Below are 72,089 nucleotides of genomic sequence, written 5' to 3'. Positions count from 1 at the left end.
AATCGTACACTTGGCAAAATGTATTTTAGAACACTGTTGCAATCGTGGTACGTTTGGCAAAATGTGTGTTAGACAGAACACTGTTGCAATCGTACACTTGGCAAAATGTATTTTAGAACACTGTTGCAATCGTTGTACGTTTGACAAAATGTGTGTTAGACAGAACACTGTTGCAATCTCGGTACGTTTGGCAAAATGTGTGATTGACAGAACACTGTTGCAATCGTACATTTGGCAAGATGTCTTTTAGAACACTGTTGCAATCGTTGTACGTTTTGCAAAATGTGTGATTGACAGAACACTGTTGCAATCGTTGTACGTTTGACAAAATGTGTGTTAGACAGAACACTGTTGCAAACGTACACTTGGCAAAATGTATTTTAGAACACTGTTGCAATCGTGGTACGTTTGGCAAAATGTGTGTTAGACAGAACACTGTTGCAATCGTTGTACGTTTGAGAAAATGTGTGTTAGACTGAACACTGTTGCAATGGTACACTTGGCAAAATGTATTTTAGAACACTGTTGCAATCGTTGTACGTTTGGCAAAATGTGTGATTGACAGAACACTATTGCAATCGTTGTACGTTTGGCAAAATGTGTGTTAGACAGAACACTGTTGCAATCATGATACGTTTGGCAAAATGTGTGTTAGACAGAACACTGTTGCAATCGTACACTTGGCAAAATGTATTTGAGAACACTGTTGCAATCGTGGTACGTTTGGCAAAATGTGTGTTAGACAGAACACTGTTGCAATCGCACATTTGGCAAGATGTCTTTTAGAACACTGTTGCAATCGTGGTACGTTTGGCAAAATGTGTGTTAGACAGAACACTGTTGCAATCGTTGTACGTTTGACAAAATGTGTGTTAGACAGAACACTGTTGCAATCGTGGTACGTTTGACAAAATGTGTTTTAGACAGAACACTGTTGCAATCATGATACGTTTGGCAAGATGTGTGTTAGACTGAACACTGTTGCAATCGTACACTTGGCAAAATGTATTTTAGAACACTGTTGCAATCGTTGTACGTTTGCCAAAATGTGTGTTAGACAGAACACTGTTGCAATCATGATACGTTTGGCAAGATGTGTGTTAGACTGAACACTGTTGCAATCGTACACTTGGCAAAATGTATTTTAGAACACTGTTGCAATCGTGGTACGTTTGGCAAAATGTGTGTTAGACAGAACACTGTTGCAATCGTACACTTGGCAAAATGTATTTTAGAACACTGTTGCAAACGTGGTACGTTTGGCAAAATGTGTGTTAGACAGAACACTGTTGCAATCGTTGTACGTTTGACAAAATGTGTGTTAGACAGAACACTGTTGCAATCATGATACGTTTGGCAAGATGTGTGTTAGACTGAACACTGTTGCAATCGTACACTTGGCAAAATGTATTTTAGAACACTGTTGCAATCGTGGTACGTTTGGCAAAATGTGTGTTAGACAGAACACTGTTGCAATCGTACACTTGGCAAAATGTATTTTAGAACACTGTTGCAAACGTGGTAAGTTTGGCAAAATGTGTGTTAGACAGAACACTGTTGCAATCGTTGTACGTTTGACAAAATGTGTGATTGACAGAACACTGTTGCAATCGTACACTTGGCAAAATGTATTTTAGAACACTGTTGCAATCGTGGTACGTTTGGCAAAATGTGTGTTAGACAGAACACTGTTGCAATCGTACACTTGGCAAAATGTATTTTAGAACACTGTTGCAATCGTTGTACGTTTGGCAAAATGTGTGTTAGACAGAACACTGTTGCAATCTCGGTACGTTTGGCAAAATGTGTGATTGACAGAACACTGTTGCAATCGTACATTTGGCAAGATGTCTTTTAGAACACTGTTGCAATCGTTGTACGTTTGGCAAAATGTGTGATTGACAGAACACTGTTGCAATCGTTGTACGTTTGACAAAATGTGTGTTAGACAGAACACTGTTGCAAACGTACACTTGGCAAAATGTATTTTAGAACACTGTTGCAATCGCGGTACGTTTGGCAAAATGTGTGTTAGACAGAACACTGTTGCAATCGTTGTACGTTTGACAAAATGTGTGTTAGACAGAACACTGTTGCAATCATGGTACGTTTGGCAAAATGTGTGTTAGACTGAACACTGTTGCAATGGTACACTTGGCAAAATGTATTTTAGAACACTGTTGCAATCGTTGTACGTTTGGCAAAATGTGTGTTAGACAGAACACTGTTGCAATCGTACACTTGGCAAAATGTATTTTAGAACACTGTTGCAATCGTGGTACGTTTAGCAAAATGTGCGTTAGACAGAACACTGTTGCAATCTCGGTACGTTTGGCAAAATGTGTGATTGACAGAACACTGTTGCAATCGTTGTACGTTTGACAAAATGTGTGTTAGACAGAACACTGTTGCAATCATGATTCGTTTCGCAAAATGTGTGTTAGACAGAACACTGTTGCAATCGCGTACACTTTGGCAAAATGTATTTTAGAACACTGTTGCAATCGTGATACGTTTGACAAAATGTGTGTTAGACATAACACTGTTGCAATCATGATACGGTTTGCAAAATGTGTGTTAGACTGAACACTGTTGCAATCGTACACTTGGCAAAATGTATTTTAGAACACTGTTGCAATCGTGGTACGTTTGGCAAAATGTGTGTTAGACAGAACACTGTTGCAATCGTACATTTGGCAAGATGTCTTTTAGAACACTGTTGCAATCGTGGTACGTTTGACAAAATGTGTTTTAGACAGAACACTGTTGAAATCATGGTACGTTTGACAAAATGTGTGTTAGACAGAACACTGTTGCAATCGTGGTACGTTTGGCAAAATGTGTGTTAGACAGAACACTGTTGCAATCGTACATTTGGCAAGATGTCTTTTAGAACACTGTTGCAATCATGATACGTTTGACAAAATGTGCGTTAGACTGAAAACTGTTGCAATCGTACACTTGGCAAAATGTATTGTAGAACACTGTTGCAATCGTGGTACGTTTGGCAAAATGTGTGATTGACAGAACGCTGTTGCAATCGCACATTTGGCAAGATGTCTTTTAGAACACTGTTGCAATCGTGGTAAATTTGGCAAAATGTGTGTTAGACAGAACACTGTTGCAATCGTGGTACGTTTGGCAAAATGTGTGTTAGACAGAACACTGTTGCAGTCGTGGTACGTTTGACAAAATGTGTGTTAGACAGAACACTGTTGCAATCGTTGAACGTTTGACAAAATGTGTGTTAGACAGAACACTGTTGCAATCATGATACGGTTTGCAAAATGTGTGTTAGACTGACAGAACACTGTTGAACACTGCTGCAATCGTGGTACGTTTGGCAAAATGTGTGTTAGACAGAACACTGTTGCAATCGTACATTTGGCAAACATGTTGCAATTGGTACGAACAAAATGTTGCAATCTGTTGCAATCATGGTACGTTTGGCAAAATGTGTGTTAGACAGAACACTGTTGCAATCGTGGTACGTTTGGCAAAATGTCTTTTAGAAACACTGTTGCAATCGTACATTTGGCGATGTTTTAGAACACTGTTGCAAACGATGTGGCAAAATGTGCGTTAGACTGAAAACACTGTACACTGGCAAAATGTCTTTAGAACACTACAATCGTTGTACGCAAAATGTGTATTTGTTGCAATGAACACTGTTGCAATCGTTGTACGTTTGGCAAAATGTGTGATTGACAGAACACTATTGCAATCGTTGTACGTTTGGCAAAATGTGTGTTAGACAGAACACTGTTGCAATCATGATACGTTTGGCAAAATGTGTGTTAGACAGAACACTGTTGCAATCGTACACTTGGCAAAATGTATTTGAGAACACTGTTGCAATCGTGGTACGTTTGGCAAAATGTGTGTTAGACAGAACACTGTTGCAATCGCACATTTGGCAAGATGTCTTTTAGAACACTGTTGCAATCGTGGTACGTTTGACAAAATGTGTGTTAGACAGAACACTGTTGCAATCGTTGTACGTTTGGCAAAATGTGTGTTAGACAGAACACTGTTGCAGTCGTGGTACGTTTGACAAAATGTGTGTTAGACAGAACACTGTTGCAATCGTTGTATGTTTGACAAAATGTGTGTTAGACAGAACACTGTTGCAATCATGATACGTTTGGCAAAATGTGCGTTAGACTGAACACTGTTGCAATCGTACACTTGGCAAAATGTATTTTAGAACACTGTTGCAATCGTTGTACGTTTGACAAAATGTGTGCTAGACAGAACACTGTTGCAATCACATATTTGGCAAGATGTCTTTTAGAACACTGTTGCAATCGTGGTACGTTTGGCAAAATGTGTGTTAGACAGAACACTGTTGCAATCGTTGTACGTTTGACAAAATGTGTGTTAGACAGAACACTGTTGCAATCGTTGAACGTTTGACAAAATGTGTTTTAGACAGAACACTGTTGCAAGCATGATACGTTTGGCAAGATGTGTGTTAGACTGAACACTGTTGCAATCGTACACTTGGCAAAATGTATTTTAGAACACTGTAGCAATCGTTGTACGTTTGGCAAAATGTGTGTTAGACAGAACACTGTTGCAATCATGATACGTTTGGCAAGATGTGTGTTGGACTGAACACTGTTGCAATCGTACACTTGGCAAAATGTATTTTAGAACACTGTTGCAATCGTGGTACGGTTTCCAAAATGTGTGTTAGACAGAACACTGTTGCAATCGTACACTTGGCAAAATGTATTTTAGAACACTGTTGCAAACGTGGTACGTTTGGCAAAATGTGTGTTAGACAGAACACTGTTGCAATCGTTGTACGTTTGACAAAATGTGTGTTAGACAGAACACTGTTGCAATCATGATACGTTTGGCTAGATGTGTGTTAGACTGAACACTGTTGCAATCGTACACTTGGCAAAATGTATTTTAGAACACTGTTGCAATCGTGGTACGTTTGGCAAAATGTGTGTTAGACAGAACACCGTTGCAATCGTACACTTGGCAAAATGTATTTTAGAACACTGTTGCAAACGTGGTACGTTTGGCAAAATGTGTGTTAGACAGAACACTGTTGCAATCGTTGTACGTTTGACAAAATGTGTGATTGACAGAACACTGTTGCAATCGTACACTTGGAAAAATGTATTTTATAACACTGTTGCAATCGTGGTACGTTTGGCAAAATGTGTGTTAGACAGAACACTGTTGCAATCGTACACTTGGCAAAATGTATTTTAGAACACTGTTGCAATCGTTGTACGTTTGGCAACATGTGTGTTAGACAGAACACTGTTGCAATCTCGGTACGTTTGGCAAAATGTGTGATTGACAGAACACTGTTGCAATCGTACATTTGGCAAGATGTCTTTTAGAACACTGTTGCAATCGTTGTACGTTTGGCAAAATGTGTGATTGACAGAACACTGTTGCAATCGTTGTACGTTTGACAAAATGTGTGTTAGACAGAACACTGTTGCAAACGTACACTTGGCAAAATGTATTTTAGAACACTGTTGCAATCGTGGTACGTTTGGCAAAATGTGTGTTAGACAGAACACTGTTGCAATCTCGGTACGTTTGACAAAATGTGTGTTAGACAGAACACTGTTGCAATCATGGTACGTTTGGCAAAATGTGTGTTAGACTGAACACTGTTGCAATGGTACACTTGGCAAAATGTATTTTAGAACACTGTTGCAATCGTGGTACGTTTGGCAAAATGTGTGTTAGACAGAACACTGTTGCAATCGTACACTTGGCAAAATGTATTTTAGAACACTGTTGCAATCGTGGTACGTATAGCAAAATGTGCGTTAGACAGAACACTGTTGCAATCTCGGTACGTTTGGCAAAATGTGAGATTGACAGAACACTGTTGCAATCGTACGTTTGACAAAATGTGTGTGTTAGACAGAACACTGTTGCAATCATGATTCGTTTCGCAAAATGTGTGTTAGACAGAACACTGTTGCAATCGTACACTTGGCAAAATGTATTTTAGAAGAACACTGTTGCAATCGTGATACGTTTGACAAAATGTGTGTTAGACATAACACTGTTGCAATCATGATACGGTTTGCAAAATGTGTGTTAGACTGAACACTGTTGCAATCGCACATTTGGCAAGATGTCTTTTAGAACACTGTTGCAATCGTGGTACGTTTGGCAAAATGTGTGTTAGACAGAACACTGTTGCAATCGTACATTTGGCAAGATGTCTTTAGAACACTGTTGCAATCGTGGTACGTTTGACAAAATGTGTTTTAGACAGAACACTGTTGAAATCATGGTACGTTTGACAAAATGTGTGTTAGACAGAACACTGTTGCAATCGTGGTACGTTTGGCAAAATGTGTGTTAGACAGAACACTGTTGCAATCGTACATTTGGCAAGATGTCTCTTTAGAACACTGTTGCAATCATGATACGTTTGACAAAATGTGCGTTAGACTGAAAACTGTTGCAATCGTACACTTGGCAAAATGTATTGTAGAACACTGTTGCAATCGTGGTACGTTTGGCAAAATGTGTGTTAGACAGAACACTGTTGCAGTCGTGGTACGTTTGACAAAATGTGTGTTAGACAGAACACTGTTGCAATCGTTGAACGTTTGACAAAATGTGTGTTAGACAGAACACTGTTGCAATCATGATACGGTTTGCAAAATGTGTGTTAGACTGAACACTGTTGCAATCGTACACTTGGCAAAATGTATTTTAGAACACTGTTGCAATCGTTGTACGTTTGGCAAAATGTGTGTTAGACAGAACACTGTTGCAATCGTACATTTGGCAAGATGTCTTTTAGAACACTGTTGCAATCGTGGTACGTTTGACAAAATGTGTGTTAGACAGAACACTGTTGCAATCATGGTACGTTTGACAAAATGTGTGTTAGACAGAACACTGTTGCAATCGTGGTACGTTTGGCAAAATGTGTTTTAGACAGAACACTGTTGCAATCGTACATTTGGCAAGATGTCTTTTAGAACACTGTTGCAATCATGATACGTTTGGCAAAATGTGCGTTAGACTGAAAACTGTTGCAATCGTACACTTGGCAAAATGTATTTTAGAACACTGTTGCAATCGTGGTACGTTTGGCAAAATGTGTGTTAGACAGAACACTGTTGCAATCGCACATTTGGCAAGATGTCTTTTAGAACACTGTTGCAATCGTGGTAAGTTTGGCAAAATGTGTGTTAGACAGAACACTGTTGGAATCGTGGTACGTTTGGCAAAATGTGTGTTAGACAGAACACTGTTGCAGTCGTGGTACGTTTGACAAAATGTGTGTTAGACAGAACACTGTTGCAATCGTGGTACGTTTGACAAAATGTGTGTTAGACAGAACACTGTTGCAAATCATGATACGTTTGGCAAGATGTGTGTTAGACTGAACACTGTTGCAATCGTACACTTGGCAAAATGTATTTTAGAACACTGTTGCAATCGTGGTACGTTTGGCAAAATGTGTGCTAGACAGAAAACTGTTGCAATCGCACATTTGGCAAGATGTCTTTTAGAACACTGTTGCAATCGTGGTACGTTTGGCAAAATGTGTGTTAGACAGAACACTGTTGCAATCGTTGTACGTTTGGCAAAATGTGTGTTAGACAGAACACTGTTGCAATCGTGGTACGTTTGACAAAATGTGTTTTAGACAGAACACTGTTGCAATCATGATACGTTTGGCAAGATGTGTGTTAGACTGAACACTGTTGCAATCGTACACTTGGCAAAATGTATTTTAGAACACTGTTGCAATCGTGGTACGTTTGGCAAAATGTGTGTTAGACAGAACACTGTTGCAATCGTTGTACGTTTGACAAAATGTGTGTTAGACAGAACACTGTTGCAATCATGATACGTTTGGCAAGATGTGTGTTAGACTGAACACTGTTGCAATGGTAGACTTGGCAAAATGTATTTTAGAACACTGTTGCAATCGTGGTACGTTTGGCAAAATGTGTGTTAGACAGAACACTGTTGCAATCGTACATTTGGCAAGATGTCTTTTAGAACACTGTTGCAATCGTTGTACGTTTGGCAAAATGTGTGATTGACAGAACACTGTTGCAATCGTGGTACGTTTGACAAAATGTGTGTTAGACAGAACACTGTTGCAATCATGATACGTTTGGCAAAATGTGTGTTAGACAGAACACTGTTGCAATCGAACACTTGGCAAAATGTATTTTAGAACACTGTTGCAATCGTGGTACGTTTGGCAAAATGTGTGTTAGACAGAACACTGTTGCAATCGCACATTTGGCAAGATGTCTTTTAGAACACTGTTGCAATCGTTGTACGTTTGGCAAAATGTGTGTTAGACAGAACACTGTTGCAATCGTGGTACGTTTGGCAAAATGTGTGTTAGACAGAACACTGTTGCAGTCGTGGTACGTTTGACAAAATGTGTGTTAGACAGAACACTGTTGCAATCGTGGTACGTTTGACAAAATGTGTGTTAGACAGAACACTGTTGCAATCATGATACGTTTGGCAAGATGTGTGTTAGACTGAACACTGTTGCAATCGTACACTTGGCAAAATGTATTTTAGAACACTGTTGCAATCGTGGTACGTTTGGCAAAATGTGTGTTAGACAGAACACTGTTGCAATCGTGGTACGTTTGACAAAATGTGTGCTAGACAGAAAACTGTTGCAATCGCACATTTGGCAAGATGTCTTTTAGAACACTGTTGCAATCGTGGTACGTTTGGCAAAATGTGTGTTAGACAGAACACTGTTGCAATCGTTGTACGTTTGACAAAATGTGTGTTAGACAGAACACTGTTGCAATCGTGGTACGTTTGACAAAATGTGTTTTAGACAGAACACTGTTGCAATCATGATACGTTTGGCAAGATGTGTGTTAGACTGAACACTGTTGCAATCTCGGTACGTTTGGCAAAATGTGTGATTGACAGAACACTGTTGCAATCGTACATTTGGCAAGATGTCTTTTAGAACACTGTTGCAATCGTTGTACGTTTGGCAAAATGTGTGATTGACAGAACACTGTTGCAATCGTTGTACGTTTGACAAAATGTGTGTTAGACAGAACACTGTTGCAAACGTACACTTGGCAAAATGTATTTTAGAACACTGTTGCAATCGTGGTACGTTTGGCAAAATGTGTGTTAGACAGAACACTGTTGCAATCGTTGTACGTTTGACAAAATGTGTGTTAGACAGAACACTGTTGCAATCATGGTACGTTTGGCAAAATGTGTGTTAGACAGAACACTGTTGCAATGGTACACTTGGCAAAATGTATTTTAGAACACTGTTGCAATCGTGGTACGTTTGGCAAAATGTGTGTTAGACAGAACACTGTTGCAATCGTACACTTGGCAAAATGTATTTTAGAACACTGTTGCAATCGTGGTACGTATAGCAAAATGTGCGTTAGACAGAACACTGTTGCAATCTCGGTACGTTTGGCAAAATGTGTGATTGACAGAACACTGTTGCAATCGTGGTACGTTTGACAAAATGTGTGTTAGACAGAACACTGTTGCAATCATGATTCGTTTCGCAAAATGTGTGTTAGACAGAACACTGTTGCAATCGTACACTTGGCAAAATGTATTTTAGAACACTGTTGCAATCGTGATACGTTTGACAAAATGTGTGTTAGACATAACACTGTTGCAATCATGATACGGTTTGCAAAATGTGTGTTAGACTGAACACTGTTGCAATCGTACACTTGGCAAAATGTATTTTAGAACACTGTTGCAATCGTGGTACGTTTGGCAAAATGTGTGTTAGACAGAACACTGTTGCAATCGTACATTTGGCAAGATGTCTTTTAGAACACTGTTGCAATCGTGGTACGTTTGACAAAATGTGTTTTAGACAGAACACTGTTGAAATCATGGTACGTTTGACAAAATGTGTGTTAGACAGAACACTGTTGCAATCGTGGTACGTTTGGCAAAATGTGTGTTAGACAGAACACTGTTGCAATCGTACATTTGGCAAGATGTCTTTTAGAACACTGTTGCAATCATGATACGTTTGACAAAATGTGCGTTAGACTGAAAACTGTTGCAATCGTACACTTGGCAAAATGTATTGTAGAACACTGTTGCAATCGTGGTACGTTTGGCAAAATGTGTGTTAGACAGAACACTGTTGCAGTCGTGGTACGTTTGACAAAATGTGTGTTAGACAGAACACTGTTGCAATCGTTGAACGTTTGACAAAATGTGTGTTAGACAGAACACTGTTGCAATCATGATACGGTTTGCAAAATGTGTGTTAGACTGAACACTGTTGCAATCGTACACTTGGCAAAATGTATTTTAGAACACTGTTGCAATCGTTGTACGTTTGGCAAAATGTGTGTTAGACAGAACACTGTTGCAATCGTACATTTGGCAAGATGTCTTTTAGAACACTGTTGCAATCGTGGTACGTTTGACAAAATGTGTGTTAGACAGAACACTGTTGCAATCATGGTACGTTTGACAAAATGTGTGTTAGACAGAACACTGTTGCAATCGTGGTACGTTTGGCAAAATGTGTTTTAGACAGAACACTGTTGCAATCGTACATTTGGCAAGATGTCTTTTAGAACACTGTTGCAATCATGATACGTTTGGCAAAATGTGCGTTAGACAGAACACTGTTGCAATCGTACACTTGGCAAAATGTATTTTAGAACACTGTTGCAATCGTGGTACGTTTGGCAAAATGTGTGTTAGACAGAACACTGTTGCAATCGCACATTTGGCAAGATGTCTTTTAGAACACTGTTGCAATCGTTGTACGTTTGGCAAAATGTGTGTTAGACAGAACACTGTTGCAATCGTGGTACGTTTGGCAAAATGTGTGTTAGACAGAACACACTGTTGCAGTCGTGGTACGTTTGACAAAATGTGTGTTAGACAGAACACTGTTGCAATCGTGGTACGTTTGACAAAATGTGTGTTAGACAGAACACTGTTGCAATCATGATACGTTTGGCAAGATGTGTGTTAGACTGAACACTGTTGCAATCGTACACTTGGCAAAATGTATTTTAGAACACTGTTGCAATCGTGGTACGTTTGGCAAAATGTGTGTTAGACAGAACACTGTTGCAATCGTGGTACGTTTGACAAAATGTGTGCTAGACAGAAAACTGTTGCAATCGCACATTTGGCAAGATGTCTTTTAGAACACTGTTGCAATCGTGGTACGTTTGGCAAAATGTGTGTTAGACAGAACACTGTTGCAATCGTTGTACGTTTGACAAAATGTGTGTTAGACAGAACACTGTTGCAATCGTGGTACGTTTGACAAAATGTGTTTTAGACAGAACACTGTTGCAATCATGATACGTTTGGCAAGATGTGTGTTAGACTGAACACTGTTGCAATCGTACACTTGGCAAAATGTATTTTAGAACACTGTTGCAATCGTGGTACGTTTGGCAAAATGTGTGTTAGACAGAACACTGTTGCAATCGTTGTACGTTTGACAAAATGTGTGTTAGACAGAACACTGTTGCAATCATGGTACGTTTGGCAAAATGTGTGTTAGACTGAACACTGTTGCAATGGTACACTTGGCAAAATGTATTTTAGAACACTGTTGCAATCGTGGTACGTTTGGCAAAATGTGTGTTAGACAGAACACTGTTGCAATCGTACACTTGGCAAAATGTATTTTAGAACACTGTTGCAATCGTGGTACGTATAGCAAAATGTGCGTTAGACAGAACACTGTTGCAATCTCGGTACGTTTGGCAAAATGTGTGATTGACAGAACACTGTTGCAATCGTGGTACGTTTGACAAAATGTGTGTTAGACAGAACACTGTTGCAATCATGATTCTGTTTCGCAAAAATGTGTGTTAGACAGAACACTGTTGCAATCGTACACTTGGCAAAATGTATTTTAGAACACTGTTGCAATCGTGATACGTTTGACAAAATGTGTGTTAGACATAACACTGTTGCAATCATGATACGGTTTGCAAAATGTGTGTTAGACTGAACACTGTTGCAATCGTACACTTGGCAAAATGTATTTTAGAACACTGTTGCAATCGTGGTACGTTTGGCAAAATGTGTGTTAGACAGAACACTGTTGCAATCGTACATTTGGCAAGATGTCTTTTTAGAACACTGTTGCAATCGTGGTACGTTTGACAAAATGTGTTTTAGACAGAACACTGTTGAAATCATGGTACGTTTGACAAAATGTGTGTTAGACAGAACACTGTTGCAATCGTGGTACGTTTGGCAAAATGTGTGTTAGACAGAACACTGTTGCAATCGTACATTTGGCAAGATGTCTTTAGAACACTGTTGCAATCATGATACGTTTGACAAAATGTGCGTTAGACTGAAAACTGTTGCAATCGTACACTTGGCAAAATGTATTGTAGAACACTGTTGCAATCGTGGTACGTTTGGCAAAATGTGTGTTAGACAGAACACTGTTGCAGTCGTGGTACGTTTGACAAAATGTGTGTTAGACAGAACACTGTTGCAATCGTTGAACGTTTGACAAAATGTGTGTTAGACAGAACACTGTTGCAATCATGATACGGTTTGCAAAATGTGTGTTAGACTGAACACTGTTGCAATCGTACACTTGGCAAAATGTATTTTAGAACACTGTTGCAATCGTTGTACGTTTGGCAAAATGTGTGTTAGACAGAACACTGTTGCAATCGTACATTTGGCAAGATGTCTTTTAGAACACTGTTGCAATCGTGGTACGTTTGACAAAATGTGTGTTAGACAGAACACTGTTGCAATCATGGTACGTTTGACAAAATGTGTGTTAGACAAAACACTGTTGCAATCGTGGTACGTTTGGCAAAATGTGTTTTAGACAGAACACTGTTGCAATCGTACATTTGGCAAGATGTCTTTTAGAACACTGTTGCAATCATGATACGTTTGGCAAAATGTGCGTTAGACTGAAAACTGTTGCAATCGTACACTTGGCAAAATGTATTTTAGAACACTGTTGCAATCGTGGTACGTTTGGCAAAATGTGTGTTAGACAGAACACTGTTGCAATCGCACATTTGGCAAGATGTCTTTTAGAACACTGTTGCAATCGTGGTAAGTTTGGCAAAATGTGTGTTAGACAGAACACTGTTGGAATCGTGGTACGTTTGGCAAAATGTGTGTTAGACAGAACACTGTTGCAGTCGTGGTACGTTTGACAAAATGTGTGTTAGACAGAACACTGTTGCAATCGTGGTACGTTTGACAAAATGTGTGTTAGACAGAACACTGTTGCAATCATGATACGTTTGGCAAGATGTGTGTTAGACTGAACACTGTTGCAATCGTACACTTGGCAAAATGTATTTTAGAACACTGTTGCAATCGTGGTACGTTTGGCAAAATGTGTGCTAGACAGAAAACTGTTGCAATCGCACATTTGGCAAGATGTCTTTTAGAACACTGTTGCAATCGTGGTACGTTTGGCAAAATGTGTGTTAGACAGAACACTGTTGCAATCGTTGTACGTTTGGCAAAATGTGTGTTAGACAGAACACTGTTGCAATCGTGGTACGTTTGACAAAATGTGTTTTAGACAGAACACTGTTGCAATCATGATACGTTTGGCAAGATGTGTGTTAGACTGAACACTGTTGCAATCGTACACTTGGCAAAATGTATTTTAGAACACTGTTGCAATCGTGGTACGTTTGGCAAAATGTGTGTTAGACAGAACACTGTTGCAATCGTTGTACGTTTGACAAAATGTGTGTTAGACAGAACACTGTTGCAATCATGATACGTTTGGCAAGATGTGTGTTAGACTGAACACTGTTGCAATGGTAGACTTGGCAAAATGTATTTTAGAACACTGTTGCAATCGTGGTACGTTTGGCAAAATGTGTGTTAGACAGAACACTGTTGCAATCGTACATTTGGCAAGATGTCTTTTAGAACACTGTTGCAATCGTTGTACGTTTGGCAAAATGTGTGATTGACAGAACACTGTTGCAATCGTGGTACGTTTGACAAAATGTGTGTTAGACAGAACACTGTTGCAATCATGATACGTTTGGCAAAATGTGTGTTAGACAGAACACTGTTGCAATCGTACACTTGGCAAAATGTATTTTAGAACACTGTTGCAATCGTGGTACGTTTGGCAAAATGTGTGTTAGACAGAACACTGTTGCAATCGCACATTTGGCAAGATGTCTTTTAGAACACTGTTGCAATCGTTGTACGTTTGGCAAAATGTGTGTTAGACAGAACACTGTTGCAATCGTGGTACGTTTGGCAAAATGTGTGTTAGACAGAACACTGTTGCAGTCGTGGTACGTTTGACAAAATGTGTGTTAGACAGAACACTGTTGCAATCGTGGTACGTTTGACAAAATGTGTGTTAGACAGAACACTGTTGCAATCATGATACGTTTGGCAAGATGTGTGTTAGACTGAACACTGTTGCAATCGTACACTTGGCAAAATGTATTTTAGAACACTGTTGCAATCGTGGTACGTTTGGCAAAATGTGTGTTAGACAGAACACTGTTGCAATCGTGGTACGTTTGACAAAATGTGTGCTAGACAGAAAACTGTTGCAATCGCACATTTGGCAAGATGTCTTTTAGAACACTGTTGCAATCGTGGTACGTTTGGCAAAATGTGTGTTAGACAGAACACTGTTGCAATCGTTGTACGTTTGACAAAATGTGTGTTAGACAGAACACTGTTGCAATCGTGGTACGTTTGACAAAATGTGTTTTAGACAGAACACTGTTGCAATCATGATACGTTTGGCAAGATGTGTGTTAGACTGAACACTGTTGCAATCGTACACTTGGCAAAATGTATTTTAGAACACTGTTGCAATCGTGGTACGTTTGGCAAAATGTGTGTTAGACAGAACACTGTTGCAATCGTTGTACGTTTGACAAAATGTGTGTTAGACAGAACACTGTTGCAATCGTACACTTGGCAAAATGTATTTTAGACAGAACACTGTTGCAATCGTTGTACGTTTGGCAAAATGTGTGTTAGACAGAACACTGTTGCAATCGTGGTACGTTTGGCAAAATGTGTGTTAGACAGATCACTGTTGCAATCGCGGTACGCTTGGCAAAATGTGTGTTCGACAGTGCTGTGCTAATTCAACTACAGTACAAATACCATGGCAATGATAGAAAGGCATTTATAAAAAAGTGAGTGATGATAACATTGGCCTTGATGCAACGTTGGTCAAGCTTCCAAAAAATGACCCGTGTTATATTGTCACCTGGGAATATTTAGTATTTTTTTCTGTTTTACCGGTTATTGTGACACGTGAAGATCCAGGTTAGAATTGATCTTCAGCAACCCATGCTTGTCGTAAGAGGCGACAGGTGGGATCGGGTGGTCAGGCTCGCTGACTTGGTTGCCACATGTAATCGGTTCCTAATTTAAGCTCATGCTGTTGAACACTGGATTGTCTGGTCCAGACTCGATTATTTACAAACCCCCTCAGACAGCGGGAATATTGCCGAATGCGGCGTTGACAACAAACAAACAAACAAACCCGACAGTTGCGGAGACCATTCTGTGGGTGGTGTTGTGGTACACACTGTTAAGATGGATGTATCTGTGCCAATGTTTTTGTGTTATTATGTCAACTGTGGATGTCCTTAAAAAATTTCTTTCACAAAATGAATCCTAGTGTAATCCCATCTGTATCACAATAACAAACTTGTGATTGTTTAAGAAAACACAACACCAACGCCTCCTAATTCCTGAAACAGTTTATTCATCCGTATCCAGATCTTTCAAAAACGTTGAATGCATGAGACCTGTGAACAGACAGCGAAATCATTTAAAATGAACTCCTGTATTTGAGCAAACATAATACAGCGTCTTCGAAGCAAATTTTGAATTTAAACTGCTTGTACAGCTGAGTAAGTTTGTTTTCTTTAAACAATATCTCACCAATATCACAACGCGGCACAATGAGTGAGTGAGTGAGTTGTTGGGTGGGTTTCGAGTGAGTGAGTGAGTGGATAGTTGGGCGGGTTTCGAGGGAGTGAGTGAATGAGGAAATATCACGGCGAGGGACACCAGGAAAAGGCTTCACAGATGCTGCCCAACGAATGGGGATTCGAACCCGGGACGAGCGACATATTTAACCACTTGGTCCTTGAACTACTAGGCTACACCATCCACCTGAACATAATAGGGAAGAAACTATCGCTATTATTCAAATAATTGTTTATTGTGTAATTTGTCATGATTATTAAACAGCGTTTTCAAAAATATTCGAAGCATATTACAACGGAAATTCCCCCCAAAGTCTTCACATCTTTCCACCACGTTGGGAATCGAACCCTGGTCGTTTGCGCAACGTGGTAACGCGTTAAACGAGAAGGCACTACATCGCATCATAGTGAGTGAATACGTTTAGTTTTACGCCGCATTTAGCAATATTCCAGCAATAACACGGCGGGGGACCCAGAAATGGGCTAACACATTGAACTCATGTGGGGAATCGAACCCGGATCTTCGGTGCAGCGAACGAACGTTGTAACCACTAGGCTAACCCACCGCCCCATCGCATCGTAAACATCCTAAGTACCTCCACTTCTGTCCTTTAGTATGTTCCCTTCACGAGAGATTGCGGTGGGGTTCTCACTCTGGCTCTGAGAGGAGAGTCGAAAATGTCGGAGACAAAATCACCAAAACGGCCAAAGGCGGGAACGTCGCCGAAGAAGCCTCTTCTGATGCCTCTCCTAAGGCCTCTCCTAAGGCGTCTGGTTAAACCTCCACTTAAGCCACTGGTTGGACCCCCGGCGAAGCCGGTGAAGCCGTTGACTACGCCTCCGGTGAAGCCGCTGAAGCCGGTGGGTGGTCCTCCGGTGAGGCCGCTTACAACGGTGGGTGCGCCTCCTGTGATCCCGATGGGTGAGCCTCCGTTGAAGCCGCTGAAGCCGTTGACTGCCCCTCCTGTGAAGCCGCTGAAGCCGGTGGGTGGTCCTCCGGTGAGGCCGCTTACAACGGTGGGTGCGCCTCCTGTGATCCCGATGGGTGAGCCTCCGTTGAAGCCGCTGAAGCCGTTGACTGCCCCTCCGGTGAAGCCGCTGAAGCCGGTGGGTACTCCTCCGGTGAAGCCGCTGAGGCCGGTGAACGATCCTCCGGTGAGTCCGCTTACGCCGGTGGGTGCGCCGACGGTGGGTCTCCCAGCGATGATGACCGACCCGTGTGAAGGCCCACACAGCAGCACAGCCACCAGAATAACAACAGCACACCTCATTTCCGGATATCTAAAATATAAGGACCTTGGTTATTTTCTGGCCAAAATATATAGATTTAACGGTATTGTCTCTACAATCATAGGCGGATCCAGAGGTCTCTCTGTGTGTGTGTGCGTGCGTGCGTGCGTGCGTGCGTGCGCCCCTCCCTCCTTTTGTCCTGAAAATTTATTGAATGACCATTGAAAATCGTGAAGACGGGTGAAAATGAAGTGTGCACCCCCCTTTCTCAATAGTGTGAATCCCCCTTTCTCAAAAAGCTGTATCCGCCCCTGCTCTTGTCATTTGTCCTTGTGTGTCCAATTTTACATTTTTTTAAATCTTTTACAGCTGCCGTGCCTAACATTATTCAAGCAACGGCAGCCGGTAAATATTCGAGATAGGGCCAGACAATCGAGTGATTGAGATTAGAAGCAACAATCAACATCACCGGTTTATGATCATATGCAACCAACCAAGACTTCGAGTCTGATCACCCGTTCCATTCAGACGCACCATACTGTTAGCACAGGCTGCTAGGAACCGTTTCTAAACGGGATCCCATTAGTGCCAATGTATACATATACACCACCCATCAAAAGTTTAGACTCACTAGTCCCCACATGGGTGCAATGTGTGAAGCCCATTTCTGGTGTCCCCCGCCGTGATGTTGCTGGAATATTGCTAAAAGCGGCGTAAAACTAAACTCACTCACTCACTCATTAGACTCACTAGTGTAAATGTAGCCATTCAGTCAACTGTTCTAAACTAGATTTTGCAAAATATTCCATACTGTTGAAAGGTACTGTTTACACATGAACTCATGTATTTTAAACCAAATTCGTAGCGTTGAAAAGTTAATTGTCATGAACTCAATAAATGATGAAAAGTCTTAACAAAACTTTACACCAAAACGCAGCTGTTCACGTGCACGATATTTGCACATGCTTTTCAGCAAATCGATGCATGATCCTCGTGCAATCTATCTGAATAAAGTTTGCAGTTGGTTCCCCAAAGTTAGTGGAGAAATGTAACCATAATATACATAACATATAGTGAGCGCTTTACGTGAGTCTAAACTTTTGATGGGTAGTATTAAAGGCCACCATAACTGACGTTTACCTCTTCACTCTTCACGTTTCTCATATACAAAATCTATTTTTGATCCCAAATTTACTAGATTATTTTTTATTTATAACTGTAGCTAATCCTGACTCACTTAACGTTACAATTTTATGATCGAAGCATTTTTTTTACGAAGTACAAACTTAACTGTGAGTGAGTGAGTTGGGTTTTACGCCGCTTTTAGCAATATTCCATCAATATCACGGCGGGGGACACCAGAAATGGGGTTCACACATTGTGCCCATGTGGGGAATCGAACCCGGCGGGCCTTCGGCGTGACGAGCGAACGCTGTAACCACTAGGCTACCTCACCGCCCCTAACAGTGAAAGGGCAACGGTTGTCCCTTTTCGGGCGTTGTCATCTTTGACTTGTAACTTAATATGAGTAACATAAATTGTGAAGAAACCATTATCATTACATTACTATTGAATCAATCTTCAAAATAAGTGACCCGGGTTAGAATGAATCTTCAGTAACCCATGCTTTTCGTAAGAGGTGACTAACGGGATCGGGTGGTCAGGCTCGCTGGCTTGGTTGACACATGTCATCGGTTCCCAATTGCACAGATCGATGCTCATGCAGTTGATCACTGGATGGTCAGGTCCCAGACTCGATTATTTACAGACCGCCGCCATATAGCGGGAATATTGCTGAGTGCGGTGTAAAACTAAACTCACTCACTCAAAATAAGTCGGTTTTAGTTGAACTTCGTGAGTACAGCATTCTCTTGTCCGACTTATGATAGCCAGGGAAAATTGAATGTAACAACAAACCGTGCGGTGGACAGCAAAGTCGAACAATATCAGACAGACAGTTGTTGATAGTGATGAGAGAGTGACTTGGGTTTTACGCCCTTTTAGCTATAGTCTTGCGATATCATGGACTCCAAAAATGGGCTTCACACATCATACGAATGTGGTGAATCAACCCGGTTTTCGGCGTGACGAGCGAACGCTTTAACCACTAAAGACCAACAAAGAAAACCTATCCTAGAAACAGCAATGCCAGTAAATGTTCTTACCTGAGTATATTTTGGATGGACGGTGAAAAAACGAATATACGTCCCCCCGTCTTCCAGGCTCTATATAGGGGGAGGCAGCCAGATTTCATTGCTCACTGGGCTATCGATCATAATGAAGCATCAAATATATCTCTTTGTTCCACGAATGATGACTCTCTTTCCCTTTCCCCGGTGATTGATTTCATTGTAGACTCTGTTGACATTTATGCAGAAATCCTACTTTAGATTGGATGGGGAATTCTTAATCACGCGACCTTGGTACTAAGAATACCAGAACAGAAACGTGTATTCTCATGAAGCCATATATTATGTAAAAGAGGGCAGAGGGTCGCGTCATGTCAGTCCTAAAACCATAATATCATATTTTATTTAATTTCTATGCAGCTTTAAATGTTTCGTTTATAAACCTTGATAGAGTTTTCAGTTTTATCGTACGACAGTGTTAAAGTATAGAGACAGTCGCACTGTGAGACAAATCGCTTTGTGGAGAGAGTGAATATTATTTTACGCCGCTGTAGTCACTATGCTATTACTGCCACGGCAGTGGACAGCAGAATTTGGCTTAACACATTGTTCGCATGCAAGTGATCGAACCTAGGTCTCCGGCATGAAAGGTTTCAACCACTGGTCTACCACTCAAGCCTTTCGGGACAATACTCTTTACTTATTCATAATTTTGTTAGATGCGAATATGAACACATGTATGTGTTTTTAATTGGAGTAGGAATGATTATAATATACCATTATGATAAGCATAATAATGATTTTCATTGCATGTATAATATACTGAGACAATATCCTATCGAACTGTACTGATATCTTTACAATTTTGTGTTAGAAACATGTTGGTAACTATGTTATAACAAACACATATTTTGGATGTAAATATTCCATCAAGAACATATGGAAACATAGAAACGATATTTCCGCTTTATCGCCCTTTCCAAAACGTCCGAAAAGGACACATTTCATGAAACTCCAAGCGAAACAAAGTCCCTCTGGGGTTGTATCAATACTACAATGTAGAAAACATAATTTTATATTGATGAACTATCGCTTTAATATATGTATAAATGTCTGCTTTATATGTTTTTAGCGCCTCTCATAGCTTAACATGAGTGGCGCTGTATCATGTACTTACTGTCTTATGTCTGTATATATATTATTTTAAAGATCTACAATAAAAGGAAGTAAATAAAATATCTGTCTGTCTGTATGTCATATATAGGAAAAAAAACGTTTAATAAGTTACAGCTAGGAGGTATGCTCGAAGCAAAACTCTCATCAAGTGCGCTCTAATCATGATTTTATTCCAAGACAAGTACCTTTAGGCGCACTCACGGGGATGGGCGATTATTGTTTATGGCATCTAGACCTTTTTTTATTTGCAGTAATTTTATTTATTTTTTATCTGTCCCAGACGTCTTTCTGTCTGACTGTATATGACATGTGTGCCTATCTTGATCCCTAATCCCGGAAATGGTAGAACAGGTAGAAAGTAGGCGTCGTTTAAAACAACAAACAAGTATTATTCTGACAGTGCGTATCCACTTAACGAGATGAAGTGACCTCGTTAGGATGAGAAAGCCACAATAACTCGGTGCGCCTAGTGTCAGCAAGAGTTGTATACTCCCAAGGGAGTTGAGATTGCTAATACGATGTGCAGTTGATATTGACATCCAATGATCGAGGGAAAAAATACCAGCGCCTTGAGCATGCACTAGTGCGTGGATATGTGCGCTATATAAATATCCTATAATAATATAATAATATTAGTCTAGAACCTTGCTTTTTCTCATTTTAAGAACAAAACCTCTAATGTTTAATCTTTCTTGCTTTGACTTCATTTTCTATTGCTTAGGTTTGTTTTTTCCATAATGATTGTTTTGCACAAATTTCAGATTATGAGTTCGTTCGTATGTTTCATCTGTAAATTTACAGTTTGTGTTGTTTATTGTATTTAACAATACCAATATCTTCAATCATTTATTCAATATCGACCTGTGTTTCTGTCTTACGGCCTGCCTTTTTGTTTATGTGACTAAAAATTGAGGAGGCCTTGATATGTGTGACAATATAATGAACTAGTCTGTCAACTGTGAACATTATCTAACAAGGGAGATAATTCTTATACAACTTCTTTATCGCCATCAGTGAGACATGTCGGTGTAGATACATGTACTAACACCGATATGAAGCACGTGACGTAGGTGATTATCTCCCTTGTTCATCATATCAACTTAAGGAAGTTGTGTGGAGGTCATTGTATCTGTGACATGGGTTCGTTGTAGACAGTCACCCGTGGAGGTGATGGCATCTGTGACATGGATTCTTTGTAGACAGTCACCCGTGGAGATCATTGTTTCTGTGGCATGGGTTCGTTGTGGACAGTCACCCGTGGAGATCATTCATCTGTGCCAAGGATTCGTTGTAGACAGTCACCCGTGGAGATCATTGCATCTGTGACATGGGTTCGTTGTAGACAGTCACCCGTGGACGATCATTGTATCTGTGACATGGGTTCGTTGTAGACAGTCACCCGTGGAGATCATTGTATCTGTGACATGGGTTCGTTGTAGACAGTCACCCGTGGAGATCATTGTATTTGTGACATGGGTTCGTTGTAGACAGTCACCCGTGGAGATCATTGTATCTGTGGGATTCGTTGTAGACATGGATTCGTTGCAGACAGTCATCCGTGGAGATCATGGCATCTGTAGACAGACATGGGTTCTTTGTAGACAGTCACCCGTGGAGATCATTCAATCTGTGACATGGGTCTGTTGTAGACAGTCACCCGTGGAGATCATTGTATCTGCATTTGTGGCATGGGTTCGATGTAGACAGTCACCCGTGGAGATCATGGCATCTGTGACATGGGTTCGTTGTGGAGACAGTCACCCGTGGAGATCATGGCATCTGTGACATGGGTTCGTTGTAGTTCGTTGTGAACAGTCACCCGTGGAGATCATCTGTATGGCATCTGTGACAGTCACATGGGTTCGTTGTAGACAGTCACCCGTGGAGATCATGGCATCTGTGACATGGATCTCACCCGTGGAGATGTAGACAGTCACCCGTGGAGATCATTGTTCTCTGTGGTGTGACAGTGGGAGATCATTGTTGACAGACAGTCACCCGTGGAGATCCGTTGTAGACAATTACCGTGGAGATGTGACATGGGTTCATGTCAGTCACCCGTGAAGATCTGTGACATCATTGGCATGGTCGTGGACGTTGTGGATCATGGGTTCATGGGTCTGTTGTAGACAGTCACCCGTGGAGATCATTGGTTCGACATGGATCATTGCATCTGTTGTTCGTTGTGAGACAGTCACCCGTGGAGATCATTGGGGGTCTGTTGTAGACAGTCACCCGTGGAGATCATTCATCTGTTGCCAAGGATTCATGGGTTCGTTGACAGTCACCCGATGAGATCAGACAGTCACCCGTGGAGATCATTGCATCTGTGACATGGGTTCGTTGTAGACAGTCATCCGTGGAGATCATTGTATCTGTGACATGGGTTCTGTTCGTTGACAGTCACCCGTGGAGATCATTGTATCTGTGACATGGGTTCACCGTTGTAGACAGTCACCCGTGGAGATCATTGTATCTGTGCCATGGATTCGTTGTAGACAGTCATCCGTGGAGATCATGGCATCTGTGACATGGGTTCTTTGTAGACAGTCACCCGTGGAGATCATTCAATCTGTGACATGGGTTCGTTGTAGACAGTCACCCGTGGAGATCTATGCATTTGTGACATTTATGCATGGGTTCGATGCATAGACAGTCACCCGTGGAGATCATGGCATCTGTGACATGGGTTCGTTGTAGACAGTCACCCGTGGAGATCATGGCATCTGTGACATGGGTTCGTTGTAGACAGTCACCCGTGGAGATCATGGCATCTGTGACATGGGTTCGTTGTAGACAGTCACCCGTGGAGATCATGGCATCTGTGACATGAATTCGTTGCAGACAGTCACCCGTGGAGATCATTGTATCTGTGACATGGGTTCGTTGTAGACAGTCACCCGTGGAGATCATTGTATCTGTGCCAGCGGTTCGTTGTAGACAGTCACCCGTGGAGATCATTGTATCTGTGACATGGGTTCGTTGTGGACAGTCAACCGTGGAGATCATCGTATCTGTGGCATGGGTTCGTTGTAGATAGTCACCCGTGGAGATCATTGTATCTGTGCCAGCGGTTCGTTGTAGACAGTCACCCGTGGAGATCATTGTATCTGTGACATGGGTTCGTTGTAGACAGTCACCCGTGGAGATCATTCAATCTGTGACATGGGTTCGTTGTAGACAGTCGCCCGTGGAGATCATTGCATCTGTGACATGGGTTCGTTGTAGACAGTCACCCGTGGAGATCATTGTATCTGTGACATGGATTCGTTGTAGACAGTCACCCGTGGAGATCATTGCATCTGTGACATGGGTTCGTTGTAGACAGTCACCCGTGGAGATCATTGCATCTATGACAATGATGCGTTATTTACAGTCAAAAGTGGAGATCATTGCATCTATGACAATGGCGCGTTGTAGACAGTCAAAAGTGGAGATCATTGCATCTATGACAATGGCGCGTTGTAGACAGTCACCCGTGGAGATCATTGCATCTATGACAATGGTGCGTTATATACAGTCAAAAGTGGAGATCATTGCATCTATGACAATGGCGCGTTGTAGACAGCCAAAAGTTGAGATCATTGCATCTATGACAATGGTGCGTTGTAGATAGTCAGCTGTTGAGATCTTGGTATCTGTGACAAGGGTTCATTGTAATCAGTCAACTGTGCAGATCATTGCATCTGTGACAATGGTGCGCTGTAGACAGTCAACTGTGCAGATCATTGCATCTGTGACAATGCTCAGTGTAAGAGTGTCAATTGTGAAAGCGGGTCTAAGTGACAGTTGCTGTAAGAGGTCTAACCGTGACGATTGTATACATTGGTCATTTGTATATCTGTCCATTGCGGTTGTACAATCAGTGACTATGTCGTCTGTGACATTGACAACCATTGCTGTTGTACAATCTGTGACCATTTCGTTTGTGACACTGGCAACCACTACTGTTGTACAATCTGTGACGATGTCGTTTGTAAAACCGACAATCACTACGGTTGTACAATATGTGACGATGTCGTTTGTGACACTGACAACCACTACGGTTGTACAATCTGTGACAATGTCCAATGTTACTCTGACTACATTACAAATTATGCAGTCTGCGACACAGCTATACTGTTGACTATGCTAGTATATTTTTTTTACAGTTATTGAATATTCCACTAACACACGTGCCTCTGACATCTGTGACATCTCTATCGTATAGCACATCTATACGAACAGTGGATGCCCTGTTACCAATGACAAAGCTGTTTATTAGGTCGCCGTCTATGACGATGGGCCACAGGTGTTACTAAAATGCTTCGATTGTTGGTACTAATTAAAAAACGAAGCAACAGGTAATCTTTTGAACAGGGCAAAAAAAAACCGTTGTAGAATACCAACCACCACTTTGTTGCGGTGGAAATGTGAGATATCGGTCATTAACATAGATCAGATTTTAACTGTCAGCCAACAATATAAATCAGACCCGCTGAAAAGTCGAATCTTACGACCACTGAAAGCCTTGAGTCCGAGTATTATGAGATAATCCTGTATTTACCAAGACAGCCCGAGGACCCCTTGGACACAGTGGAGGCAAATGGGGCTTATAATCCTACTATTAAAAGATGCATCGAGAGCAGTAGGGAGGCTGAATAGCCATCCTCTTCTCGACACCTCCTTCCACAGGAGAAGGCGCTCAAGTGATTCCTTCGCGTGATCGCCAAGCAATGGGTACGACAATGGAGGATTGAGGGAGACTGGGGGTCTATGTTCCATATATACGATGCACCTTTAGACTTGGATAGACAGGCACAATGATGACAAAATCTGTAGAAAAATGATAACACGAGAAGGCTTGGAAATTACGTTGACACCAGCTTATTGAGATTAAGAGGGCATTTTGAGAATTTTTACAAATATTTATCTATGCTGTTATAGCAAATAGTGAGTGGAGTATGACAGTGGACAAAACGTTTGTTGACACCAATTCCGTGGTCTAATGGATCGATCCGTTGTCAGCGTCACACCAAAAATGGTATGTATTTGTTTGTGAACGAGACCAAGAGATGGATAGTAAATACAAGCAATATTGTTCCCCGAGATAGAGAGGTTCAAGTTATTTGGACTCTCCAGTGCCCACAAAACTGTTCCCCGAGATAGAGAGGTTCAAGTTATTTGAACTTCAAGCGCCCACAAAACTGTTCCCCGAGATCGAGAGGTTCAAGTTATTTGGACTCTCCAGTGCCCACAAAACTGTTCCCCGAAATCGAGAGGTTCAAGTTATTTGGACTCACCAGTAGTGCCCACAAAACTGTTCCCTGAGATCGAGAGGTTCAGGTTATTTGGACTCTCAAGTAGTGCCCACGAAACTGTTCCACGAGATAGAGAGGTTCAAGTTATTTGAACTTCAAGCGCCCACAAAACTGTTCCCCGAGATCGAGAGGTTCAAGTTATTTGGACTCTCCAGTGCCCACACAACTGTTCCCCGAGATCGAGAGGTTCGGATTATTTAAACTTCAAGCGCCCACAAAACTGTTCCCCGAGATCGAGAGGTTCAAGTTATTTGGATTCTCAAGTGCCCACAAAGCTGTTCCCTGAGATCGAGATGTTCAAGTTATTTGGACTCCTTCAGTGCTCACAAAACTGTACACCAAGACCGCGTCAAGGTTATAAACAATGTTAGTTTTACTCAATGACAAGAGGGTGAAGAGGTAACGTGTTTGTCACGCCGGAGACACAGGTTCGATTCCCTTCATTGTTACAATGCGTGAAGCCCATTTCTGATGTGCCCCGTCGAAATATTGCTGCAATTTTGCTGAAAGCGACGGAAAGTCACACTCATTCAATTTTACGTTTGATCAGCTCTGTTCTATGCTATTGTAATATAGAGTATGATCAAGAATACTTATTACTAACAACATAACTAGTCTTTAATCATTGTTACCCTGCCTGGCGCTAGGAGATGAAAGAAGGACTAGCATAAGACGCTACAAGCACGTACATGCAGGTCATTATCATATCATAATCTTGAACGCGGCGTCAAATCCCATTTCACTTCACCTCACTCTACTGCTGATTGTGAAATCTTTACATGATTTGTTTTGCTCTAACTTAGACTGCGTCCTGAAAACGTGTTTGGACCCGTGAAGATCTGGGTGAGAATTTATCTTCAGCAACTTAAAAAATTAGCAACTAACGGGATCGGGTGGTCAGACTCGCTGACTTGGTTAACACATGTCATCGTATCCCAATTGAGTAGACCGATGCTATTGCTGTTGATTACTCGGCGGTGTAGTCTAGACTGGATTATTCAGCTGGAATATTGATGAGTGCGGACCTCACATAAAACGTTATGTCTTCCAGTCTGACTGGCGCTCGATTGCTTCCCTAATTCTAAAGAAATCTTCAGAGGATTTTGTTAAAAAACACCGCAAAGACTGGTAGTAGTGAAAACTATACGAATGCTTGTGGACGCAGATCTCCTTGTAGCATTCTCAAATATTCTTGGGTACTTCCGGAGAGCGGAAGGTCGCGGGTCCGATCCCCGACCGCGTCATACCAAAAAGACGTTAAAATATTGTACTTGTTGGTCCCTGCCTGGCGCTCGGCATTAATGGGTACAACAAGGACTGGTCGGCTCGGAGTCAGTATAATGTGTCTGTGTGGGGTATTCATGCTTCACTGCGGCATGGTATCTCAGTGGGCTAGCACTATAAAACCATCTTCAGTCTGGGCTAGTACAAGCAGCCGCACATACACATACACATGCATGCACGTCGTCATATAAGCGAAATATTCTCAAGCACGACGTAAAACCCAATTTTACCTCACCTCACCTGGGTATTTCCACGTCTATGTAGGAAGCACTTCCACTAAGAAAACTGCCATGAATGTGTCACCAGCATGAAACCAAGACTTCAAATTGCGATAATTGTTTTAAGTTTCAACACCACGACGTATCTTGTGATGCTGAAAAACAGTGCGGAATTGTTATATCATCCCAGCAACAGGTGTATCCGACTCGTAATGTTGCAGTTGACGGTAATATGAACCTCTTTGTAACAAAGACTACGTTCTTGGACACACGAATGCCGTTTTACCAACGCTAAAAGCATTCAACTGTGGCACTTTCGGATATCGGATTTACAAGGAAAGTAAAATATCCAGAACAAAAACAGTAAACATAGCAATTCAGATCACAGTATGACTTTTTTTTAAAACTTCAGAAGTCTTTTTTTTTATAAAAGAAGACTTTATTCTTTTCAGGAGGAACGATAGGATCTCTCCATCCTTGACCCTTTCACTTAGGGTGTCGTTTAAGAAACATAATGTGCCTACCCTGGTGTTTATTACAGAACCCACACCTCAGTTTCCTGTAACTTTAACTGTTATGGAAATGGGTAATGTGCAAATCCTCAATCAGGGCTCGTTTAAATGGAGACAAATCTTGCACCTGGATATTCTGTATTGACTCACGAAGGGTGGATACATGTTAGTATGTGTGTCCAATCAGACATATATCATCTTGTCTTCAACAGGGTACTCCTGTTTGACCGCCACCCGCGCTGGAGGACCACGTTAACAAAGACGACAGCTATCATTGGCGCAGTTTGGTTTCAAATTTGGCAGAAATCCGCGGACCTGGGCAACCCGAGACATAAACAAGACACTGTCAAATTCAAAATCACTCAAGCAGCGATTTTGCCATTTCATCGTGGCTTTGATGGGTTTTGTTTTTAAATTTGAATGCCTGAGTATTTATCTTGATACAGTAGCATTGTGCACGTGTAGAAATTCGAGTGTCGGAATGATGAATTGTGATGTAAGGGACACATCACCTGTTCGATTGACAAATCAGCAAAATTCCTGATGTAGTTGACAGGTGCTCTTGTGCTGTCTCATATAACAGTAACGTTTGAAATTCACCTGCAACGAAATAGCTTCCTGAAACTCTAATTACAGTTGCTCCTGTTATAACGAAGTGATGTCAAGGAAACATCGGATAATACTAACGAAATGTCACGAAATTAATATCTTGACTTGAGTGAGTGAGTGAGTATGGTTTTTCGCCGCTTTTAGCAATATTCTAGCGATATCATGGCTGGGGGTACCAGTTCAGTTATGAGACATTGTTGGACAATTCAGATGGTCCATCTTAATTCCGTATCATGATAACTGATAAAAATGCACAACAGGGTAAGATCCTGTAAAACCCAAAGTGATATGTTTTTAAATCAGGTTCAAAATCAGAAATTAATACATTTTCCTTAAAACGTTTGAAATAAAACTGTATTTTTTCTTCGGATATATTATTATAATACTGCTCAATACTGACTCCGTGACCAGGGCTAGGATTGGTCTTCAGCAACCCATGTCTGTTGTAAGTAAAGAGTCGACTAACGGGATCAGATGGTCAGGCTCGCTGAGTTGGTTGACACATGTCATCGTATCCCAGTAGCGTAGATTGATAACCGTTATGTTAATCACTGGATTGTCTGGTCCAGATTCATTATTTACAGACCTCCGCCATATAGCTACAACATTGCTGAATGCTTCGTTAAAAACAAACAAACAAACAAATAACTACAGTGACTTTATCTATCTAAATCAGTTTAAATAGTCCTCTTTCACACACAAAAACATACAACAAAACACTGTAAAGTTAAAGTTAAAAACATACTATGCTTCATATTTCCTGTTGAGCTACAGACGTTTTGAAACAGTTGGGAATGGGTGTGTTCATATTTCCAGTCTAGACTTTGATCAACATATGCAGACTTGAGTTTATCTCAGTCTAACGAGAGTAAGATTGAATTTATAGATCGATTTACGTTACGCTTAAACCCAGACTAATAATGATATAAATCATATTTCCTTGGGCAGATAATCAGCCCAGACCTTGTCTCATTAATGTGTAGTCACATCTCGAAAATGTGTCAGTGGTCATGAATAACGCCCGTGGAGGACATTCTTATGGAATACTCCAACGGACATTCTCGCCTTCACGCGATCTCGACCTTTGGAAACGAGCTAGATATACCCAGAAGTACGAGAATGCGAGATCTCGAGAACGCGAGATTTGACCAAATATACATTATTCCCGACTTTCAGGCCACCATCGATACCCCTTGTGTTGGTCGTATAGTTCCAATGTTACATACACTGACCAGGTGAGTCTGTCACGATTTCGGATGCCTGAAGATTAATTGGCCGTAAGCCCCTATCCACGTATCGTGTTATGGCCAGGTGGCCAGTCAAGCTCGCGCGGGCCAGATTCATTTTGACCCTGACCATAGACTGTCTTGCGGTGTTGTTCGGGGACTGCGACTGACAGTTAAGATTATCTATATTATAATTGTATGGTAAAGTGTTGCACTGAACCCGTATTTGGGGAAGAAGATATATCATATATAACCTAAAGGATTCCTGTTGGTAGTGTTGTGTATATGTTGATCGTTGATTTAAGAGTTCATGTAACTAAACGAAAGGACATACATGTGTAACATGTAAGGAAATATAGTGAGTGAGTGAGTTGAGTTTTATGCTGCACTCAGCCATATTCCAGCTATATGCCGGCGGTCTGTAAATAATCGAGTGATGAACAGCATGAACATCGATCCATGCAATTGGGAACCGATGACATGTGTCAACCAAGTCAGCCAGCCCGACCACCCGATCCCATTAGTCGCCTCTTACGACAGTGCTGAAGACCAAATTATGAATTCTAACCCGGACCTTCACTAGTTTAGCATATTGCTTCAATATTTCCATGAGCATCGTTAAGCCACACTCACACATTACCCGACTGCGAACCGGGTCCGAACTGAAAAAGGTAACCACTTTGTATTTGTCGCTGACGATCAAGTTGCAAAATGTTGGTGATGATAAATAGATCAGAATGCTGAACGGTCAGACATTACAGCTTCAGACGCGGGCATGGGGCTTTAATGTCGCGTGGTAACATCACTCAACATCCGCGTCATCATCTGACACACTTCACGCAGGCTAACGTTACACCAATAGCCCAGATGTTCGCGGTATTGGTTCTACAATGTAAATTCCAACTAAATCTCTAAGGCTTAGTCTTCATAGAACGTGAGTCAGAAGGCAGTTCATATTGCCGGAACTCTCAAAGTATGATACGTCTGTGGATATTCTACAAATTAAACCGTTATAGTTTTGAAAATTGTTCTTCAGATTTTCCGATTTTCCACAAATGGCAGGGATGTGAAAAAATACCCCAAACACTAGTATAAACTTCTTTATTTATTGATGGTGAACTTCACAATTGCGATTGTGGATAAACCATATCACATATCACTTGTTTGTCTGAGACAGGTTGAACCATTACATTTTTATAACACAATGTACTATCGCCATTACTCCGAACAAAGAAGAGTCACTTTGTGACCATGTAAACAAAAAAATAAAAAAATGTTTCATCACCCTTTTCACACATCACAAAAATATCAAAGGAAAACTGAGCATTTTCAGTATTTTCTGTTAAATACTATTAAGTATTGTTACAAACATAAAACCAATAATTGATGAGTCGTTTTTTTTATATTTTGGTTTCGTCCACCAAGATTACACAATCTTACTGATTACGAAAAGCCAGAGCTTGTGGTATTGCTGACAAAAGAAAAGTCATTTTATCACTGCAACATAAACGTGTACTACATACCAGGAAAAACTAATAGTTCCCCCATTATCCCCATACCAGAATAACCCTTGAAGATCCGGGTTAAAATTGATCTTCAGTAACCCATGCTTGTCGTTAGAGGCGACTAATGGGATCGGGTGGTCAGGTTCACTAACTTGGTTGACACATGTCATCAAATCCCAGTTGCGTAGATCGATGCTCATGCTTTTGATCACTGGATTGTCTGGTCCAGACTCAATTATTTACAGGCCACCGCCATATAGCTGGGATATTGCTGAGTGCGGCGTAAAACTAAATTCACTCACTAATATCAAAATATCATCCATGGCCACTGTTAAGTCCCGTTACACGTGTACATACCGCGAGGTTATCTTCAAACAGTAAAAATGTCATCTTGAAATTTGCATAACGTCTGAGAAAGAAAAGTATATAAGAATGATTATGATTATTATTATTATTAGAAAGGAAGCTTAAAATAATTCACATTTAAAATACCGTGCCCCTACATTACAGAGGTTGTCAGCTTAATCAGTCTTTGTTAGTAATAGTGTCAAACTATCAACGGATCTAAAATTAACCCTTGCGTGAAACAATAAATTACGCTGTCTGTCTTGGTTACCTCTTCGGGTACCATGCGTTGTACAACTACTTTTTTACAGTTACATGAGTGATGTGGTGTCGCGTAACGCACTTTGTCGAACATAACACTAATTATATTTGTACGGCAGATAGTGTAAATTTACAAAACTGAATGATACTAGTGTGTCTGATGACCATGTTGGACAGGGTTGCCTTGTTTTGAATGTTTGAAAATAGACTCTCAAACTCAATCTGCTTTAAACCCTTTGCTACGAAAACAGATCCTTGTCCTTATTGTAAAAACATACATATTCATTGCATTCTTCTCTAACATATCACGTTATTGTTGTAATAAGTATTCCATCGCTTTGTTCCTTTCATGTATATGCTTAATTACAACAACCCCGGCTTCCTGCACATCAACATATATATACAGTACAACCAGACATTATTGAGAATTTAAGATTGTAATTTTTCTTTTTCACTCATTACTCACGTATTAAATGTGAATATTAGAAGAACATAACTCCAGATTTAAAGACAGGTGAACAGTTAGTATTTTGTCAAGTCACCATGAGCAGCAATGCAGGCTTCAATGCGGCGGGGCATACTACTGATCAAAGAAGTCAGAAGTCGTGTTCCATGCTGTCCCAATATCGGACCACCTCTTCTTTCATTTCAGCAATATTTGTCAGATTTTTCTTATTGACACTTTCCTTCATAAGTCCCCAAACATTTTCTATTGGAATTAGGTCAGGGCTATAGCTTGGCCAATCTAATAATGTCATATTTTGGGTGCGAAACCAGGCCTGTGAATGCTTTGAACGATGTTTTGGGTCGTTGTCCTGCTGGAAAATCTAAACATTTCCATAGAACACGTGAGCAGATGGAAGTAAATGTCCCTCGAGAATATCTGTGTACCGCTTACTGTTCATATTCCCTTCAAATACACAATACAAATTCCCTTCAATATACTAGAAATCCAATGAAACATATTCCTAAAATTCTCAATAATTTCTGGTCATACTATATTGTATACTGTTCGCTATGGACACTATCCACCTGAAGAAGGGACAAGAACTAGCACAGAAACGTCGCGAGAAGCAAATAAAGACGTTGCTATCCACCATAATGTTTGTCTGGAAATAATAGTTTTTTGTGTTAGAATTCATCACAAGATAAATTTTGCATACATTTCAAAACAAAATAACTTTCTCAATATCAAACACATTTTTGTTTCGTTATCTTTATAGTCCATGCCAGTCTTTCATATAATGAAAAAAAGCCTTACATTTAAATGAAATAATTTCAAAATATTGAAATATTTCGTCAACAAATGTTTCATTGTACAATGTATGCAATGATTTAAGATCTCTGGGTCAGACCTTCATGTCCGTCTGAAATGGATTTAAAACGTCTGTCTTACAAAACACATCACAACAGAAACATGGAATATTGCTGAGATTGGCGTTAAACAACAAACGAACAAACCTTTTCGTATGATTCGGAATCAGTCGTAAAATCTATTAATCACCTATTACCATGTATTGATCACCCATAAACAAGCATTGATCGATGCTCCGCCATGTATTCAACGTACACACATAAAACAACGTTTGTCAACAAAGTACGGTATGAGCATAACAGCCATGCTCTTTTGAAAAGATTGCTAGTCTTCCCTCTTAACATAAACAACTTGAAACATTTTGATTATGGTATCACACTTTTCTCATACCCTGGGACCATTCCTACTCACGCCCAGGATGTTACCCCATCGCTCTTTGAATGCGTGGGTTCTCCCCTTTTTCGACTCAAGGTCTATTACTTGTTAAACCCCTTCGTAACTTGAAGATGAATGGTAAACAAAATTTAAAAATACTTCATTGAAATATCATGCTGATACAAGTGGAGTGGAAACACAATTTCAGGCGAGGGATCATATGTTACCGCTATAACGGCCCTAAACACGTGCTGCACGAGCACCACGTGGACGGGTCTGTCAGTGAAGGGCAACATGAAAGTATCACGTGACCCAGACAGGTAACTCTGTCTCACCTGTGTCACGAGTGGCACCCAGCGGTAAGACATAGAACGGGAGTTGCGTGAGGAAGGATAATCTATTATCTTGTGTTTACAGGTTTGGAAACAACGGCTACGCATTAAGCCGATACTGTTGGCTTTCCGTCACCGATGCTATCAGTCCATTTGTTATAGAATATGGACAACCGATAGAATATATTTACGAGGGAGTTTGATCCTAATCTTACCTGCAGTAGATTGTCCGAGTTTGCAAAGTCATCTCCCGAGGTACAAACATAGAAAAAATATATGCATTAATATTCTCGTTAAAACGTTATTACGATATTTTAAGAAATGCATTCTCTCATTTCTGTATTTCGTTATGAATATTATTCGTTCATTTGTAATTTCTTTGGGGAATGGGGGCTTTGGGGTAGTCTAGTTGTCAAAGCCTTCGCTCGTCACGCCCAAGACCCAGGTTCGATTCCCCATATGGGTACAATGTGTGAAGCCCATTTCTTGTATCCTCTGCAGTGATATTACTGGAATATTGTAAAAGAAGCGTAAAGCTGAATCACTCACTCACTTTGGGAAATGCCCATTTTGGCCTATAAGCAGATATTCCTTCTATTTATTCAGTCAGTTTTTATCATTTAGTTTAACGTGAATTGTGTTGTTCAGAATGAGTCTATTCATTATGTGAGTGAGTGAGGTTTAGTTTTACGCCGCTTTTAGCAATATTCCATCAATATCACGGCGGGGGACACCAGAAATGGGCTTCATACATTGTACCCACATGGGGAATCGAACCCGGGTCTTCGGCGTGACGAGCGAACGCTTTAACCATTAGGAAAGCTTTAACCATTAACTAATGGAAGGCATTGTTTTTGAAACTCTTTTAATTCCAGCAATCATATTAGACAATTTGCTATAATAACGAGATGGGCTTTTGATAATAGCTGGTCTTAAGACGAAGATTACATCTGTAAACTGTATGAATAAATCACTGGCTGAACCGAAGTGTAACCGATCTTGGTCGCTATCCACCACATAAGAGGTTCACAGGAGAAATATTACATCACAAAACCCCACGCAACATACAAAACGTATAACTATATATGCATGAATAGAGAGTGTGCATGATATAATTGAGAATAATATTCTCGTGAGAACGTTTGTTAATGGTATAACAGAATCTATTTACGTAATTTAACGAGTTGGGTGTGGAAAATATCCCTTTCACTTCTATCATGCTAGGGGCGGTGGGGTAGCCTTGTGTTTAAAGCGTTCGCTCGCCACGCTGAAAACCCGGGTTAGATTCCCCACATGGGTACAATGTGTAAAGCCCATTTCTGGTGTCCCCCACCGTGATATTGCTGGAATGTCGCTGAGAGCAGTTTAAAACCAAACTCACTTACTCTATCATGGTAGATCTTACTCTACTATATGAAATAAGTGAATATTTTCTTTCGGATAACATTTAAACAAGATGTGAAACTCATCACCCAAATCATGTTGTTTACACTAATTACATTGTTTTAATGCTGGGAGCCAAAGCTATGTTTTTCCAACAATGTTGTGATTGTGGATGATTTTTGTTTAAACCATTCTGAAGCATGATTATTTTCTGGACATTTATCTTTTGAGATAGAATTATAGGTCGCCACCAGAATAACATATAGTCAGGTTCTTACGACCTGCCAAACATGGATTTTTGTACAATTACAACCAAAGGGACATTCTGATCCCGAAGTTCCTGGAGGTGTTGTCCATGGAGCTTCCTGAGTTCTCCCAGGCCCACAGGCAAGCAAGTAGTGAGAACGTGATATACTTGTTTTTAAACAGGAGAGAACTCAAACAAAAAATTCAAACAAATTGACATTCTGTAATACAATCTTCCTGCAACTGCGTATTCTGGATTAGAAACGATCTCTGGTAACCAGTCGTTAGAGGCGCAATATATATCGAGCGGTTACCTTCGATGAATTGCTTGTTATCGTGTCATCCTACCTGGAGGGTTTAGGACTTTATTAATTGTATCAGTCTTTGGTTTGGCTGGATTTCTCTCATATGTCTGGACTATGCTGTTTCCTGTGTTAAAAAGCATCAACAATAATATCACGGAGGAGACATAATCGTTCTCAAATCTGCGTATGCTCACTCATTCTCGGTACAGAGCGAGGCATGCAAACAAATCTGATTTCAAGTTTCTGTTTCTAAAATTTGCAGTTATTTACTACCCAGAAAGGTGCGTCGACAGGGGGAAACAATTTCATTGATGTCATCATCGTCATCAGCGTCGTCGTCGTCATCATCATCATCATCATTATCATCATCATCGTCGTCTTCTTCCGATATAGCGGTCGTCGTTATTCATTAAATTAATGCCATGTCCAAGTTCACTATCAACATGACGCGCTATCCATTAGACTACCGAGACCGCCTGCTTATTATTAGTGTTCGTTAGAGTGTATAACCACTGTTTTAACCATTGTCGTCAACAACAACATGGAGGGGCAATGTAGTTTCACGTGGTGTTTTACCAGCCCGAAAAAAACCCCGTTTTCATGAACATATGTTGGAAAATAATCCAAACTTGTATCATCTGTCCTTGATCTGCATGAACGTTTTACCCCATAGTGGCATTCATTACAGCAATGTCAAGATGTTCCTCCGATTAACGGGTGCGGGGGACAAACCGGAATTAACTTCCCCGAAAATATGTAAATTAGCAGGAATATCATTATGTGTAGCGTCGCCCCTTTGTCAACTGCGATCGAACTCATTTAGCAAACACAATTTCCTTACCACTCCTTACTGACAATAGTTGACGGTAGTTGCTGTTATATGCCCTATGGAGGTCGAGACCGTTACAACCAATGGTGTATATTCTTATGCGGGGATGGGTACACGGAGCAGGCCAATGTGAACTGCGGTAATGTAAACTGCGGTGAGGAGAGATGAATTGGTGCGGTGTGCGGTGTGGTGCGGTGAGGTGAGGTGAGGTGAGGTGAGGTGAGGTGGGGTGGGGTGCGGTGCGGTGCGGTGAGGTGAGGTGAGGTGAGGTGGGTGGGGTGGGGTGGGTGAGGTGAGGTGAGGTGAGGTGGGGTGGGGTGAGGTGAGGTGAGGTGAGGTGAGGTGAGGTGAGGTGAGGTGAGGTGAGGTGAGGTGAGGTGATTTGATTTGCTGTGGGGGCTGGGGGCTGGAGTATTTGCTGCATAGAATTGCTTCCCATGTGTAGGCCAGAAGCCTGTGATCCCATCCCCTGATTACGTCTCAATGTTTACCAGCATCCTACTTTTCTCGTCAGTTGAACCACAGTTGAACGCGTCAAGCGCATGCGTCAGTTCTGGTTTTCATCTGCCAGTAGGTGGGCGATTCAACCCGTGCTGTAACGGTAATACTGACTTTGTCTACAAATCGCTGTACAACATTAAAAATTGTTCAGGGAACACTCCCGAAAGATCAACACGACTATGAACACTCAAGCATGCAGAAATATTTTTATTGCGAATTTTCAATTTATGAAGAAAATGTAAAGACGATTAATTTTCTAATGTACTGTATTTGGAATCAGTGGGATGGGTTGTAGATGCAATTAACAGACTTGTTCTGAATGTGTGGTCATCAATCAATGCTACATGGGTATAATGTACATATCCAGGCGACACAATTCCTATTACTTAACGTTTAAAGGTGTTTTTATGAATCAGGAAAGGTGCATTTTATGTTGCCATGCAAAGCACTTTTGCATAGCGCTATTATCTGCCATGGCCTACCTCGTCAATTTCCGTCGAGGCATGTCGAAACGGGCTGAGCCTTTTTGAATACATCTTAGAATAAATGTGTAACTCTATTTGAGCATTTTAGAAATATAACCATTAGTGCTACATAATGTGCCAATTATGATTAACACTTTCCAAACAGTTACTACAACCATAAAAGCTGTTAAGCTTCGGTTGTGGGCATCTGGAGAATGGTGAGTTTTTTTACAAATGACACTCGGGAACACATTTTTGACAAGATAAGGCCTATTTATCCTAAGCTTGTGAAAACACGTGCAAAGCATATTAAAATACCTGACTTACCGCCATTCAGATATATCTAATTTAGAGGGAAAAAAGGCTTGATCTTTCATCCTTATATGAAAATACCGTAAAACCTGAAATACATTTCAGTCTCCTCTACTTCAAGGGTAATCCGAGTGAGTTTAGTTTTACGCCGTACTCAGCAATATTCCAGCTATATGGCGGCGGTCTGTAAAAAAACTCAAGTCGGGACCAGACAGTCCAGTGATCAACAGCATGATCATCGATCTAAGCAGTTGGGATTCGATGACATGTCTCAACCAAGTCAGCGAGCCTGACCATCCGCTCCCGTTAGTCGCCTCTTACGACAAGTATGGGTTGCTGAAGACCAATTCTAACCGGTGCATTGTTTTGTATTGGAACAGCAAGTACACACCTCACAGGGGTAGTGAATTGTGACCTTGAGTGAGTGAGTGAGTGAGTGAATCGAACCCGGGTCTTCAGTATGACGAGCAAACGCTTTAACCACTAGGCTACTCCTTTGTGACGTTGTGTTTCTGTGGTGTGGTATGGCTTTGTGGTGTGTTGAAAAATAAGGTGTAAATCAACAAGTCCTACACATCCAATCCACAAAATTGCCTCATAGGACAAGCACAGGTTGCCGGGTACCTGTATCCCTTACTAGGACATCCCTAGAGTCGATGTATTAACACCCGAGCCAAGGCTCTGCACGTCAAGTGGAATAAATATCATCACGCCATTTAACGCTGACATAATCCAATATACGCAAAGCGGGTATTAGGATTATGCTGCTCGACTGTTCCTATCAATATTTCTCAGTTAAACGGTATACTGGCTGTACACATAACATCGCTTCGGCTTGCCGCACGCCAAAGTAATCAGGCTTGATAGGAACACAAGGCTCCTTTTATATATAAACCGTTACTCAAGCCGGGGAGATTTCCTTTTGTGGCACAGACTTGTACTTAAACAATTATTATAACTTTCAGCATGGGCTTACTAAGCCGAGAGACATCAGCCAAGCAGAAAAGTCTCCTGTTGTGTTGAACATTGCAAACACATTTAGATACATATATTTTGTCATTGTCCGAGAAACAGGATCTGTCAGCTATCGAATTATCCTTGTTGAATGATAGCAAATTTTTTTTGTAGTTTATGCAGGAAAATATCATCTTTCGATGTACATTTCTCACGCATACAGTAAACTATGGTTATACCTATGAACAAAGGAACACTAATTCTATTTCGGTTTGGCCGTAGTTCGTTAGACCCATTTTCAATAATTTAAACACAAGTTACTTGGACCCCGAACCACAAAGTTCGTTATCCTTCATTTCGTTAAAAGCGTGTTGTTTATAAACGCAGTTTCCTGAATTTGAATTAATATTCTATGAATGTACGGATATATGGTGCATGATAATCGTTTTTATATATTCTTCCTGCTCTCAGGTTTCAGTACCTTAGGCGTGCTGGAGAAATCTGTCCCCGTGGGTTTGAATCTTACGTTTATACTGTAAGGCTTGCATCACTTCGGGCTTTCGTAACACAATACGCTGACGTGTCGTATACGACTCAGGTACTTTTCAAACTCACTCGTGGAACGAGGTTTGGTGCTTGCTGTTCGTGCTATATGTTTGTTTGTTTGTTTGTTTGTTTTTGTTTGTTTCAAATCCATGTATTCGTTTAGTATACAGTTAATATTTAATGCATTTAAGCAGAGAGAGAGAGAGAGAGAGAGAGAGAGAGAGAGAGAGAGAGAGAGAGAGAGAGAGAGAATAACGTACTATTGATGAGATAGGCACATTTGAATCAAAATCAAAACGGAAACAAACTCAAAACAAAAGAGAGAGATTGTTGATTTACTAATCTAACACACGCCCTGGCCGATCCTTATTGCAATCATACAAATCCTGTTTCGATGCTATTTTGATGATCACATTGTATGACAAGATGGGGGAAAAAACTCGACACGTCCTGTTTCTCAAGATACGGTTATCTGTCCTTCGCCTACGTTTACAGTTATCCTGTGCTGGTATATACGGGTGAATGGCTACCGTTGGCTACCCAGCCCTCTCATCCTCGGTGGGTATCTCGGGTAACTGTACACTCCCTCTATAATAGCGGTGTTCCCTGTACCAGCTCACAACCTCGCCAAGCTTCACGGCTCTAACTCATTACTGTTTCCAACGGCAAATAGCTTTAGTACATTACTTCGTAATATTAGAATCGTTCTTACCGACATTGCTAATCGGTTTATGGTTAAGACTTGCAAATAATCAGCTCGGAGTACTGTTATTGACATTTGGCTTTGATGTGAAGCATTGCAGTGAATGGATACATTCGAGTGTTGACGACCTGTGATTAAATGTCCTCAAGATGCCGAAAAGTTTTTTGATTACCAAATATTGTCGACGTCGAGTGACTTACCGTGGGGATGACGATGTCGTTGAGGAGACGAAGGATGTTGCAACCACACCCACGCGGTGTACTACAGATTCAGAGGACTGTCATAACCCTTCCAGTGATACCAGTCATTCTTGCGACGAGGCACCACCAAATTTAGGTAAGGCTCATTTAAAATATTGACAAAACGCTTATCGGGAAAGTGATGAGATGAGAAAACAAAGCAACAGGGGTCGTATAAAATTCCTTGTTTATTTTCTAGGAAAATATACTGCAAAAGAAGGTAAACATATTTTATGTACAAATGGTATCTAAACGTTGCTAGGTTGAGTGAGTGGTTGTTGTTTTACGCCGCATCAGTAATTTTGCAGGTATTTTCGGCGATTACCAGTCTGAAAATGTCGCAGAAATTCTGTAAACCTAAGATCCCAAATACAGTGATAATACCTGTATCAAATACTTTCTTCAGACCGATAAATGAGACAGAAGCAGAAGAGAGACAGAAAAACGATTTTTAAACAGAAAAGTATGTTCTGGTGTTTTTAGAATTAGAATAGAATTGACATTTAAATTTACATACATGTCCATTTTCAATGTTAAACATTTGAGGAATTCACCCATTCATCTTCCTCTTAAATCTCCCCTACGTACCATTGCACGATTGTATGAAGTTGTATCCAGCTGATAGTTTTAGAAGATATTAGACACGATAAATGTTTTCTGGGTGTTTTCTTTTGGTGTAGACACAAAAAGTATAGTCCCCGTCTCCTTTTCCCGTAGTTATAAAATATTGGTGAATCAACACCAAGAATCACATGAATTCGTAAGTATACACTATTCCACTGTGCAGTAGAACCCAGACGAGATGGATACAAAACCCGAAAGTAAAGTGCCATTTAACCACAAGCTGATTTTTAGAGTCTGGCGTAGCGTGTACACTTGAACTCGCCGATGAACGCCTGCAAAAATACGCGTTAGCATATGCACACTATGTGGCGAGGATTGCACCACAGTGGAGATATATAAGTCATTGTGGAGATGTGTAAATCATTGATGTAAGAGTACTTTGTTGTTTAAACAATATATATTCTGGTACTTAAGGCATGTACACCGGGATTGACAACAGGGTTTCCCCGATATTAATCTACTTTGTGCAACTGGCCTTGGTCCATAATATACACAACAACAAGCTACATTAATTACTTTACCAGTAATTTTAGGGTTAGACTGGTTACGTGATCATTTTCAAATACATTTATAAACAAACCCGTGAAATCCGGGTTAATATTTTAAGAAACTCGTGCTTGTCTCAAGAGGGACTAGCGGGATCGGGTGGCCATGTTCGCTGACTTGGTTGATGCATGTCATCGTATCCCATTTGAGAAATCGATGATAATGATGGTAATCACTGAATTGTCTGTACAGACTGAATTACTTAGAGACCATGTGGTTGGAACATTGGCGAGCGCGGCGTTAAACAAACAGGCAAAATATACACATGGTCAGAATAATGCAACAGAAATAGTGCATTGTTGTTAGAAACAAGTACACACATATTCTTGGACTGAAACCCGTGAAGATCCGGGTTAGAATATTCATCTTCAGTAACCCATGCTTGTCGTAAGAGGCGACTAACGGGATCGGTTGTACAGGCTCGCTGACAACGTTGACAAATGTCATCGGTTCCCAATTGCGCAGATCGATGCTCATGCTGTTTATCACTGGATTGTCTGGTCCAGACTCGATTATTTACAGACCGCCGCCATATAGCTGTAATAATGCTGAGTGCGGCGTAAAACTAAACTCACTCACTGTTTGACCGAAAGTTTTATTGGAGCTGTGTCTGTTTATAATGTCATGCATTCATATGCATACGTAATTCAATTTAACGCGATTTTGAATTTAACATACGGATGCAGAACATGTTGATGCCATATAAAGTATAAGGCTTAAGCATCATACGGGTGCAGAACATGTATGTACTGGATAAAGTATAAGGCTAATGCATCATACGGGTGCAGAACATTTATGTGCTGGATAAAGTATAAGGCTAATGCATCATACGGGTGCAGAACATGTATGTACTGGATAAAGTATAAGGCTAATGCATCATACGGGTGCAGAACATGTATGTGCTGGATAAAGTATAAGGCTAATGCATCATACGGATGCAGAACATTTATGTACTGGATAAAGTATAAGGCTAATGCATCATACGGGTGCAGAACATGTATGTACTGGATAAAGTATAGGGCTAACAGCATCATACGGATGCAGAACATTTATGTACTGGATAAAGTATAAGGCTAATGCATCATACGGATGCAGAACATTTATGTACTGGATAAAGTATAAGGCTAATGCATCATCATACGGGTGCAGAACATGTATGTACTGGATAAAGTATAAGGCTAATGCATCATACGGGTGCAGAACATGTATGTACTGGATAAAGTATAAGGCTAAAGCATCATCATACGGGTGCAGAACATGTATGTACTGGATAAAGTATAAGGCTAATGCATCATACGGGTGCAGAACATGTATGTACTAGATAAAGTATAAGGCTAATGCATCATACGGATGCAGAACATGTTGATGGCGGATAAAGTATAAGGCTAACAGCATCATTATACGGGTGCAGAACATGTATGTACTGGATAAAGTATAAGGCTAATGCATCATACGGGTGCAGAACATGTATGTACTGGATAAAGTATAAGGCTAACAGCATCATACGGGTGCAGAACATGTATGTACTGGATAAAGTATAGGGCTAACAGCATCATACGGATGCAGAACATGTATGTACTGGATAAAGTATAAGGCTAATGCATCATACGGATGCAGAACATGTTGATGGCGGATAAAGTATAAGGCTAATGCATCATTATACGGGTGCAGAACATGTATGTACTGGATAAAGTATAAGGCTAATGCATCATACGGGTGCAGAACATGTTGATGCCATATAAAGTATAAGGCTAACAGCATCATTATACGGGTGCAGAACATGTATGTACTGGATAAAGTATAAGGCTAATGCATCATACGGGTGCAGAACATGTATGTACTAGATAAAGTATAAGGCTAATGCATCATACGGATGCAGAACATGTTGATGGCGGATAAAGTATAAGGCTAACAGCATCATTATACGGGTGCAGAACATGTATGTACTGGATAAAGTATAAGGCTAACGCATCATACGGGTGCAGAACATGTATGTACTGGATAAAGTATAAGGCTAATGCATCATACGGATGCAGAACATGTTGATGCCATATAAAGTATAAGGCTAACAGCATCATTATACATGGTGCAGAACATGTATGTACTAGATAAAGTATAAGGCTAATGCATCATACGGGCAGCATGTTGGTACATGTATGTACTAGATAAAGTATAAGGCTAATGCATCATACGGATGCAGAACATGTTGATGGCGGATAAAGTATAAGGCTAATGCATCATTATACGGGTGCAGAACATGTATGTACTGGATAAAGTATAAGGCTAACGCATCATACGGATGCAGAACATGTTGATGGCGGATAAAGTATAAGGCTAATGCATCATTATACGGGTGCAGAACATGTATGTACTGGATAAAGTATAAGGCTAACAGCATCATACGGGTGCAGAACATGTATGTACTGGATAAAGTATAGGGCTAACAGCATCATACGAATGCAGAACATTTATGTACTGGATAAAGCATAAGGCTAAAGCATCATCATACGGGTGCAGAACATGTATGTACTAGATAAAGTATAAGGCTAATGCATCATACGGATGCAGAACATGTTGATGGCGGATAAAGTATAAGGCTAACAGCATCATAAGGATACTGCTGAAGATCTTGCTCATCCTCCCATGACACTAAGCGAACCCCTCCTTGCCACAACAAGCGTATCCATATCAAGCCTTGCAAGTCATCTTCCCGTTCTATTAGCATCACTCCCGTACACAGTCAAGTCATTAGGATGATCGCACCGGGGTATAACTTCCCCGGGTATTTGTACCGGGGTGGCTGTACCCAGCAGTGTGTCCCTGTCAGTTTTGTCATATCGGACTGGAACGAGTACCATCCATTGAAACAGCTGCGCAGCAAGTTCACATCTCCGTCTTAACTAACACGTGCAGCTGGCTAAGTTGTGACCCGTGTGATGGCACTCTCTAATCTGATCATCTGCTTGTTCCGGTAAGAGTCTAGCCCAGAGGGAAAGATGCAGATAATTTGATGCATAAATAATTCATAAGGCCCTATCGTCGTTTCGACAAAGACAAATCTGTTTCGAAAGAGGGGGGGATAAGAGGTACCATGTACCCAGTGAGGCTTGTTAATCTGCAACAAGTGGTATTGATCCAGTTCTTAACGCTCATGTCAACAGAACAAAGATATGTATGGCTAGATGGTATATATGTGCTTGGTAGAAGCCCATGTCTCATACGATGAGTCAGGAGATTTCCTACCAAGTAGGGACATATATTTCTGTCTGTATAGACATATATGTATATACGAAGTCGTGCACTGCGTTATTATAAGCGACTGCTCTTATGTACAAGCAATGCTCGTATGTACAAGTATACGCGGTACTTGCACTAACATATACTTCTATGTGCTTGCACTTTACATGTAAACACTCATTTCTCAGATACACAAACACTCCTTTTATACTTTGATCTCATATACATGCACTGCTCTTGTATTCATGCACTTCTTGTATGCATGCACTGCTCTTGTATACATGCACTTTTCTCACATATACGTTCACGTATACATACACTTCTCCTATGTACATTCGCTGTTCTTGTGTACATGCACTTCTATATACATGCACTACAATGTACCTGTATACATGCACTTCTATATACATGCACTACAATGTACCTGTATACATGCACTTCTCTTACATAGATTACTGTTCTCACATACCTGCACTTCGTGTATACACGCTCTTCTCTCACATATATGCACCTCGTGTAAACATGCATTTCTCTTATATACATGCACCTCGTGTATACATGCACTTCTCTTATATACATGCACCTCGTGTATACACGCACTTCTTCTATATATTTACTGCTCGTGTATACACGCACTTCTCTACATGGACCTCGTGTATACATGCACCTCGTGTATGCATGCACGTCTCTCATATACATGCACCTCGTGTATACACGCACTTCTTCTATATATATTCACTGCTCGTGTATACATGCACCTCATGTATACATGCACCTCTCTTATATACATGCACTTCTTGTATACATGGACTTCCCCTACATACATGCACTTCTCTTGTATAAATACACTTCTAAAAACATGCAAAGCTTATGTATACATGCACGTTTCTCATATACATGCACTGTACTTAATACATGCACAGCTCTTACATTCACAAGACCGCCTCCGTGGTGTAGTGGTTAGAGCGTCCGCCCGGAGAGCGGAAGGTCGCGGGTTCGATCCCCGACCGCGTCATACCAAAAAGACGTTAAAATATGGTATTTGTTGGTCCCTGCCTGGCGCTAGGCATTAATGGGTACAACAAAAAGTGGTCGGCTCGGAGTCAGTATAATGTGTCTGAGTGGGGTATTCATGATTCACTGCGGCATGGTATCTCAGTGGGCTAGCACTATAAAACCAGCTTAAGTCTTGGCTAGTACAAGCAGCCGCACATACACATACACACGCATGCACGTCGTCATATAAGCGAAATATTCTCAAGCACGACGTAAAACCCAATTTCATCTCATCTCATTACATTCATAAACTGCTATATACCTGTACTCTAGTATACGCACACTTCTCCCAATGATTTCATTCCTACATATACATGCACTACTCTCTTATACGGCACCTCTCATATTACACGTCTCTACTTTTGTACTTTTGCCCCGTATACTAGTATATACTTATATACATTCTCTTATATACACGGATCGTTATTACTCTCTGTTCCTTTATATAAGAACTTTTCTAAAATACATACACTTCTCCTATTTACTGTTTTTTCATGCAGATGCACATAAACATGCACTGCTCTTAAACACTGGTGCTATACACTGGTCCTACACTTTACACTGATGATACTTATACTCATGCTGATAAGCTTTTCATATGTACATGCACGGCTGTTACATATACATGGCTCTGATAACAAATACTGCTCCAGTTTCAGAACCAAGAGCATTTGCATATTTGTCATTATCACTTGACGCAGCACAGCTCAGCATCACTGAGAACTCCACCTGAGCGTTTATTCATAGATCGTTATCAGCTCCAACACTCATAGCGTTAGGTAGCGGTTTCACAAAAACAGGAAAAAATGCGATAGAAAATATCCCTTTTCCAAAATTGCTTAACGCATTGTACTTAAAACTTAGCTTGCAGCAGATCGTGGTCTCAAGAATGAACATACAGTAACAAGAGACTTTAATAAATTCTTGATGGGTTTAGCCGACGACTGGTGAAATAGAGAAGGGTCCTTTCTTGACTGGCAAGATAAAAATTCCATTCACAGGCGTACAACTATGTACCCTGCGAGGTGGAATAAGAAGCGGATCGTTCAAAGCCACTTTCAGTACGTACTTCATGATTCTGCATAAACAAACATTTTATAGGTTTGTTCTGCAACCTGAGCCAGAAACTATCTAATTTATTACAATGTATTTTCTATTATGCTTTAATGCGAGGCGCGAGATATAGCATAATAACCTACTAAGTGACAGGGAAGTGACAGGCTATCGCCTTCTTTAAATCCCAGGCTGACAAGAATACCAGCTGTTGGTCTGCGTTAACATTAACAACCAATCGCTTGGCACATATGGGATAACATAACGGTGGTAATTCGATACCTCCCAAGTAACGGCAAAATATGTCCATTCATCTCTTTCTGTGTGGAGATCAGTGCCCATTGTCATTAGGTAGCATCTTATCCTATTAAAAACAACGTTATTGTAGGCATAAACACCATCTTTCAGCCGTATCTCCGTTTTCTGAATGAAAATCGACTCAAAAGAAGTAACACGAGACCAACTTCCTGTCTTTTCTGATTCGCACGTCTAACGGTGGTCTATGGCCATCTTCAGCCTGAATAATACATATATACTTATATGTATTGTTATCGTATGTCAAAGGGGGGTAACTGCAGTGTGGACCACACGCCCCACCCTTCCAAACGCCCGTCCTTGTCAAGAAGACCTGCATGAATCCATTATTAAAACTGACCTCGAGATCTCGTCTCATTGTCATGTGACCGCGGGATGCCAAGCCCCGAATCATGTTGCAAGTGGCGCTATGTAACTGTTTTTGCAGCCATTCAACAATAGAGTAACTGTTCATTCATAAGGTCACGTGGTTTCCATTCAGTATTCCAGTAACAATAGGTCATGGGCGCTGTCTGGTCGTGTGAATGACGTGAATGAGTAAAGATGGACGGTCGCATTCCTCCACACCTTGTCAGACTGTTCTATGTTTGCCAACTTGGAGATACGGTTTGCTCAATGAGAAAAAACGGGTCACCGTTATGCGGCATTTGCGAATAAATGAATTCAGAGGTATTTCTGTGATAGGTCACAGGTTTAAGGATGTCCGTCTTTTCAGGCGTTGTGTTATGGGAGGTGGTATTATGTGACACATGTTGTTGACAGTATTTGTTTTTGTTTGTTGTTAAACGCCGCACTCAGCAAATATTCCAGCTATATGGCAGCGGTCTGTATAATATCGAGTCTTGACCAGACAATCCAGTCATCAAAATCATTAGCATCGATCTACACAAGTGGGATACGATGACATGTGTCAACAAGTCCGCCAGCCTGACCACCCGATCCCGTTAGTCACCTTTTACGAAAAGCATGGGTTGCTGAAGACCAATTCTAACCAGGATCTTCACGGATGCTTTGTTTTGTATTGGAACAGTAAATTATCAGAGGTGATGTATTGTGGTGTGTTGTGACGTTGAGGTGCTATGGTGTCGTATGGCGTTATTATCTGTTGTAAGAAGTGGGGTTTTAGGTGATGGTGAGGTGAAATTGGGTTTAACGTCGTGCTTGAGAATATTTCGCTCATATGATGACGTGCATGCGTGTGTATGTGTATGTGCGGCTGCTTGTACTAGCCCAGACTGAAGCTGGTTTTATAGTGCTAGCCCACTGAGATACCATGCCGCATGAAGCATGAATACCCCACTCAGACACATTATACTCCGAGCCAACCAGTCCTTGTTGTACCCATTAAAGCCGAGCGCCAGGCAGGGACCAACAAGTACCATATTTTAAACGTCTTTTGGTATGACGCGGTCGGGGATCGAACCCGCGACCTTCCGCTCTCCGTGCGGACGCTCTAACCACTACACCACGGAAGGCGGTCAGTGAGGTTTGAGGTGATGGTGAGGTGATAGTTGGTTGTCTGGTTTGTTTGTTGTTCAACGCCGCCTTCAGCAATATTCCAGCTACATGGCGGCGGTCTGTAAATAATCGAGTCTGGACCAGACAATATCCCGTTAGTCGCCTCTTACGACCAGCATGGGTTACTGTAGACCAATTCTAACCCGGAGCTGCTAGCCTCAGCTGTGCCATGAACCTATCGTAGTGAGTTTGAACCCCAGATTCGTCCTGATGATTACCTGCGTTGCAGGTGCATATGCTGCGTGTACACCCCTCCACTTTGGCTATTAAGTGAGCAACAAATGGCATCCACGTATCAACCTTTATCATCACAGGTGTCTTGGTAAAATATGGTTTCGCTAGACTTTAGGAACCCGTGAAGGTCCGGGTTAGAATGAACCTTCAGTATCCCATGCTTGTCATATGAGGCGACTAACGGGATCGTGTGGTCAGGCTCGCTGACTTGGTTGACAATTGTCATAGGTTCCCAATTGCGCAGATCGATGCTCATGCTGATGATCACTTGGTTGTCTGGTCCAGACTCGATTATTTACAGACCGGCGACATATAGCCGGAATATTGCTGAGTGCGGCGTAAAATTTAACTCACTCACTCACTCACTTTCGGAAAAATGTTGAAGTGCCCATACACAAAAACCACACACAAAAACACACAAAGGTTCCAGCATCTTTTTAAGGTCTCTTATTAGTGACATTTTTATGCATACGACAACGCACCTTTCTGCACCCCCTTAACATTGATGTCACCCAGATAACGATGTGATGTGCGACCTGGCAGACTTATATGAGTTTGTCAACAGGTTACCGCAGTCCCTATGATCAGAATATCAAGTCTACCTGGGTCGGATAATAGCTTATGCTTATTTAATTGCCAGCTGCAGTATGCAATAAACACGTGATCTAGATTAGTGGCACGATTAAAGTTATAACACATACTTGTATGACTGAAAAAAATACTATGATGTCATCTTGGGTAAATGCAGTAGTGACGCCTTTTGAGAATATGTTTTACCACCCACAGTGGGATAATGACCCCGTTCATCCATCCATCCATCCATCCATCCATCCGATCATTCATGCTAGCTCCAGACGTTCGATATACTTATGTACAAGAAAATATCTCACTAAATGTGAAAATGCTCAAAATCTACATTTTGGAGGTCACATTGTGCGACTTTGCTTGTCATTACACAACCCTGTACACTTAAAAGAGCCCACGAATACGTTGGTAAATGACCAGATGGTGGCCACATGAATATGTGAATTAGTCAGGCACCTAATCGCCAGCACACAAAGTCAGCCTGACTTTGAGGGTGTGGGTTCGAATCCCTGATGGGACTCAACCCAACAAAAGTACTAGAATATGTACTTTACTAAGAAAGCGTAATCCCAAATATAACGTATGCTACATTTGACCACTTTTTAATGGCATTGTGTAATCATAGCTTTGATATTGCCTATCTCACCATTTACTCTCAGTCGATTTTACTTGCAGATGAAGAAATTTTTCTCAAATCACCTGTGCCACGTGATCTCAATAACAATTACTTGGAGCTCTCCCCGGTCACAGTATCGTCTTCCAATGACAAGAAGCGAATGTCTCCTCATCAGCTGTTTCCCTCAAGATCCCACTCTCCTGAACGTTCGTCATATCTGAGTCCGCTGACGTCGTCTCCTATACTGACGTCACCTCACGGACCACACCCAGGGTCATTCAGCACCTCCCCACCCGCATACCCGTGTTATTACAGTCCGTATCTCCACCCTCCGCCACACCCCCTACACCATGTGCCGCACCACTACTACAACCACGACGACAGAGCGGAACACAACATCGTCACGTCACCTGGTCCAGCAATACAGGTAGCGCCTATTTGTCATCTCTATGTTCTTGATATGTACTTAAGGCATGGAAACCCAGGTGCAGTAATTGTGTAGAGTTGATTCCTTTAGCTGTGTCATGAACCTATCGTAGTGAGTTTGAACCCCAGATTCGTCCTTATCATTACCTGCGTTACTTGGGAGTTTCTTCCAAGAAACTGACATGTTGTGAGATAAACATGTTTCAGAACCCATTCATACCCCTTGCATTTTAACATCTTTAACTGTCCACATCATACTCATTGTCTTTGCCACAGGTGCCTTTGTTTTACTGTTAGCCCCATACTCAATGCTCATTGTGTTTGCCACAGGCGCCTTTTGTTTTACTGTTGGCTCCATACTCCATGCTCATTGTGTTTGCCACGCGCGCCTTATTTTACTGTTAGCCCCATACTCAATGCTCATTGTGTTTGCCACAGGCGCCTTTGTTTTACTGTTGGCTCCATACTCCATGCACATTGTCTTTGCCACAGGTGCCTTTGTTTTACTGTTAGTACCATACTCAATGCTCATTGTGTTTGCCACAGGTTCCTTTGTTTTACTGTTGGCTCCATACTCAATGCTCATTGTGTTTGCCACAGGCGCCTTTGTTTTACTGTTGGCGCCATACTTTATGCACATTGTCTTTGCCACAGGTGCCTTTCTTTTACTGTTAGCACCATACTCCATGCTCATTGTCTTTGCCACAGGTGCCTTAGTTTTACTGTTGGCGCCATACTCCATGCTCATTGTCTTTGCCACAGGCGCCTTTGTTTTACTGTTGGCGCCATACTCCATGCACATTGTCTTTGCCACAGGTGCCTTTGTTTTGCTCACTTGCCACAGGTTCCTTTGTTTTACTGTTGGCTCCATACTCAATTTGTGTTTTGCCACAGTGCCTTTCCTTTACTGTTGGCACCATATTCCATGTTAATTGTCTTTGCCACAGGTGCCTTTCTTTTACTGTTGGCACCATACTCCATGCTCATGTCTTTGCCACATGTGCCTTTCTTTTACCGTTGGCACCATACTCCATGTTAATTGCCTTTGTTGCCTTTCTTTTCTGTTGGCACCATACTCCATGTCTTTGCCACATGTGCCTTTCTTTTACTGTTGGCACCATACTCCATGTTAATTGTTTTTGCCACAGGTGCCTTTGTTTTACTGTTGGCACTTTACTTTGTTGAATTTACCCGTGTGCTACGTTAAACTAGAATCTGTGATATAACTGAAGTACTGCCTGAAGACCTCATTCCATTAAATACAATGCAAATTGCTTGAATATTGACTTGTTATTACTTTGGCAGCACCTGACAAGCGGTGGTGTGGAGGTCATCAACGGTGGCTATGGCATCAAGAACCCTTTGCTGGGACAGACGGCTCTACAGAAGGAGATAACACTGTCTAGCTGTGGTGTGTACATCTTTTACAGCTGTACAATGTACATGTATGTCTGCGCATGTGTACATGTGTATTTTGTGTGTACATCCGCAGGTTGTGCGCATACCAGTACACTGTGTGCATGTGCAGCAGGGGTTGTGTGTTTACATGTGTAATTAGTCTATGTAGAGCTATACGTTCGATGTGTAAAGCTTTGTGTGTATTCATTTATATGATTGAGTGAGTTTAGATTTACGCCACTTTTAGCAATATTCCAGCAATATCATGACGGGGGACACCAGAAAGGGTCTTCACATATTGTACCCATGTGGGGAATCGAACCCGGGTCTTCGGCGTAACGAGCGAACGCTTTAACCACTAGGCTCAAGCTGGTTAGTGCCGCACGTTCTTCGCCCAACACAGACGCAGACGTTTCAGTTGATGCTGACGGAGGCATGGGCCTTTGCCGAAATGGTCGATATGCCTAAATGACGACAACAAGCAGTCGTCTCATCACTGTGTGTACCTAACATGATGTACCACTTACAAATCTCAGTGCACTGTCTTTTATACTGTTGGTGCATATCATCCAGGATAAAAAATCTACAAAATCGTGGTTTTCATGATATCCCACGCACATTACTGTATAGGATATTTGTGGTGTTTTGGGGCAAAACGTACACAATGTTTGTCAAAATAAAATAAAAAGTATTTTTTGTGTGTGTAAAACACACACGGTGTGTACTTTCTTGTGTACATCGGTTTATATCAACCGTGTATATGCATGTGTGAACAATCCTTACTTTTTAAAGATTATGTGTAAATATGATCATGATATCATAATAATCATGGCACAAAGATGAAATATACTCTCAGTTTGAAAGTTTTAGTGTTAACGATTAGAGGATGTCATGTGTTCTGTCTGTCTGACTAGGGCGGTAGGGTAGCCTATTGGTTAAAGCGTTAACTTGTCAAGCCTAAGATCCAGGTTCGATTCCCCGTATGGGTACAATGTGTGAAGCCCATTTCTGGTATATAGCTAGAATAATGTTAAAGCGGCGTAAAACCATACTCACTCACTCACTCACTGTGCCTGGCTTTTTCCCCAACTGTAGCTTGTGAGCTGTACTATATACCTGATTCTTCTTCAGTTGAAGCAAGTAAGATGTGTCCCCCGCTGGCTTATTGCTGGAATATTGCTAAAATTAAAAACGGCGTAAAACTCACTCACTATATGTGTGACTATTCCACAATTGAAGCCAGTCAGTAGAATTATATATCTGACTATTCCCCAGGTTTAGAGAACGACAACGAGAGGTACGCATGTCGGATTTGTGGCAAGCTGTTCCCCCTTCAGCGTCTTCTCAACAGACACATCAAGTGTCACAGTGACGTCAAGCGATATCTTTGCACCTTTTGTGGCAAGGGCTTCAATGACACATTTGACCTGAAGCGACATACCAGGACACACACAGGTAGGTCGACCCAGCAAATCCTCTCATAATCCAATGTATTCTAGAGCAGGACAGATTAAGCGTACGTGTATATCCTGGTTGAATAAATGAACGCTGAACTTTAGATTCCGATGGTGTCAAGGGGTATAACTATAGTTCTGATTGCCTCAGTCTTATCACGTCGCGTGCCATTATATCTCATGTGCCAGAAAACTATTTGTTGACAAGATAAAGGAAGCCATCAAGCGGTAACTAAAGGTTGGAAGACCCGGAAGTACCACGTGAGAAATTGCCTCTCTGCATTGAAGACACCTGTATAGAGAGACAAAGGTCGATATACATGTAAACTTCAATTGAGCATATTTGGCAGCATCGCTGGCTATCTTTAATAAATACATTAGGGGATGCAACACCCCCCTGTTAAAACCCTGGATTGTGTAATGAGGAAATATATTCTACAAAAACGACTAAGGACCGTTCGATTGTTATACTAATACGCTAGTTATTCTGCCATTGCATGGTGAAGGTGCGGCATGGGGGTTGATGTTATACTCACGACCTTACTATACATCCTCTATACCAAACATACCCTTGAATATCCGGTTTAGAATTGGTCTTCAGCAACCCATGCCTGTCATTTAAAGCGACTAGCTGTATCGAGTCGTCAGGCTCGCTGACTTGGTTGACACATGTCATTGTATCCCAGTTGGGTAGATCAATGCTCATGCTGTTGATCACTTGATTGCCTGGTCCAGACTGGATTATTTACAGACCGCCACCATATAGCTGGAATATTGCTGAGCGCGGCGTAAAACAGCAACTAACTAACCAGCTATACCAGACAGCAGGGCAACATCAACTATTTATATTTCTCCATAAAGTGATGGTGGGTTGGGGTGGGGTCATATAGTGTTTAATTTTATTTGAAAACTTCGAATGTGTCTTAGATATGCAATTATAGGAGATAACTGACCAAATAATGCTTAACCCGTTTAGGTCTTACTCAGCAGTGGGTTATCCTGGTCACATGCAATTCATCTGTAATTCTAGGCAGGCAATGAAAGGGCAAGATAACACAAGTGAGCTAAGTGATGGTATACAAAATTATTTTAAAAGAGGGTGGATTTGGCAGAAGGACTAAGAACTATCGAACTTAAGTATGAAACAGGACGAAAGAATATAATCTGATACCAAGCGTACTCGACACAGACTTATGGCACGCGGACATCAACGTGACTTGAGTTCTACTGTGGATATCATTCATAGTCGGTGATTAATTCATATAACTTTCACGTATTTTGCTTAACGCCAGTGTGTTTCGGTGGATGATCCAGAGACGTAGATCTCTGGCGTTGTCGGTTGTAGTTTACAGATGCGGAGTTGATACTCAAAATAATAATTCATGAACACCTTGATTGTGATCTTTAACAACAAAGCATTTTCAGAAGCATGACGCTTATATGTGCATCGTAATAGGGCATAGATATTATCCTCTTCGCTGCATTATCTAGCTCTCTGTGTAAACATTCTGGCCTCATGAACTTTCATTTACTCTATACAATCTAACATAACGCTTGTTTGTGAAGCAAAATGCCTGTCGACACGCCTATACAATAGCTGTTTCGTTAAATTATACACCAGTAAGTAATTCTCACATGTATGTTTAATCATTAAAGCATCAATGTCCTGTTGCTGGGTTGCAATGCTTCGCTTCATATTTTGATACTCTGCCAAGACGGTAATGGAAAACTTTGTATTTTTTGCACCTCAACAAAGATAGAATTTCTCCAATCTGCATTACACTCAGAGCGATAATAAACTTGTCGTCAGTGCCAAATTTAATCATTGACTGACGGATGCCTGGATGACAAGAAATATGTATTTTGGGAGCTGTTGTGATATTAAAAAAACTTCTTCACGTCCACAGTGATTTCAATCAGGGAGGATGCTTCTCGGTATCTTTTGTGTTGGGGAAGCCATCCGAACTAATTATTGAAAGACAAACCTGCAGAGTTGAATGCCTGGCATTCCATGGTGTGTCTGTCAAGTGCATTAAATAACGATATCACAGAGAACCGTGGAATGCTATGACAGATGTGGTCTTGCACGTCGACCTTCTGTCTTCTACTGCAGCGTGGATTGACATACTACTAAGATAGCTTACATTGGACACGCAAGACGTGTATCCCTGCAACACGATATCTGTTACAGTATGGTAATGAAGCTTATTAATCTGAGTGTTTTAAGTTTTAGTTATGCTATCCGCCTTGAATCGCAATTCTCGAGTTAAAGGGGCTATAGATGTGTGTGATGACAGTTCTATCAAATTGTACTCAAGTCCTTCACATGCTTCTCTGTCCACGATCTGTTGCTGTTTTGTGTGTCAATCTAAGCAAGCAATGTCCTTAATTACACATAGAGTGAGTGAGTTTAGTTGTAGGCTGCTTGTATTCCAGCAATATCACGGCGGGGGACACCATAAATGGGCTTCACACATTGTACCCATGTGGGGAATCGAACCCGGGTCTTCGGCGTGGCGAGCGAACGCTTTAACCACTAGGCTACCCCACCGCCCCTAATCATATAGACAATGTCGCAGTGCCACACATAGCATTAACTACACCATCGTGTTATACTTCCGTGTTACTGAAAATCATCGGATCGCCTGGAAATATGGACAGTTCTCTTTGAGACATTGCAATCAGAGTTAAATTTAAACACTCCCTCTGAGTTCTTATGGCAAACCACTGCTGGGTTATGATAATGGCGTTTACACAGACAAACAGGACAGGATTAGAATGGCATAATCATATTTGCTGGGACTGCCTCATGGCCAATACTCAATGCATCTCTAATGACTGAAACTGTCCGTACAAGCAGTTGAAGTTCGTAGATTAACTTTGTAACAACACTCAAGATTCCATCAAACTATAGAGGACATATATGCACGATCAAAACTGCCAATGTCAACTGCGAGAAAGGTTGTTCTAATGTTTTACATGGATAGAATCCTTGACACAGACATATATTGTTCACAAAATGCTTTTGAGTTACTTAGAACTTAAGAAGTACCCAGAGGTGGGCTTCACACATGCGGGTATTCGTGAAGGTCCGGGTTAGAATATTGATCTTCAGTCACCCATGCTTGTCGTAAGAGGTGACTAACGGGATTGGGTGGTCAGGCTCGCTGACTTGGTTGACACATGTTATCGGTTCCAAATTGCGCAGATCGATGCTCATGACGTTGACCACTGGATTGTCTGGTCCAGACTGGATTATTTCCAGACCGCCGCCTAACGGATTGAAGATATATTTCTTAAAATAATTTCATCAACCGGAATTTCATTAATCTGGTCATCTTCATCAGGTGATTTCAGAGCAAGATGTGTTAATTTGCATGAAGCAAGAACCTTAAACTCATCTCTCTCTCACTCAATATCTGCTCTCAGGAGGTGACTTAACGGATCGGTAGCTTGATGGTCACAGCTGAAGCGTTTAATGTCAAGCATACAATGCTCATCCCGTCTATCATTTTCTTTATATTTTCAGGTGTACGTCCCTACAAATGTGCCGTGTGTGGCAAGGCATTTACCCAACGTTGTTCCCTAGAGTCTCACTGTAAGAAGGTTCATGGGACGGATCAGTCCTACGCTTACAAGGAGAGACGGAACAAAGTGTATGTGTGCGAGGACTGTGGTCACACCACGGAGGATCCAGCTCAGCACTACCTCCACCTGAAGAACCTCCACCCAAACAGCCAAGTCCTGCTCAAGTTCTATGACAAAAGACAGTTTAAGTTCTCCGACACCAGCCTGTCCAAGCTGATGTACACGTCCATGACGACGGACAGACCAGGACAATCCCTCATCACCACCAGTCCAGATCTGGACACCAGGAGCTGATGACGTCCCGGAAAGTGTTGTGTGTGATTTGATGTGGTTTGACAAGCGCCTTGTTGACTTGAAGTTCGTATTGTGAATCTTGCTTTCGTGAAGTACGTAGGATGGATTTGAGATGCTTGGGTCCACATGCACAAAGCGATCTTAGCGCTGTGACAATCGTAACGAAAAAGGATCTGCTGTAAAAATGTGTGCCCAAGGAAATGGGGAGAGAGGTGTGCGATTAAAATGAAACTGGACAAAGAGACAAGCATTGAGATTCAACTACAATGCTATTGATTTATGTGAAACATCTCTATTAACTGAATATATTTCACAGGAACGGTTACCATGTGTTAAATCGGGCTGACAGATAGATGTTCGACAAAAGGCACAGTTTAACGAAGCAGTCTTAGCGCTTCGACTTTAGTAAGTCTGCAAAACCGGACTAACCTTATACGATGTGTTTTCATTACACAAAACCCATATTAAATGACATTATAGTGAGAAAAGTATATCTACGCCCGGCCTAACTGACACAGTTTTAAAAAGCGATCTTACGATGCTAATATCACTTAGTGAAACGGGGTACCTTATAATCTTATTACAACTGAATCATAAGTCTCATGGCTAAGATTGTTTCGTTAAGCGAACCTCAGTGTTTACTAATTCACTTACTTGACAAGCGATATAACACTTATTAGTGTGGCCTTACCCATGAAATTTGATTAGACATTCAAAACAATAACAACAGTATTACTGTGATGACTTACTTTCACATCACAAAACTGAGGAAAATATTGTGGTCGTAATTATTTAACTATTTTTCCTATAATTTTTTGTATATCAGTGGCGCGTGCGTCAAGCCGCCATTTGTTGTACCTATCTGTGACATTGTACACGTATCAGTGACAGAGTACAGGCAACTGTGACAATGAGAAAATATACTTATCTTTAACAGAGTACAGGTATTTGCGAGAATGAGAGAGTATCCGTATAAGTGACCGAGTAATTACAAATGTGACAATAAAGGAATATTCGTATCTGTAACAGTGAGAGAGATATGTATCTGTAGCAGTGTGTCGCAGTGAGTACTCGCATCTGTGACAGTGAGAGGTATATATATCTGCAATAAAGTAGATCTGTGACAGGTCACACTTCTGTGACAGTAAGAGAGTACGTGTATCTGTGACTGAGTATACGCATCTCTGACAGAACATACGTATCTGTGACAGCGAGAGTGCACACATCTTTGACAGCGAGAGAGTACGTCTACCTGTGACTCAGTATACGCATCTCTGACAGAACATACGTATCTGTGACAGTACATTACTTTTATAATATCATTCGTTGTTAAAAAAAGACATTTTATATGAATTATTTTATCGCCTTTAAAGAGCCTTTGGTCAGAATAAATGTTTGAATATTGCTTTGTAAAAATAGCCTTCCCCAAGTCATAAAGACAAAAGCGCTATCACTTTACAGCGAAATTTAAACATGATAATAACGGCACTTCCTTATAACTCCTGTAAGTCATTATGCAGAATGTACAATTTGTTTGAATTGCCAAAGGTTTTGTGCATAAGGCATTGACCATTTGCTTAGCTTTAAGAGAAAAAATCTTAAATTTGGAACTCAGAATATTATAAATTGACCCGTGTTATAATTTTCAATGAAGATAAGTTAATAGCAGATTCACACTGCTTAATTGCACGGCCATGATTTCTTACTTTACACTTTTGTTGATATGTTGCATTTACATTTTGTTAACCAAATAAACAGATGTATATTTTACTTATGTTTGTGACCTACAAGTAAATTATTCGACGAGGTATATTGAGTTTGTCAATCCATTTAGTATCATCCACAGAACAAGGTTAGACGGCTTTAAATATATTTTATCTACCACCGCCGCAGACTCATCAACACTTACATGTGATGAAGAGTTCCCATACATTCATGTAGACTGAGTTAATCTTTTATTCCATGATGAATGAAACCTACCTATGCCAATGAGGCATGCAAAGGGTTATCAAACGGTTACACCCCGGAAAAGCCCCATCTGAGAAAAAACAGGCTGAAAGGACACGGCAAAAGGACACGGATGAACAACGGGGGAATGTGGCTTTGGCGGCAATGCTATTGCAACACTGTTAAGCCCCGTAATAGGGTACAGTATTTAAAATAGAAAAGCAAAGATATATACCATTTATTTTAAGTTTTATTCACTGGAGGTTTCATAACAAGCATAATTAGTATACTAACACCCACATAACTCATATTTAATTCACATCATCATCAATTCTCATAATTAATTCTCAGCATCACAAGCATACCCATAGTATAGCCTAGTATAGTTCATTGTAAATAGAGCAGGTCGGCGACATGGTCTGCATACTCTACATCAGTCAAATGCTGATTTACCAACTGTGTCTTCAGTGACCTTAGTCGGCTGTCAATATTTCTGTATTTCTTGAGTCTTGAAGCGGCTGTCCAGTAGGTCGACAGTCTCAAGACTGCAACTTTCGTAAATGATTGTTCGCGTTTGAACAGTTTGACAATCTAAAAAATGTTGGGGTGGCACTTTCGGGCTAATTTGATCTGAATAGTACTCGGGGAGATCATATGCTTGTTCTATATAAACATCATTTACATAGTCACAGCTTACCTTTGATCCTTATATCCTTTGATCATATGTTTGATCTATATAAACACCATTTGAGATCTTCTTAAACCGACGAATTATATAAACAATATCACGGGCGTTTTTGTTAACTAGTCGGTAACTCACTACTTAGTTTGTGTATTGAAAATGTGGCTTTGCCGGCAATTCCCCTTCAAAATGAAATGTGGCTTTGTCGGCAAAATCAATTTTTTTAAATGTGGCTTTCCCGGGCGGACAGCTATCAAACAGATGGTTAATGATATGAGCACCAATATACACACTGAGTCGGTGAAAGGTGTTTCACAACTAGCCACCAAGGCTAATGTATTTGTTCTGGATGAGTGAGTAAAGCTTTACGCCACCTTTAGTAATATTAAAACAACATGACGAGAGAGCACACCAGAAATAGGCTTAACGCATTGTACTTTGTGAGGGATCGAACCCGGGATTTTGGCCTGACATACTATCTTTTTAACCACTAGGCTACCCAAACTAGACCCTTTTCGCCCTTGTGATCATTTGGTAATAATAGGGAGCCTGACGTTTGCATTCAGAAAGTAATTAATTTTGGTAGAATATGTAAATTATTTTGAATTTTGTTTTGCACTGGGTTAGGTACAGTATGATGATTGTAATGAATACTGACTGACTGACTGACTGACTGAGTTTGGTTTTACACCGCTTTTAGCAATATTCCAGCAACATCACTGCGGGGAACACCAGAAATGGGCTTCACACATTGTACCCTTGTGGGGATTCAAACCCGGGTCTTCGGCGTGACGAGCCAACGCTTTAACCACTAAGCTACCCCACCGCCCCTGTAATGAATACACACGCAGAGGCAGATTATATTCCAATATTTTCTTCTCAATAGACTCCACAATAAATGATAAATAAAAACACATACGAATGGTAAAATGTGATTGATTAAATATAAGCTATGAAGGTCTGAAATGTATTTAAGTTTATTTGTATTTGTACAGATTCCCTTGCCGTTGACGTCGCCGTCTCTCATCGCGTTACCAGTTGACCCCCAAACGTCAAAGGATATAACAGGGACTCCAAACCATACAAACAAAAAATAAAACCCACAAGTAACGACTGACGTAACAAAACTGAAATCTAATCCAACCTCAATCTCGGAAATGACATCCATGACAACGGGTGTTCCTCGCACTTGATTTAGCACCGTTACATTCTCAAGGTGAAAACCGTAATTTAACGGTGAAGAACGGTCATTTCCATTGGTGTTTCAAAACCTAATTACAAAATTTAAATTGCTACTCCGAAAGCCATCGACAAATAATTTGAAACGTCGTATTAACGTGTATCTATGAAAATAGTTGGAGAGAACCATGACACAGCTAACTAGAAAATAACAACAGGTTCGAATTTCCAATGATTGTGACTCGGTGTTGGTTTGCGTAATCTATATTGTGGCTCATTTCAAGCATGATCGTGAGAAGATCTTGTTTCACAGATATTGCGCATTGTCATCAATCTTAGTTAAAATTCTTCCCTGATGCTTGGGGATGTTCGTGTCGAGTTACTTTGAAACCTTCATCAACTTTGTTGCGATTTTGAAAGGAACGTAACCATATCGTTTTGTCGGGTAGTGAGAAGTCACATAATTAATGAAAGTTTCAGTTATTATCTGAGGAGAATAAGATCAGATGGCTGCAAGATGAAAACCTCGGGTGTGTTAGACCCACCACTGTCTGTTAGGCTTCTCTTTGATAACACTCTGCCCATTTTGAAGTCATCATGGTAATTGCGATATATAAACTTCATGTCAAAAGTTTAGACTCACTAGTGTAAATATAACCACTGACTTCAGGCAACTGTTCTAAACTAAATTTTGCAAAATATTCCATTCTGTTTAAAGGAACTATTTACATATGAACTGATGCATTGTAAAACGCGGAAAATATTTTTGGCATAGTTCAATAAATGATAAAAATCAGTAAAAATTGGCGAATTCTTAACAAAACTTTGCACCAAAACGAAGCTGTTCATACACGATATTCGCACATGCTTTTCAGCAATTTGATGCATGATCCTCGTGCAATTCATCTGTATAAGGTTTGCGGTTGGTTACCTCCAAGTTAGTGGAGAAATCAATCTTCAATGTACACACACACACAACACACACACACACACACACACACACACACACACACACACACACACACACACACACACACACACACACACACACACACACACACACACACACACACACACATACATATACATAACGTGTAGTGAATGTTTTCCGTGAGTCTAAGCTTTTGAAAGGAAGTATACATAATATTATACATTCAAGTACTCATGAACACCCGTGTGGTTACCTTTCCAGGGCAATAACCATCAAGATTCTAACGGGACAGTTGGAAAGCTAGTACCAAGTCAAGCGGCAAAGTCAAATTAAGGATACTTAACTCATTTTAATGGCGCCTGTACTTGACGTTGTGAAGCGTGACGTCGATGGTGTTCCCAAGCGAACCTCTGTTTGTGCTATGCTGTAGATATTTTGTTCTCACGGTCTGAAAGAGAAACCATTATCTGTATGACTTGCATTACAATATTGTGCATTTTATAAAAACCGACTATTGTGCTGTCGTGGAGTATGCGTGGGAATCGCTTGTCCTTATTGTTATCTTGTAGCTCTTTACAGCGACAGGAAGCCATACATCAACACTGCCTTGATGAAACACCGCAGCAATAACGGAACATGCTTTATACAGATTTCACAGGTACACCCACATTGTGTATGTTAGACATATATTAGCGGATGAATAACTTTCTTGAGAGATCAACAAACAATGAGGCATTGCAAGTAATTCGCGTTTAAAATTTCAGCTTGAATAATAATTCGTAAGCGAAACATGTGATGGGTTTGTGACTTGCCCTGCCCTCTTCCGCCTAAATTAAAAATTGAGAACAACAATTACATTATTTTCTACTTTACTATGACGCAAAAGCGCACCCGTGATCCGGGTTAGAATTAGTCTAGGGCAACCCATGCTTGTCGTAAGAGGCGACTAACGGGGTTGGGTGGTCAGGTTCGCTGACTTGGTTGACACATGTCATCGTATCCCAATTATGTTGATCGATGCTCATGCTGTTGGCCAATGGATTGTCTGGTCCAGACTCGATTATTTACAGATCGCCGCCATATAGCTGGAATATTGCTGAGAACCTCCTTAAAGATATACAGAACAAAGAAAACTCAAACCAAAGAAATACAACTATTATCGTCAAAATCCTAAAAACAAACCAACCCGTCTCGTCCAACGAAACAGATTCCATCGGGTGTAAAAAGCGCAATTGTAGTGACGATACCAGGTGCCCACGTACGGGCACAGCAGTACAAAGGTTTGGACAACCAAGATACATTAAAATGTTCTTCGCTCATGCAACATGTTACAAAGCTCTGTTTAAGCTTCAGTAAACTAGTCCATAGTGATTCATACACCTATGCTTATGACATAGTCGTCTATACAACCAACTCTGCCTTTAGCAGAACATTCCGATGGATATTGAAACGGTTCTGTAAACTTTCAGTCCATTACTGCATCCAGAGATGATCACTTTCCAAGACTGAAGTGTTGCCAGAAAGAAGACCCAACAAAAGCATATTTTTAATATTTACGCCTGAAATATCCCTATAGAAAGTGTAACGCATGTACGAACGTCAGGTGAACGTCATGTCAACCTCTGCATATTTATATTGTTGAATGGAACAGAATGTCCTCTTTGTTAAGGTAAAGATGCCCACAAATACATTTGTGTGCATGCAGTTGTTGCAGAATAGTAATCTGATATTTATTGTGTGGCAGTAACATAACAGCATGATACGGTCCCTTCTGAGCTCTTTTGAAAAAGTTATAATTCATTTGTCAACACTTGTGAATTTATTGCTCAACAAGAAGCACAACATGCATCAAGGAAGAATGCACCAGCGTGCCATCTGAGCATAAATCATACGTTTTTAAATACGTCATAATATTGCTGAATAAATTTCTTTACCACCTTGCAGTTAGAGCTTCATTCAGATATGGTTTGCAAGGTGACATTGGCGTGTGGAACAGTGGAAGAGTGAGTAAGTGAGTTACTGTGATTAATAATAAAATGAATGAATGAATGAATAAATATTGTTTTAAGCCGAATCAGCCATTTTCGAGTTATCCGCGCCGAGAACCTCATTATAAGTCGAGACCACACGTGAATACAACTTTGAAACTCGTTCTTGGCGTAGGAGTTGCTTGCTGAGATATCACTCGAAAACTGCGTAATCAGACGTTGATATACTCCATATACGTGTATATGTGCTTGTAGGTATAGCGTGTGCGTATAAACAACATGCCAAAGCACTCATTACAGGTGTCATGCACCTTAACTTAATATTTCAGAAGTGGGCGCATTTTAGCGAGGACAAGTATAAACAAAACTATGCACCTCGAAACACGAAGACATGTTATTTTGGAGATGGAGAAGGATGGCGATGGTGATAATGAGGATTGTGATTATATGGGATGTAGATGGTGTGGGTTGGGGTTGGGCAAAGAGATGCGACAGTGGCGGTGGAGTTAGAAGGTTATGTAGACGGTCATGGTAAGGTGACAGAGCTGAGGATGGGAATGGGCCTGTAGATGGCCATAGCACGGTGACAGGGAACTGGATGAGGATGTTGATAGCCATAGCACGGTGACAAGGATATGGATGAGGATGTTGATGGCCATAGCACGGTGACTGGGATATGGATGAGGATGTTGATGGCCATAGCACGGTGACAGGGATATGGATGAGGATGTTGATGGCCATAGTACGGTGACTGGGATATGGATGAGGATGTTGATGGCCATAGTACGGTGACTGGGATATGGATGAGGATGTTGATGGCCATAGCACGGTGACTGGGATATGGATGAGGATGTTGATGGCCATAGCACGGTGACTGGGATATGGATGAGGACGTTGATGGCCATAGCACGGTGACAGGGGATATGGATGAGGATGTTGATGGGCACACTGGGATATGGATGAGGATGTTGATGGCCATAGCACGGTGACTGGGATATGGATGAGGATGTTGATGGCAATAGCACGGTGACAGGGATATGGATGAGGATGTTGATGGCCATAGCACGGTGACTGATATGGATGAGGATGTTGATGGCCATAGCACGGTGACAGGGATATGGATGAGGATGTTGATGGCCATAGCACGGTGACAGGGATATGGATGAGGATGATGATGGCCATAGCACGGTGACAGGGATATGGATGAGGATGTTGATGGCCATAGCACGGTGACAGGGATATGGATGAGGATGTTGATGGCCATAGCACGGTGACAGGGATATGGATGAGGATGTTGATGGCCATAGCACGGTGACTGGGATATGGATGAGGATGTTGATGGCCATAGCACGGTGACTGGGATATGGATGAGGATGTTGATGGCCATAGCACGGTGACTGGGATATGGATGAGGATGTTGATGGCCATAGCACGGTGACAGGGATATGGATGAGGATGTTGATGGCCATAGCACGGTGACTGGGATATGGATGAGGATGTTGATGGCCATAGCACGGTGACAGGGATATGGATGAGGATGACAGGGATATGGATGAGGATGTGATGATGGGTTGGTATGTTGTTTAACACAGTACAGGGATATGGATGAGGAGGTTGATGACCATAGCACGGTGACAGGGATATGGATGAGGATGTTGATGGGTTGGTTGTTGTTTAACACAGTACTCAGCATTATTACAGCTATATGGCGACTGTCTGTAAATAATCGAGTCTGGACCAGACAATCCAGTTATCAACAGCATGCTCATCGATCTGCGCTATTAGGATACGATGACATGTGTCAACCAAGTCATCGAGCCTGACCACCCGATCCCGTTAGTCGCCTCTTACCACAAGCATAGGTTGTAGAAGACCAATTATAACCCGGATCTTCACGGGCAGAGTGGGAATGCGCATGAGTGGATGGGTGTGTAGATGTTCAAGGGACAATGACAGGGATATGGATGAGGATGGCTATAGGTATATAGATGGTCATGTGACAGGAATGTAGATAGCATGGACATGGGACGGTGATAAGAAGGTGATGAAGATGAGAATTGGGACTGGGACTGAGATTGGGATTGAGGGTGCACAATAGACTCAGGTAGGGAATGGAATGGAGATGGGAGCGGGCATGAGGACGGAAGTGGAGATGGGGATAACGTGATGATGGGATGGGGATATAGAGGGGGTGGAGATGGGTATTGGGATTAGTATTTGGATTGGGATTGGGGGACGGGATAGGGAATGGAACAGGAATGGGGATATCATGATGTGAGTTTGAGTGAGTGAGTTTAGATTTACGCCGCACTCAGCAATATCCCAGCTATATGGCGGCTGTCTGTAAATAATCGGGTCTGGACCAGACAAGCCAGTGATCAACAGCATGAGCATCGATCTGCGCAATTGGGAACCGATGACATGTGTCAACCAAGTCAGCGAGGCTGACCACCCGATCCCGTTAGTCGCCTCTTACGACAAGCATGGGTTGCTGAAGGCACATTCTCACCCGGACCTTCACGGGTTGGATATCATGATGATGTAATGGGGGTAGTGTCGGTAATGGAGAGGGGCGGTGGGGTAGCCTAGTGGTTAAAGCGTTGGCTCGTCACGCCGAAGACCCGGGTTCCATTCCCTACATGGGCACAATGTGTTAAGCCCATTTCTGGTGTCCCCCGCCGTGATATTGCTGGAATATTGCTAAAAGCGGCGTAAAACTAAACTCAGTCAGTCAGTCAGTCGGTAATGGAGACAGGATTGAGAACGGAGAGGATGGCTGTGATCCGGATCGGGATAGCTTCTTAACAAAACCCAATTTCATGGAGACCTCTACCCCGTATGTACCAATCCCGATAATGAGTCATACACTGTCGTTATACCCTACTTGATACACATAGATAGTATGTCATTACCTCTTTAACTTGAACCGAACGAAATGATGCCTCTCCCCACACTCTGACCCACTCTGACCCACACGGCTCACTTGGACATAAATCTTACTTATAATTGCCACGTACCCTAGAAATGTGGTTCATGTTTTATTACAACGCTCGACTGGCTTAATCACATCCACCTGTGGTATAATATGAAATAAGAATATCGGGGAACAAAGGAGCTAGTACTTTGAGCAATATATTTACAGTTATTTCATGTACGTTAAAGACCCTCTTCCACACAATGGAACACTGCACTGAAAACATCTGATAACTGAGCTGATATACCTTCCGCCCTTCTCTCTCGTTGACAGGAGTTCTGACATCTTGAAGTTGAAGAAATACTTGCATAATTTGTAATTCCCCTCAATTTGTGACTTTTTCACTCTCCACGATCCTATTTAGAACGTAACCCTACCATATGACAGCAACCCCAAACATGGAGTGAAACCCGTTCCTTGCTTGATGACCCGTGAAGATCCGGGTTAAAATTGGTATTCAGCAACCCGTGCTAGTGAGTGAGTGAGTTAGTGAGTGAGTGTGTGAGTGAGTCTAGTTTTACGCTGCACTCAGCAATATTCCAGCTATATGGCGGCGGTCTGTTAATAATCGAGTCTGGACCAGACAATCCAGTGATCAGCGGCATGCGCATCGATCTGCGCAATTGGGAACCGATGACATGTGTCAACCAAGTCAGCGAGGCTGACCACCCAATGCCGTTAGTCGCCTCTTACGACAAGCATGGGCTACTGAAGATCATATATTCTAACCCGGACCTTCACGGGCTAGTGAGTGAGTGAGTGAGTGAGTGAGTGAGTGAGTGAATTGGGTTTTAAGCTTATTTTAGTATTACTCAAGTCGAATCAAGATTGAGGACACTAACACAAGACTTTACAGATCGTCTCCATGTTGAGAATCGAAATCCTGTCCTTGCTTGATAATGTGTTCTTTCAGTTACGGCTTCAACACACACAATTTTCTCTTAAGAACACGGAGCATATCCTGTTGACTAAAATGATATTTGGGTTCTTTTGCGGGAATTTCAGTAACAACGAAATTTTTTCAACAAGGCCTTTTGTCGTTCATAGATTAATAATAATGTTGCTGCAAGAGCTGTTCGGTTGTACTTTTATCATCCAAAAACTCTGTAAACTTTTGTATATAACCTGTGGAGATCCGGGTTAGAGTTGATCTACAGCAAACCATGCTTGTCTTAAGAGTCGTCTAACGGGATTGGGTGGTCAGCCTCGCTGATTTGATTGACACATGTCATCGTGTCCCAACTGCGTAGATCGATGCTCATGCTGTTGATCACTGGCTTGTCTGGTTCAGACTCGAATATTTACAGACCGTCGCCATATAACTGGAATATTGTTGAGTGCGGCGTTTTGGAACAACCAAACCAACCAATCTTTGCTTCATGAACTTACGCCTTATCTACTGGACCTCTCCCAACAACCCCTAGTGACCTGATTTATAAAAAAATATAATCCAAAACTTACAGAACATTACTTAGGGAATTTTATTAAACTGACACAGGGGATTAAAAAGAAATCATAATAAATTCCCCGAATTTGAATTGATGACATCTCTCTATTAAACTTTAAATGAGAAGTATCATGACACCAAGGTTGGCTTTCTGTCGTAAACATAACGCTTTAAAGGGAATACCTACAGGGTGTCATTTAATTTGTTGGGAAGGCTAATGTACAAGTAATCGTCACCCCAAACATTGCAGCATTATACACAGCTATAAAACTAACATAACTGTCCACTGTATATGAATTCATTGATGGCATATATGATATGATCTTTTTGGGAATCTTTCTCGAACATTGATGGTTTCCTTGCTTCACATTCCTCAGACTATTCATGGTGTCCACCGTATCTTCATCTACCGCTATGCATTTTCAGCTAAACACTGTTTCTTATATAGGCGATGTTATCAGTAACTCTTCTGAGAACCTTTACAAGCGTGAGATAACATCAGCTGTTTGTGAAGCTACTTCACATCCACTTCCCTTTGAAGATACTTTGGGTAGAGTTTTGAACGTAGTTACGAAAAAGCCCTGTGAATAACATACCTCAAAGACAGATAGTTTGAACTCTCATTTATCATTCATCATTTAAAAAACCGAAACATTGTTATTCAAGACTCTGTGAAATGAAATGGTCATGACGAACTGGTCTTCCGTGAGTGTTAATTCCCCTCAGCTGACACTGCTCTTGGCTGAGATTTCTTATGGGTGTGGAAGAAAGGTTTAGTCGCTTTTCTTCCTGTCATATAATATGTGAGTGTGCCGCTTTTAGCAATATTCCAGCAATATCACAACGGGGATACAAGATTTAATGGTTTTCAGTGTGACGGGAGAACACTTTAACCACTAGGCTACCTCCGCCTCTTATGTTACATAGACCTTCCCCAAAGTAGACGCCCGGTGGAGTGTTTCCCCGGCCGGTTTAACGGGACACGAAAGAGTTATCACTTTAAATGTACATTTAGCTATTGATTTTGAAAGCATTCATGCTTGTATAACGATACACGATTATATTGGTAATATCCGTTGATCACATACTTGGGCTGCTTCGTCGGTGGAGACTTTAGGTATTTCCACAGCAATGACTGGCATAAAATCTGAGTGACGGCTGTGACCCAAGACTTTTCCAGGATAGGATATTGCTTTTCAAAAAGAACTGGGTCTTCTAAACAACAACGTAAATTCACGCGAGAAAAGATGAATTTGGCGTGTTTCTTGATCAGGTGATAAAAGCCATGGAACCAAGCCTTCTGAAAACCTTTAAACGCCTAGTTAACCCTCAGAATATGCTGAACGCTTTCGTCTGAGATGCGTGGTATATTTGCAATTTGAAGTGTGGCGTGTTATCCATAATCTAGAGTTATATCAATGCTATTTATTCTATCAACATAATTCCTTAGTGATGGCAATTAAATATCTTCCTTAACTTGGATTAGCTATGGTTCCGTCCTTCCCTCATTAATTCCGTGGCCAACCTCCGAACAATAGCTGAAGAAGTAGCATCATCCCCCAAATTTGGCACATGTCTGTATGGGTGTCTGTTGAAGACATTTGATGAGAGCACGGTAGCAAGTTACGTTTATCATAACAACAGAGCATGCCAAGTCGCACTGACTTGCAGACATATGCTGCCTGGTTGTATATTTGGTTCAAATGCAGCTTTTAAACAAGAGAATAGTCTGTCCCACAGCCCCTGAACCACATTATTGTCCCTACAGGCTAGCCTTCCCCGCAATGCTAAAGCCCTAAATAAAGAAAGTCTAGATTTCAACAGGTTCTAATCTCTGGTCTCCCTGGATCTCCTTTTCAATTAAACGGGTTTATTTGTAACAATCAGAATTATATATATTCAGGGACTAAGCGAGAAGTGCTGTACGTATTACATATCAACTGTTAGGGACTCTCTTAGTACTTAGGCTTTTCAGGCATCTAACGTGTGTTGTGCTCTTACAGGATGGTTCTTCTTATTTCAGCTGCAATGGCTGAAACTATCAAGGTATTTTGTTTTCGTCTCCAGATCGTAACAACGCTGAACATAGAAAGGAAAAGAAATTGTTGTGTTATATTTCTTACAGACTAACCATCATAGGGTAAAACAGTTTACAAACAAGTGGAATTTTATCTAACTCGAACATAATTATGCAAGAAGTGGTGTAACTTGTGTGTGTTTCAAGGGTTTGATTAAGATATGATGTAGCAAATATTGCTTGTAACTTGATATCTTGTTCTCTGGGCTGAAAGGTACTGAAATGTACTTAACTTAAAATATGAGGAATTCCTCTGTTCATAGCGCATACTCGCACAAACCTAATTATAAAAGCTGTTAAAACCACACTAACTCGCCCACTCACTCATCATACTTAAGTGAGTGAGTTTGGTTTTAGCCATATTCCGGCAATAGCACGGAGGTGGACACTAGAAATGGGCTACACACCCTTTTGTGGAATCGAAACTGGGTCTTCGGCCTGATAAGCAAAGTTTTTAACCACAAGATTATCCAAACGCCACCATCATGTTTAAGAAATTACTCATCACCTTTCCGAAATTACAAGCTCACGTTCGCTGCAAGAAATCAATGGATAATCAGCATGCCTCGCATGGAATGGAAAATATGGAAAAATAACAATCAAGGCACATATATATCCACATTCAAGTAAGTGATAATATATTTTTCCACAGAAGCAATATGCCCCCCTCCAAAAAAAATAAATAAAAATAAAATAAAATAAATAAAATAAAATAAATGGAAAAATGTGATTAAAAATAAAATAATATATATTAAAAGAACAAAGAAAAATGAACATAAAATACAAGAAAAAATAAACGTAAACAAAATATATGATCTACTATGAACAAGACACAACATTTTAAATTTTTTTTAATCAGCATCTTAGCAATATGTGCAATGTGAACATCAATAACAAGCGCTATCAACATTGGTCTTAAAAGGATTCGTGGGTCAATCCCAACCGTTTGATGTTAATCTGGAGGGCTAAGTCGGAGTAGCACTTTAAAGCACCTCTGACTTTTCCAAAGTCCACCCCCTTATGGGGACCGCCGAGCTGGGACCACAGCCCCCACTCATCATGACAAAAGTTAAACCCGACACTGCTAACATGTCACCGGACAAGATGTAAGGGTTTGTTGTCAATAGGCTTCACAATGGGTAACTGATCACTTCCGATACAAACCTCTTCCAAGGTGCGAGATAGCGTCAAGACTCGGGTACAGGGTCAGGATCTATGACCCACGTCTTTATCGCCGATCAATCTCCTCACAGTGAGCCCACGGAGAGGTGTTTATAATGGCCGTTTCTGCACTGGTGACCGGCGTAAGAGGTCGGATGAATGGAGGCTGGACAAGCCGTTGTTAAGATTCTGGTTTCATCTAAGTTGGTTTGATGTATGGTAAATGTTGGAACTTACATGAGATAGGATGTCAACAGCAAGGTGATACATAATTTTTCGTGGTTGTTACGAGGACAATGGTGTCGTGCCAAGATAACCCAGTGGTTGTTTCGGAAAATTATGGTGGGCGGAAATGGGATGGAGTGTCGAGTTCAGGATTATTGCACTCAAAAGCGGCATGCATGACTGTGAACCTGCTCGTCCTAGTATTGAATTATTTTGCCGATGCCTAGTTTACGGTTTAAGATGAATTCCCACTCAATAGTCACAATATCAGAC

The 72,089-nt window shown here is 41.1% G+C and overlaps 1 protein-coding gene and 1 long non-coding RNA gene across 3 annotated transcripts; one reads left to right on the top strand and one right to left on the bottom strand.

Annotated features, from left to right (window-relative positions):
• Positions 1-15,716: 15,716 nt before the first annotated feature.
• On the bottom strand, positions 15,717-17,150 carry LOC124270788. Its single transcript, XR_006896876.1, has 2 exons — positions 16,559-17,150; positions 15,717-15,779 (listed from the first exon to the last, which is right to left on the bottom strand). It is a non-coding gene; the product is annotated as an uncharacterized LOC124270788 (long non-coding RNA).
• A 22,683-nt stretch (positions 17,151-39,833) lies between these two features.
• LOC124270838 (zinc finger protein Gfi-1b-like) lies at positions 39,834-59,015 on the top strand. Of its 2 annotated transcripts, XR_006896886.1 has the most exons (6): positions 39,834-40,358; positions 50,105-50,472; positions 51,777-51,882; positions 53,145-53,324; positions 56,853-58,297; positions 58,333-59,015. XR_006896886.1 is itself a non-coding variant. In XM_046705894.1 (5 exons), the coding sequence occupies exons 1-5, from the start codon at positions 40,172-40,174 to the stop codon at positions 57,203-57,205; spliced, it is 1,194 nt and encodes a 397-aa protein (XP_046561850.1). In that variant the 5' UTR covers positions 39,834-40,171; the 3' UTR covers positions 57,206-58,314. The 2 variants fall into 2 exon arrangements, 1 of the variants encoding a protein (XP_046561850.1); XM_046705894.1 differs by lacking the exon at positions 58,333-59,015 and having other exon boundaries at positions 56,853-58,314.
• The last annotated feature ends 13,074 nt before the right edge of the window (positions 59,016-72,089 follow it).

Source organism: Haliotis rubra, unplaced genomic scaffold (assembly GCF_003918875.1).
Source record: "Haliotis rubra isolate DU_JTF1 unplaced genomic scaffold, ASM391887v1 Scf155, whole genome shotgun sequence".
NCBI lineage: Eukaryota > Metazoa > Mollusca > Gastropoda > Lepetellida > Haliotidae > Haliotis > Haliotis rubra.
This window is presented reverse-complemented; position numbering and strand designations above follow the sequence as displayed.

What these genes read in the sequence shown, in the direction of transcription:
- LOC124270838 (XM_046705894.1), top strand. Translation starts at nt 40,172, where the DNA reads ATGCCGAAAAGTTTTTTGATTACCAAATATTGTCGACGTCGAGTGACT. An exon ending in CGAGGCACCACCAAATTTAG is followed by an intron (nt 40,359 to 50,104) that starts GTAAGGCTCATT and finishes TTTTACTTGCAG; the next exon opens with ATGAAGAAATTTTTCTCAAA. An exon ending in GATAACACTGTCTAGCTGTG is followed by an intron (nt 51,883 to 53,144) that starts GTGTGTACATCT and finishes ACTATTCCCCAG; the next exon opens with GTTTAGAGAACGACAACGAG.